Source organism: Schistocerca nitens, chromosome 2 (assembly GCF_023898315.1).
Source record: "Schistocerca nitens isolate TAMUIC-IGC-003100 chromosome 2, iqSchNite1.1, whole genome shotgun sequence".
Taxonomy (NCBI): Eukaryota; Metazoa; Arthropoda; class Insecta; order Orthoptera; family Acrididae; genus Schistocerca; species Schistocerca nitens.
Window position 1 is genome coordinate 758,004,557 of NC_064615.1, and position 72,089 is coordinate 758,076,645.

Below are 72,089 nucleotides of genomic sequence, written 5' to 3' on the forward strand. Positions count from 1 at the left end.
GAATTAAAGTTCAAGGAGGAGAAACAACAACTTTGAGGTTTGCCGATAACATGTGTAATTCTGTCAGAGACAGCAAAGGACATGGAAGAGCAGCTGAAAGGAATGGACAGTGTCTCGAAAGGAGAATATAACATGAACATCAACAAAAGCAAAACAAAGATAATGAAATACACTCGAATTAAATCAGGTGATGCTGAGGGAATTAGATTAGGAAACGACACACTTTAAGTAGTAGATGAGTTTTGTTATTTGGGCAGAAAAAAAACTGATGATGGCCATATTAGAAAGTATGTAAAATGTAGACTGGCGATGGCAAGAAACGCGTTTCTGAAGAAAATAATTTGCTAATATCGAATATAGATTTGAGTGTTAGAAAGTCTTTTCTGAAGGTATTTGTATAGAGTGTAGGCATGTACGGAACTGAAAGATGGGCGAAAAACAGTTCAGACAAGAACAGAATAGAAGCTTTTAAAATGCGGCGCTACAGAAGAATGCTGAAGATTATGTGGGTAGATCGCGTAACTTATGAGGAGGTATCAAATAGAACGTGGGAGAAAAGAAATTTTTGGCACAACATGACGACAAGAAATTCTGAGAAATCAAGGGATCAAGGATTTAATATTGGAGGAAAGTGTTGGGACAAAAATTGTAGAGTAAGACCAAGAGATGAACTCAGTAGAAAGGTTAAAAGGGTGTAAGTAGCGGTAGTTATAGGAAGATGAAGAGGCTCGCACAGGATAGAGTAGCATGGAGAACTGCGTCAAACTAGTATTCGAACTGACGACCACAACAACAACAGTAAAATCTTAGCAACTAAGGGAAGCGAATGACAAATTTTAATATCTTTATTCACGTGCAGGAAAAAAAATGCGGCTACGAATGGATGATTAAAGTTCTGTAGACATTTAGAGAAACAGTTCGTCGTTTGTTGAAAAAAATCACTGGAGGACCAGTTGGCAAAAATTTGAGCGAAGCCAAGAGTATACAAAATATGCATACTCTATGAAAGCAGTACCTGTATACAAGGAGTCAGGAACTTCGCTACTGCGAATATTGCAAATACGAAGACAAGTGTCAGAACCCAATACTTTATTCGAAAACGCTCCTTAAACACCGAGGTCACCACATTTCACAAAACATGATGCATAAGTACTTTTAACATTCTATTGTACCAAACATGCACAGAGATAAATATCGTAAACCACTAAGATTTTAATGTATTTTTAGCGATTGCACTTCTATAGAAAAATATTACAGTTAGTTCCACAACGCTATGATGTACAGAAGATTTTCAAATACTGTTATAATGTTTCTTGCACAGAAAGCACCAAGAAAAGTTCGTTGTAAAATGGGTTTCTAAATTCAGTGCTTCAGAACTCATTAAATCCTACAACTAACAGTGACAGCTTCAATATATTTTATACACTGCAGGAGAGAGATAAATGCTGACAAATGATGTGCGTTTTATTGCACGCTCGGGCCTCATTGGTGTTTTTCGATGTACTGCTGACGGGCGTTGATGGGCTAACCACAGGGCTGTCAATAGACTAAAGCCGACCATCCTATGCACACGTCTCCGAAAACGATAATAAATTGAATGTGTGTACATCAGGTAGAATATAGGCTGTTACCTGCTTTCATTCTTGTTAGCACAGGCCGACACTGCTAACCCTATATGAATTGCTATCTTCATGTCTTTATGTAGCAGAAATATTCGCGAAACTGCATTGTGAAGTCACTGTCCTCTCATTTAGCTTCGACTTTTCTATGTCTCTCCATACAAAAGGCGTATGCCTCTTATCCCAAACACTCGCCTTAGAGAAACATTTACTATTATACACAATAAAAGTAGCTCGCCGGAAAAAGATTTGGCGTAACTGAAGAAGCTTGTGGACTCCGTGTCTCGTCGAATTGAAACTATGTTCAAGGCTAGAGGCGGCCTTTCACAGTTTTAGGGTGATGTACCCTGCGTATGACTAATTTTCTGTCTGCTGTGTTTATATCGCAGATGCTGACATTCTGTCTGCTGGAGACAGAAGGAACAGTCTTTTAAAATGGTGTCAATATATTTTTAACCATCTAAATCGCAATACTGGAAAGCATTATGGTACAGTTTGCCTATGAACTATAATCTTCGCAATTACAAATACATGCGAAACTGCTAGCAAATTCCCTGAACCCGAAGAAGTTTCCTCGAGTCAACAAAAGATATTTCTTGCATGGTGTAGTAATTGTATATGCAAACAAATAACGTAAAACGGTTAAATCAGCATCCACAGCTGAAGTGATGAAGTCATTAGTTAGCCTTTTATAAGGATATACCACAATTTAACTTAAAAAGATTAGAACTGCCACCTTCATTTGTTAAGCACATACAGAGTTACAGTAGGTGCAAAATGCTCATTTCGTCAGTAAGTTTCTATAGGGCTGAAGATCGGAAAGTAACGCACAATAATCATACTATCAAACATTTCAATGGGTAACAAAACAAAACAAAAATCACAAATGAACTTATATCTTTTACATACTTTTGTACATAGTCACCAACGTTCTCCACAAATTTTTCCCATAATGGTACGAATTTCAATATGCTCTGCTAGTAGAAGTCGTTTGGTTGGAGTATCGCCATCTGTGGACTGCTGATTTCGCTTCTGCATCTGTCGCAAAGCGTTGACCGGCGAGGAAGTTCTTCATGGGACCAAACAGATGAAAGTCCGACGGTGCAAGGTCCGGAGTGTATGGTGGATGTTGCAGCACCTCCCACCCACACGTGGCGATTTTCTCAGGAACAGGAGAAACAACATGGGGAAGGATGGGTTTGACAGCACCAGCATTAATTCCGTAGCATTTATCACAAAGAGTATGACACAAGTTTCAATGTAGGTTCCAGCATTCACAATGGTCAGGTGTTCAGTAAAGTACGCCAATAACACACAATACATATCCCAGAACACTGTAAAAAGCACTTTTCTGAAATTTTTTCTTACTGGAGAACCAGCATGTTTCCATTCCATAGAGTTCTGCATCGTCTCTTCGTGTAGTGACGACTCATCATCAGTGGTGATTCCTTTCAGAAAGCCACGTCCTTGTGCGGCGTAACATGTTAAGTGATCCGAGCTTGTCATCATTCGCTGGCCCTTGAGGTTGTCTGTCAGGTGCTTAGGCACCCACCAAGCACTAATTTTACGAAATTTCAACGTATCGTGAACAATATTGTACACCACACCACAGGAAATGTTAAACAGCTGCGATAAAGTTCGCAGTTGCACACAATGGTCTTCAAAATTGCTGCCTCAATGTCTACGACATTCTGCAGGGTTGCAGCTCTTGGCAGAAAGCACACCGACTGGAGACATTGCTACGGTCCATACAATCGTGCTCCTAAACACCACGATGTTACTGTCAGTTTCACACGATTTATGCCCTTTGACCCACAAATATCGAACTACACTTCACTGCTCTTCACATGTTTGTTTCGTAGTTTAGGCTCCTCTTGTTAAAGCTGCATACGAAAACAAAATATTCTCCGCAGCGCAAATTTCAAACTATATCGTTGAGAAATTTCAACATTCCAGCTGCAATACCAGGGGCAAAATTATTGTGCGTTACTTTTCGCTGCTCCCTTGTAATATAAAACGGAATTATATATCGAGAAAGAAATACATAAATCAAATTTTGTTAAACCCTTAAACGTCATCCTCTTAAAACGTTCGAGTCTTTCAGATTAGAATAAAAATTTTGATTTAAATATTTTAAAAAAAGGTGTATACTGATACAAGAGGCTATAAAAACCGACAAAGTAGTAGCCATCTTAATATGTTCTCAGAGTTGTGGAATCGTTTGAGGAACACTTATCTGAACAGGTATTTTCGTTGCACATAAAGCACCGTTCGCGAAACCTCAAAGTCGACTTAAAAGACCTTCAGTATTCATTTTCATTGAGAGAGTGTGGTACACCTTCACACTACTGCAGCACTGTACACTGCGATACGCACCTGTACATCGTATTTATTTATTTATTTACTTCCTGAAAGAAGTCGACCAGTTTCCGCAGCGCAGTTCAGCAGACAATACTGTGTGCCAACTGAATAGTTCTCCACCCTTGCAATTGGACTAAAAACTCCGACGCAGACGAAACTCGGTAAGATGTCTTCATTGGAGAGCAAATTGTCACAAGAGAATGTGATGTCCATCTTACATCAAAGGGGTATCGTTGCTAATGATATGTATGAACGACCTAGTAGATAAAAATATCGGTTGTGTTATGAGGTTGTGCGCAGTTCACACTGTTGTATAGACAGACAAACCGCTAGGAAATAACTGCGAAGTACAGATATCAGCAACTGGTACATATTTTGGAAAACGAACCTTAGTATTAACAAGTAAAATATTTCAGCTGCAAACAAGCGTAAATTTCAACTACTATTCGACTACAGAAACTGCTTAACATGATTAATGTCCGTCAGACAGTTCAAATATTTAGGGTCGTAGATATAAAGTATCAGCTAAACAAAAGTACAAAAGGATCTAGTACATGTGACACCATGCGCTACAACAAATCTATCTTTTGTGCATTTTACAAGATGTATATTTGCCAACATGAAAGAAATATCAAAGAACAATAAATAATGTCAGCAATAGCGAATTGAAATATCTATAATTTCTAAACTTCACGGAAATAAATTGCTTTATATTCAGCAACTACTTTTCTTAAGAACAGATCGCCAATCAGTGTCTGTCGTAAGACATATTGAAGAACCTCAAGGAAAACAAGATATTTGAACAAACTGCAGTAGCATAAAGGTACAAAGTAATATATTGGTATTTTTAAGCCCAATTTCATTTGCATTACGAAGAACGCAAAAAACAACAGTAGAAGTGATGTAGGCAGGATCCGTTAATACTTTTTCACCATAGTTATAGTAACGTAAGCGGGAAGAATGAAGGTGGAACTCACTACAAAAGAACCCGACACCAAGCGAAGAGTTTGGCTGCCGATAAGGTATGCACTGTAGCGTGATGTGCTCCAAATGGAAACATATCCAATTATTTGTGTACTTTAGCAGTTTCTAAATGGAATAATACCAAACAAAGACACTATGCACATGTTGCGCGTCAAGTAGTTCCTAAATGCACGTCTACCTTACCAGCAACTCGCTTCGCTTGACTGGCTTCACAAAAATTGTCAATCACAGTAATGCCAGACCAAACCAACCACAAATATTATCGGTACACCACATACAGATTAAATAAATTACTGGATATAAGGCTCGCTTGTTACGTTCTTTTAGCGAGCCGCAAAATACCACACTAAATATACTATCAAATAAACTGAATTAAAAAATGAATTCGACAACCACACAAACTCAGTACACGTACAGTATACCAATTCAACCCAAAAATAACCCAAACAGATTATAAAATAAACCACTACAATCAAAATCATATATGACCCATTCTGCAAATGACGTGAACACTACAGACGCAATTACATAGTAGCACATATGGGAGGGGCAGTCAAATGAAAACGAGGCAAATGGAAAGAAAGTAAATAACAGCCATAAGTGTTAATATGCATCTCCCACTATGAGGCAAGACGGTCAGTCCCTTCATGGAAAAATGTTTGCAATTGTCAACGGGACTACGACTGTACCCAGGTGTGTATCCAAAGCAAATCGACGGCCGCGAATGTCTTTCTTCAGAGCTTCAAACACACTGACATCACATGGGGAGATATCCAGAGTGTATTGAGGACGTTTGAGGGATTCCCAGTGAAACTACTGCAGCGTAGTCGAAAAAATCTTGACAACATGTGGGCGGGCATTATCCTGCAACAGAATGATGCCGTTCGTCAACATTCCTGGGCGTTTAGACTTGATGAAGCACTTCACTTTTTTCAAAGCGTCCACGTACCGCTGTACGTTAATTGCGGGGCTGTGTTCCAGAAAGTAAGGAGCAATTGTTTAATTTTTTTCCATAGGTCCCGTTTTCAGTTGACTGCCCCTTGTACAAGTGTAAATAACCCCCACTAACTCCGTTATCAGTGATGTATATACGGTAGAGACTGGAGAAGAAACAACAACCAACCTCATCGCGCGCATAATCATATTTATCAACCCTGTCATCGTGGCGAAACGACTAGAACAGCACGCTTTTCGAAACGAAATACTCTGAACGTCTGTAAGAGCAAAATAAAAATGATCGTATGGATTTGTTGGCCGGGAGGCCCCATTCGGGGGAGCTCGGCCGCCGTTTTGCAAGTCCTTTTTAGTTGACGCCACTTCGGCGACTTGCGAGTCAATGTTGATGGACACACAACACCCCGTCCCTTGCCGGGAATCGAATCCGGGCCCCTTGCGTGGTAGGCGGTAACGCTACAGCTACGCTACGGTAGCGGACTTGTAAGAGCACAAAAAGGTCGCTACGCACATTTGCTCGATATTATTTATCGACATACCAGCGGCGCTTAAAACAAATACAGAAACATGCAATAGCCTCTATTATAAATTAACAGCTGAATAGGATTTCAACACGCAAACAACGTTAAAAGGAAGCAAAAATGTTTAAATGAACAAATGTATTTAATGAAACATTATTGAACAAGTCAAAAGGAATGTACAACAACTGAAGCAGGAAAAACAAGTAATCTTCAACTCTCTCTCTCTCTCTCTCTCTCTCTATCTCTCTCTCCCTCTCTCCCCAAATGGTTCAAATGGCTCTGAGCACTATGGGACTTAACAGCTGTGGTCATCAGCCCCCTAGAACTTAGAACTACTTAAGCCTAACTAACCTAAGGACATCACACACATCCATGCACCGAGCGAGGTGGCGCAGTGGTTAGACACTGGACTCGCATTCGGGAGGACGACAGTTCAATCCCGCGTCCTGCCATCCTGATTTAGGTTTTCCGTGATTTCCCTAAATCGCTCCAGGCAAATGCCGGGATGGTTCCTTTGGTTCCTTTCAAAGGGCACGGCCGACTTCCTTCCCCGTCCTTCCCTAATCCGATGAGACCGATGACCTCGCTGTCTGGTCTCTTTCCCCAAACCAACCAACCACATCCATGCCCGAGGCAGAATTCGAACCTGCGACCGTAGCGGTCACGCGGTTCCAGACAGAAGCGCCTAGAACCGCTCGGCCACCTCGGCCGGCCCTCTCTCCCCATCCCCTCCTCCCCCTCCCCAAATACATTAGCCCAAGAATTGCATACAAAGAAATAGCCTTCTAGCCTGACGAAGTAGCACAATACAAAAATATACAATAACAAGATAGCAGAGCATATAAAAATATATGGAGGCCGAAACTCCATTATGAATTTTCCATTGGAAACAATAACAAGACAGCAGAGCATATAAAAATATATGGAGCCCGAAACTCCATTACGAATTTTCCTATGAGAACTCTAGTATAGCTTGTCCTTATGATTCCGAAAGAACAGCTACAGAACTTCCAAAATGATATCACATTTTAGTAATTCCGTAAGAATAGCTCCAAAATTTAAAAAATAATGAATGATCTGCGAGACACCGACATGTACGTCAGTGAAACAGATATGTGATACTAGGCAGTATACAGAGCAACATGATGCCTTCCATTCCATATTGTTGATACTCTTGCAAGAAGGGACTCATTGTTTGTTAGATTGACAGTCTGTGTTGACTGGAAGGACAATGAATCACAGATGACTCTCTCAAGGGACAATGTTGCAAACGCGAAAAATAAGATCAAGAACTAAGTAATATTGAACAAGCATGGTTTGATGGTGTAGCATAGATGACTACACTGTGCTTTTATACAAAAATCATAAAATATTTTAGTTTATCCACATGACGGTGTATTATTACTAATGAATTTGAGTTCGCCGTGACTCACAGCGAGTGAGCATGAGCGCAGATTTGTTTCCTTCTATGACGCCTTTGCTGGTGGCCCGTACACGATGAACTTTGTTATCATGGCTTCAAACGTGAAGTATTCCTCATTTAAAGCCGTGTCCAAATTATTTGGTCGTGTGTCACTAATGCCAAGCGTGCCATTGCTTTGCCATCCGTGGCCTAGGCGGTTCCTATCGCAGCTGTTTTGAACAAAAAAAGGACGAAGATGATGTGACAGTCTAGTAGAAATTCCTACAAGCAGTCAACTATAAATAAACAACAGGAAGGGAGATTTTTCATGAGGGACAAAATGGCGACTAGCAACTGCAGAGTAGGCACGACACTACGCGACACAATGTTGTGCAACGTCTAATACCGATTGTTATTAGTTTCAAAGCTAAAGTCGTTAAAGTCAATTGCTATCACTATCGCTGGGAAACTTTGAAGGACTGCGGAAGACAATTTGTAACAACAAGTAAGGTTTATAACCAACAGTGCACTCAGTTGGTTTTGCACGACGAAGCTGTGGTCCATTTTCAGGACTCCAAGAACCATGGACCTTGCCGTCGTGCAGTGTCTTCTGTGAAATTATAATACAGATAGCTCTATAAACAATGGAGCTACGTGAGAGAGGCATCTGTGAATTAGTCAGACTACGCTATGGTTTCTGGAGAGCGGCCACGAGCGATCTGGTCCTGTAACATTACCCAACGTGGCTTTTGCTATGTTGGTTCTACGAGCGGTTGAATCAAGGGGTAACTATAGGTGCTGCATATCTCGAGGATACGTACATCTACTGTATGGTCAGAGATAATATCATTCTCATGGGCAAAACGGTCCGGATGCAAGACTGTCTTCCATTGGGATTACGGACGGGGACAAAAATGCTGCCATAAATAGCGTTTTTCGGGTCGGAACGTTGCATGTTCGAACCCTAGAATCCGATAGGTAGATTAGAGAATACAACAATAATTGTGGATAGGATGAAGTCAGACATGCCGAGAATTAATGAAGTGCTGTTGCGGGAACAAATGGATTGCTGGTCCTGTCAGTGAAATTTTATTAACAAAAACTAAACAGAGGTAACGCAGCTGTAGAACTAACAATAAATAAGAAAACAGGAATGAGCATGAACTACTATAAACAGTATAGTGATCAAATCAGAATAGCCAAGATACACACACCTGTGTAGTACATGTGCCGCGCGGGATTAGCCGAGCGGTCTAGGCGCTGCAGTCATGGACTGTGCGGCTGGTCCCGGCGGAGGTTCGAGTCCTCCCTCGGGCATGGATGTGTGTGTTCGTCCTTAGGACAATTTAGGTAAAGTAGTGCGTAAGCTTAGGGACTGATGACCTTAGCAGTAAGCCCATAAGATTTCAGACACATTTGAACATTTTTGTAGTACATGTAAATATGCTAAGTAAGTCCGCAGATGATGAAGAGATTTGAAAAATGTTCGAAAAGATAAATTATTCAGTGTGTCATTGGAGAGGAAAGTTTAATTCCAATGTGGAACTGAAATTTGACTGTAGGAGAGGAAAACAAGAAATGCTAATAGGAGAAATTGGGCTGTGGGAAAAGAAGGAAAGCGTAAGTCATCCTTCACTCAATGACAACACTTGGGTTAAAATTCTAGAAAGAAGGTTGTATAGATAGAGGAAATCTGGAAACACCAAATTGTTGCGGATATGCTGGTGAGTTAAAATATTATGACCACTTGCTTACTGGCACTCTGCGGATTCCAGAAGCATCAGATAGGATTCCAGAGGTACGTCAACCAGATGCCTACGCAAAGGTCACGCAGTTCTCTAAACGTAATTAATAGAAGCGGATCTGCACCTGATAGTGTGAACTCGTTTTTTATTGGGATAGGATCAGGCAAATTTGATGGCCAACACATAAAAATGAGTTCACTATGATGCCTCTCACACCACGGTAGCACGATTATGGCCTAGTGTCAAGGGCAGTTAATGTGATGGAATACGCCACTTCCATTAGGGGAACACAGTAATGTTCTCGTAGTCCACAGCTGCCATGGTGCCTTGGATTATTACAAAGGGGTGCCCTGGAAAACCAGGTGAATGCTCCCCAATAACGAATACTGTCCCCGTAAGACTAGCGTGGTGCATTTCTCGGGTATCACTTGGATGACGGTATATCTGGACATTTTCTCCCATCGCGGCGCAGAAGTTTGAAATTTGGCTCTAAGGTGCCTACAGCCTTCCCCTGTAACGCTAAAAGAAGCGTGGCGATCTGCGACGTCACCCTCGGGCTCGGCGTCGCTTCAAATAGCCAGGTGTCGACACATGCGAAGAAAAGGTTAGAGGTGTACGCAAGGTTGGTTAATGATATTACATCGGCACCAAAATTCACCACAATTCTGCCCAACGCCATCGTGGTCGTGAGTCATGACGGGAAGCTCTTCGCACCATTCTTACCCACATTTTAAGCATTCTTTTGACGCCTCTACGATGGAGGACAGAAAAGCTACTCCCAGGCCGAGGGAAACAGTATCGACACGGAAAAGTCTCAGGTAGTGGCATAAATGCGACAATGAAATCATCTCTTCCCTCGGGGCGTTGATTTCCACATATTTTGCGGTCAAATATGACAGTTCTCAGTCTGATGAGCAACAAGAGAACGTGCTTGACAACCTTTGACGCAGGTGACTTCCCCCGGATGATTCAATCCCTCTCTACAGACATCGTGAGCCTGCAAACCCACTGAACATGATCGTACTACTTTCGGGTGTAGCGCGACCTCAGTTTTTGATCTGTTATACAGTGTGGAAATATTAGCGACCATTTAAAACCATTAGACAACCCTCCTGTTTCACTCCGTGCACTGTCGTGATCGCGGGGGCGGGGGGCACCTGCGACATGACACATGCGTGAATAAAATGACAAAATATCCCTCTAAGCCACCTAGTTCGTGAACGCCCTTAGTCTCACCCGCACATCTTTGCTGAACACTTTAAAAATGTATCTCTGCACTGATTATTTGGCGCAGGTGTGGCAGGCATCACTTTCGACACCCCTAAGATTTCCGTGCGGCCAACAAGCGCTAATTCAGTGACATAGCTCCTCTCAACGGAGGGGTGTCGAAATGGTTGCCTGTTAACGTGGAGAGACTGACTCTGTACAGATTATTTCTAAAGTGCTCAACAAAGGTCAGCTGGTGGCTCTGAGGGTATTGTCGAACTGGGTGGTTTTAGAGGGACCCACTGTCGTTTCATTCACATATATGTCAATGATGCACTCCCCCGTGATCGCATCACAGGAGGGACAGAAACAGGACGGCTGAAAAAGCATAAACACCCTTCCGCGCTATAGGTCACGTTCAAATTTCTTCGAATGGTTTTGAAACGGCCCCTCTACAACAGAGAAAAAACTCGCTGTTGCGCTACAGTCGAAAGGGATGCGACCACATTCAATGGGTTGCAGGCCCACGACGTCCTTAGAGAAGGATTGAATATTCCGGAGGGTGTCAGTAGCGTCAAAGGATTCAAGAACGTCGTTCTGTTGCTTATCTCGCTGCGAACTGTCGTTATCGACCGCGAAATGTGTGAAGTCAACGCCCTTTATGCCACCTCCTGAGGTAATTACGACGAGCTTCCCATCGTGTGACAAATCCATGGTGGTGCTGGGTAGAATTATGGTAAAATTTGGTGGCAATGCGACATTATTAACTCAAGTCTCCATGCACTTCTCAGCTCTTGCCCTTATTTCGCATATGTTGAAACCTTGTGTTTGAAGCGTCGTCGAGGCCGAAGGTGATGTCGGGGGGCTCCACGCTTTTGTTCCATTGCCAAGCTTCTACGTCGCAGTGGGCGACAATTGAGGGATTTCGAAACTGTGAGCCTTGAATTGTGTTGCACAGCGTATTTTGCGTAGGTACTGGGAGATGAAGGAGCTTGCACAGGATAGATTAGCATGGAGAGCTGCATCAAACCAGTCTCAGGACTGAAGACCACAACAACAACATGAAAACATGTAGGAATCGTCCGTTATAGAGCCCCATGTCAAACAATGTGCGCTGAAGGATGAATTCCAAAACATTTGTCCATACATCTGCATTGTACCCTGTCGTTAGATCTAACACAGAACCACCAACCAGCTTAACAGAGTGGAAAAGACCTCATTGTTGTGTGAAGTTGTGTGGACGTCCAGTGCCTTGTAGCCTACTAGTAGTTCCATAGTACTTCAACCACTTTCCATAGATTTTCAGCATAGGCTTGGGAAAAGCCTAACAGCTTCGATGTTTCCGAGCTACCCATTCCCAGGCGTCGGGACGCAGCATTCTGGCCATTGTCAACGTCGCTGATGTCTGTTGATATCCGTATTTGCGGGCCGTATCTTCGTTAGAATGAGACCCCATTCGCCTCTGGCCTGCTTATATGCCATCCTGACAGTGTTGCGCGTCAGGAGGGCCACCTGGCAGCACGCAGTATTATACAAAGATTATCTGCAACAGCAAATTTGGAACGAGGGGGGATGAATGGATAGTGTTGTATTCCTTAACCCGCGTCGCCCGAGAGGGAAATCGCAAGGTGGTGTGTTTCGCCTGCGCGAGCGACACATTTATTTTTTAACAGCGCGTTGCTCCATGGCGAGTGAAAAAAATCAAAAAAATCGGAATGTGACGGTACTTTGTTACGAGACACGATAACGAGAGGACGTTAGGAAGTGTGTGCAATGAAACAGTCATTATTAGCCGCCATATTATATAATTTGTGATTTTGAGATTCCCGAGCAGTATGTAATGTTAATGTGGAGTTTAGTAACGGCCAGAATACAGTTTGTTGCATTTTAAAGGTAATTGCACGTCTTTAATTTTTATCAGAGGATTATATGAGGAACTACTATGCACTGCAAGCTGGTGTAGGACTTCGAACATTTGGTGGGCGATGTTTGCGGTAGAACCTACTGCTATCACACGGACAAAGCATAGAGAAAGTTTTCTCTGATGAAAAGAACTCGTTTCACTCGCCGACCAAACGCGAATGGCAGCGTTCCAGTTTGAGAAGATGCTATAGAAGTTATCTTTCTCTTACGTTTCAAGAATTTTACAGGCAACCGTCGGAGTCGGCAGCTTCTTCTCCACCACGAGAGTAACTAGTCTACGTGTACGAAATTACGTACGCTGTGGGGATAGTCGTCGTCGATAGAGATAGTGTTCTTCACAGACATACGAACAGAGATACTACACACAATAGTTCAGTAACCACGAGTTTAATATTACCAGCTGGAAAAACATTAACTCTTCTTTTTAGCAGTAATATATATATATATATATATATATATATATATATATATATATATATATATATATATATATGTTTGAGAGATGAAAACTGAAGGTAGAAAATAGGGAAAATCCTGGACAACAGATGAGATATCGAAATTGACGAAAGAGGAAAATGGAAAAATGCAGCAAATGATGCAGGCCAAAGGAATACAGACGTCTAAAAAGTAAGACTGATGATTTATGCAAAATGGCAAAACTGGACTGGCTAGTGGAGTAATGAAGAACTATAGATGTGTGCAAGACTTTGGGAAAGGTAGTTACTGCGCACCGGAGAAGTAAATAAACTTTTTGAGAGTGTAGAACCAGCAATATCAGTATTAAAAGATGAGAGTGGAACCGAGATCCAAGCGAAAAGGAAAGGTTGAAGGAATATGCAGAAGGGCAATGTAAGGGAAAGGAACTTGAATATAATATTACGGAAAGGGGTGAGGAACAAGATGCACATGAGATGAGAGGTGCAATACTGTGAGAAGAATTTAACACAGCACTGACAGACCAAAACTTAAACAAGGTCCATGCAGTACACGATAGTTCAAATGGCTCTGAGCACTATGGACTTAACTTCTGAGGTCATCATTCGCCTAAAACTTAGAACTACTTAAACCTAACTAACCTAAGGACGTCACACACATCCATGCCCGAGGCAGGATTCGAACCTACGACCGTAGCGGTCGCGCGGTTCCAGACTGTAGCGCCATCGAGGCCGGCTGCATTAGACGACGTTTGTTTAAAATTATTAAGGTATTTGGGAGAACCAACAACGACAAACCTTTACCAGATGACATGCAAGATAATGTTAATCAGATGAAACATCCTCAGACTTCAGGACGAATGTAGCAACACAATTTCTAAAGAAATCAAGTTTTGATAAGTGCATTACTGCATCATTAGCCATGTTTAGAAAATGCTACTTGGGTAGGATCAACTGCGTTCCAGTGAAGACGTTAGGTCAGAGACATGGACAGAGACTAGGCAGCGGTGGAGAGGTGCAGCTGCTACCGGAAGGCGGCAGAGGCTCGCAGTAATTCCCCGCTGCGTGTTCCGGAGCGCGCTTCCTGCGCTCACTCGACCATCCGGCAGCTTCCGGCTGCCAGCCGCCTGCTTCCCGAGTCGCGGCAAGCTACCCGTAAGGGGACTATTGTTACCTCTAACTGGACTTCTGTTGGTTACTTATGGAAGTTCCTGACATTCGCGGCTCAAAAATGGTTCAAATGGCTCTGAGCACTATGGGACTTCAACATCTGAGGTCATCAGTTCCCTAGAACTTAGAACTACTTAAACCTAACTAACCTAAAGACATCGCACACATCCATGCCCGAGACAGGATTCGAACCTGCGACCGTTTTTGATTAAGACGGACATTTATATCCATTCCAACATGCCTCATCTGAATAAAATAATGGTGGGTATTGGGCCGCGTGATTATAAAACACTAAAGCAACTAAATTGTCTACGTTCTGACCGCCCTGCGGCGGTGCTCTTCAGGCCGGTTAACTGCCGTAAAGAGGACCGTAGCAAGTAGGACGAAGCATCGGAAATTTATTTCCATTGGTGTAGGCCTATTACAATGACGCGGCCTCATATCAACCATTATTCCAGGCAAAATGACACCTGCCATACGAAGTATTCAAGGTTGGCTTGCGTATAAATGAACATGAAATTTAAACTGCGAAACGCTGAATAGAAAACCGCAAAAGTACTCGACACACTTACTTCAAATTCTAAGCGTTACTTTACTAAACGTTCAGATTTTTTTAAACAATAATGTACAGGTTTTGTGTTATAACTGACTGCGAGAAAGAAAATGCTCTGCTGTCAAAATGTACAGTTATGTTTATTTTGTCGCAGGCAGTTTCAACTACGCTAGCAGGGCATTTAAACCGTTAGAAAATTGTTTCTGCCATTTATATTCCTTTTCATTAGATATAATTTAAATGCAAATTCTATGCACAACAACAAGCTGTTTTGTTTTCTTCCTCACAGACGGTTTTTACAGAAGACAGGAAAGTTATGTTTCTCGCTTATCGGCTTATGAGTGGAATACTACTATAGAGTCTTGACTTTCAATAATAATAAACAAGGTTCAAGGCCAGAGAGGAGGGTGGGAAGAGGAGCAGAAGAGAGGGCCAATGAAATGCGACATCGTTTTTATGTCACAAGTGGAACTTTAGAGCAGGCACATTGTATGCAACTGAAGTACGTATGTGGTGTTCCTATTTTCTGTTGTTGTTATACATTACGTTGTACAGGGTGGCGCAGATGGATCGGGTGGTTTTGAAGTGGACTGTACGTCTGGAGGGGGGGAGCCAGGTGTTCGGCGACTTCGTCCTGTGGTGGGGGGGGACGGGAAGTTTCAGTTACAGGCTGGCAGTCAGTCGCGATGGCTACGTGGTCCGTTGAGCATCGTGTTTTCGCAGTGGAAGAGTTCATACGCAATAACGAGTCAATTGTTGCTGTGACGCGTGCCTTTCGCCGGCGTTTCAACATCCCACCTCGCGGTAGTGTTCCTAAGCGAGATACGATATTGAGTTGGGTGCATAATTTCCGCACTACTGGTTCATGTGCTCCAAAATGGACGCCTAGACCGCCAACAATAACAACGCCTGAGAACGTGGAGCGTGTGAGACGCGATGTCACTGCGAGCCCACGTCGATCAACGAGACGTCGTGCTCAAGCTCTTGGAATGTCACGTTGGAGCCTTCAAAGGATTCTTAACGAAGAACTGAAATTCCACCCCTATAAAATCCTGTTGGTACAGAAGATTCTCCCAACAGACCATCTTCAAAGGCTTCAGTTTAGCCAACAGATGTTGGAGTTATTGGAAGATGTAAACCTGATTATCATGATGTCTGACGAGGCTCACTTTCACATTAACGGATACGTAAACAAGCAAAATTGCCGTTACTGAGCCGACACTAACCCAAGAGATCTACACCAACGGCCTCTCCATAGTGACAAAGTGACGGTTTGGTGTGGGGTTTCTAAGGTAGGGATAATTGGTCCTTACTTTTTTGAAAATGAAAGGGAGCAGGCGGTTACTGTTAATTCGCAGCGTTATGTGAACATGATTGAAGATTTTCTTCTCCCACAACTTGAAGAGAACAATTACGACATGGGCAATATGTGGTTCCAACAAGACGGGGCAACTGCACATACCGCTAGGATATCAATGCAAGCTGTACGCGCTCTGTTCCCTGGCCGTTTGATTTCCCGTAATGGAGATGTCCATTGGCCCCCTCGCTCGCCGGACCTCACGGTATGTGACTTTTTCTTATGGGGCTATTTAAAAGCAAGGGTCTACATGAACAAACCCCGGACCATTCAGGAGTTGAAGGCAGCAATTCACACCGAAATCACATCAATTCCTGGTGATGTGCTTGAGCGGGCAATGCGGAACGTTAAGGACCGACTCCAAGAATGCGTCGCTCGAGAAGGAGGGCATTTGATGGATGTAATTTTTAAAAACTAACATTACTATTTTTTTGTTAATAAACTTCCATTGTAACTACACGTTTTGCACTTTATTTCAATCCAATACCTTTACAATTGACAGTTTGACAAGTATTTTAAAACCACCCGATCCATCTGCGCCACCCTGTATAAGGAGTGTTCAGATGGAAAGGTACGAAACGTCGTAACAGCAAAACCGGCAGAAACTTTGGTATTGTTGCTTTGTGATAACGTAGTGGCACACCTAGGGACACGAATGTAGAGTTCGACGTAGATGTGCGCGTGTGTCGCCTCCCCCAGCAGGCAAGGTGATGCTCGCCGCCTCTTTCGACATCCAGTGTCCAATACTTGTAGAATTCCTCGAGTACGGGAAAATCGTTTACTGTGAGACCGTAGCCCACACAAGACCATCGAGAGCAAATAGACTAGGCTGCTCACGGGGGGGGGGGGGGGGGGGGGTGATTGTGCTGGACGAAATCACGCGTCGACATGTCTCCCGCCTCACATACTCGTTAAGTGTATTGGTCAAGTTGAAGTGGGAGCAGCTCGAGCATCCGTCCTTAAAAGCTTGAGCATCCGTCCTAAAACCCGGGCATGTCGCCCTAAAACTGTATGTGTATGGTAATCTAAAAAATTATCTTGAAGTAGAGAGCTTCAGCTTGGACGACGAACTGAAGAACACAATGCAGGACTAGCTCTCGTCACAGCCACTGTAATTCTGGTAACGGAATCCTCCTGCACGTAAAACAGTGGGATAGTCGTGTTCAGGCCACTGGTGATTGCTCTTGAATAAAGACTTCAATTACACCCACAGTGTTTTTCCTATCTTTTATTCTGAACACGTCTCACATAAATATACCCCGTTTCAAAGCATCAGCAAAGTGAGGATGTCTCGAAAACGCATTGTTTCAGCTGCAATGCCAGAAACTACATATCGGCAGTTAAAGGCTTCGTGTATTTGATGTTTTTAGAGTTATAACTTATGTGTTACGGAAGTATACTGTTTGAATGCTACAGCACAATGATGGTCTATGAGAATCGCGTCGTTTTGGTACAATTCTTGATAGTTAAAGATCAGTTAACGATATTTGTAGACATAGTCATTATACAGTGTCTTCCATATATGGAGGATCGGCTGCTACGTCGAAGCTGTAGCGTAGTTGATGGCGACTTGAGCTGTGAAGATAAAGGTAGCAGGCTGGCGTCCAACCTATTCCAGTTAATTTTTTTCTACTTTTTATTTTCTAAAAGATTCTGGTTCATTCTTATTAGTGTAATAGAATTATTACCTCCAGTTGTCGATGTTGTTTATTATAAATAATGAATTTGCTGCAACTCTTGATGCATAGTTAAGGAATGTTTGGACAGTGGCCACATGCTAAACGTGATTGCCCAGTTTATGACAGAAGGTAAACACAAGTTACACATTGTACGCTTTTCTATTATGAAACTTTGGTAAAATGTACAGCATATACCTATCTCTTGGTTTTGTGGACGCGTTATGGAGCCTCTTAGAGACATGGCTGCCAAGAAGAGAAAGAAAACCAAAGTGCACTCCGTGTTCGTACCGGGTGGAGTCATTCCAGATGTGGAACGGGTCCTCCCGGCTAGACGCTGCAGTCTGGAACCGCGTGACCGCTACGGTCGCAGGTTCGAATCCTGCCTCGGGCATGGATGTGTGTGATGTCCTTAGGTTAGTTCGGTTTAACTACTAAGTTCTAGGGGACTAATGACCACAGCAGTTGAGTCCCATAGTGCTGAGAGCCATTTGAACCATTTTTCGGGTCCTCCCGGATGCCATGAAGAGCACACGGTGCAGCCAACTGCAGGTGGTTGCTCGCGTCCGTACCATTGAAAGCTAGCTAAAGCCGGAGATAAGTTCAGCCGAAAGTTTTGCGAAGAACCTAACGGTGTTCCGAAAGGATAGGCTAAACACGGTTGGCGGTGGCGTGTTTGTTACTGTTAGAAGTAGTTTATCTTGTCGCGAAATTGAAGTAGATAGTTCCTGTCAGTTACTATGGGCAGAGGTCATTGTTGGCAACTGGAATAAAATAATAATTGGACCTTTTTGCCGACCTCCCAATTCAGATGATATAGTTGCTGAAAGGTTCAAAGGAAACTTGGGTTTGATTTCAAAAAACGTAACCAACTCATACGATTATAGTTGGTGGTGACTTTAATTTACCCTCGATATGTTAAATTCCGGAGGAACGCATAAAACATCATCCGAAATCATGCTAAGCGCATCCTCTGATAATTATTTTGAGCAGTTAGTTCATGAGACCACACGAATAGTAAATGGTTCTGAAAACAAACTTAACCTCTTAGTAACAAATCATCCTGAGTTAATAACAAGCATCAAAACGGATACAGGGATTAGTGAACACAGGGTTGTCGAAGCGAGAGTGAATATTGTAACCACCAAATGCTCCCAAAATAAACGAAAAATATACCAATTCAAAGAAGTGGATAAAAATTCACTTGACGCCTTCCTGAGAGACAATCTCCACTCCTTCCAAATTAATAATATAAGTGTAGACCAGATGTGGCTTGCATTCAAAGAAATGGTATCGGCAGCAATTGAGAGATTTATACCAAATAAATTAACAAACGACGGAGCTCATCCTCCTTGGTACACAAAACGGGTCAGAACATTGTTGCAAAAACAACGAAATAAACATGCCAAATTTAAACAGACGCAAAATCCCCAAGATTGGCGATCTTTTAAGGAAGCTCGAAATTTAACGCGGACTTCAATGCGAGATGCTTATAAAAATTTCCATAATGAAACTTTGTCTCGAAACCTGGCAGAAAATCCATAGAGATTCTGGTCGTATGTGAAGTATGTTAGCGGCAAGAAACAATCAATGCCTTCTCTGCGCCACAGCAATGGAGATACTATCGAAGACAGTGTTGCCAAAGTAGAGTTACTAAACATAGCCTTCCGAAATGCCTTCACAAAAGAAGACAAAGTAAATATTCCAGAATTCGAATCAAGAACAGCTGCCAACATGAGTAACGTAGAAGTAAATGTCCTCGGAGTAGTAAAGCATCTCAAATCACTTAATAAAAGCAAGTCTTCTGGTCCAAACTGTATACCAATTAGGTTGCATTGCTGATGCATTAGTTCCATACTTAACAATCAAAAGCAACCTTTCGCTCGACGAAAGATCCGTACCCAAAGATTGGAAACTTGTACAGGTCACACCAATATTCAAGAAAGGTAGTAAGAGTCAACCACTAAATTCCAGGCCAATATCATTAACGTCGATATGCAGCAGGATTGTGTTCGAACATTATGAATTACCTTGAAGAAAACGATGTATTGACAAACAGGAAACATCGCTCGTGTGAAATACAACTAGCTCCTTAGTCGCACGAAGTGTTGAGTGCTATTGACAAAGGATTTCAGATGGATTCCGTATTTACGGAAGGCTTTTGACACTGTACCACACAAGCAGTTTGTAGTGAAATTGCGTGGTTATGGAATATCGTCTCTGTTATTTGACTGGATTTGTGACTTCCTGTCAGGGAAGTCACAGTTCGTAGTAACTGATGGAAAGTCACTGAGTAAAACAGAAGTGATTTCTGGCATTTCCCAAGGTAGTGTTATAGGCCCTTTTCTGTTACTTATCTGCGAGGTGCGACAATAAAGTAATGAGACTAATGTGAAAAAAAAAAGTTGCTTACCGTTTCAGTCAAGTTTAGTATTATCTCCTTCAAAGTAGTTCCCTTCTGATTGCACACACTTTTTCCAGCGCTTCTGCCATTGATGGTAACATTTCTGGAACTCATCTTCTGTAATATCCTCCAAGACCCTCGTCACAGCTTTTTGGACATCTCGTGTTTTTTGAAAATTGTGTCCCTTGACCGCCGTTTTGACTCTTGAAAATAGAAAAAAGTCACACGGAGCGATATCTGGTGAATAAGGTGGCTGTGGTAGTACTGAAATTTGTTTTGAGGTTAAACATTGCTCTACTGACAGAGCAGTATGGGATGGCGCATTATCGTGATTTTTGCACAAATTTTTCTCATACCAAGATCTTCAGTTATTATTAGACGAACCGTTTCTTGATTGATGTTCAGGTCTTCTGCAATCATTTTCACGGATAATCTTCGATCAGATCGTACGAGTTCACGCACCCTGTCCAAGTTGACATCCATCCGTGAAGTTGATGGTCGTCCACTGCTGTCTTCATCTTCAGCATTCGTTCTGCTTTCACTAAACATTTTATGCCAACAAAAACCTTGAGCTCTTGACATAACCTCCTCTCCAAAAGCCTTCTGAAGCTTACCGAAGTTGTCGTCGCGTTTTCACCCAATTTAACGCAAAAAGAAATGGCATACCGTTGCGCAATATTATGCGGTTCCATTTCCGTGACGAGACACACAAACACATGTTAACTTATTACAGCACAACTCACGACTGAGTAGTTGCATCGATGTGCTCCTTGTGCTAGAAGAAGATTATAGAAGATATTGTGCCTACACAAGCCTGCAGGGTTGCCACATATTGCAAAGAAAATCTGTCTCATTACTTTACTGTCGCACCTTGTATATAAACGATTTGGGAGATAATCTGAGCAGCCTTATAGGTTGTATGCAGATGACGCTGTGGTTTATCGACTAATAAAGTCATCAGAAGATCAAAACAAATTGCAAAACGAATTAGAAAAGATATCTGAATGGTGCGAAAATTGGCAGTTGACCCTAAATAACGAAAAGAGTGATGTCATCTACATGAGTGCTAAACGGAATTCGTTAAACTTCGGTTACACGATAAATCAGTCAAATCTAAAGGCCATAAATTCAACTAAATACCTACGAATTACAATTACGAAGAACTTAAATTGGAAGGAACACATAGTAAATGTTGTGGGGAAGGCTAACCAAAGACTGCGTTTTATTGGCAGGGCACTTAGAAAATGTAACAGATATACTAAGGAGACTGCCTAAACTATACTTGTCTGTTGACACCGACCTTCATAGGGAGAAATGGTCACCACGATAAAATAAGGGGAATCAGAGCTCGTACGGAAAGATATAGGTGTTCATTCTTTCCGCGCGCTATACAAGATTTGAATAATAGAGAATTAGTGGTTCGATGAACCCTCTGGCAGGCACTTAAATGTGACTTAAAGATTATCCATGTAGGTGTAGATGTAGATGTGGATGTATCTTTCCGGTAAATACCTTTTCCACGAAAAAACTCCTCTTCCATTCAAATGAAATTAGGAAACGAATATCAATCTTGAAATCTATGTGATGAAGTGCGTTACTTCAGAATAATAGTAGTCAATACAACATCCACAACACGGGTATTACGCTTCAACAAACTGACATTAACGCCCGCCCATTTCCGTAAATGAAGTGTGTGATTTACGCTCCATATGCAGCCGCGGACTGTCGCTGGAGAGCACTGAGGTCGCAAATCACGATGAGAAGCACGTTTATTGAGATGTAGCAGGTTGCTTCAGAGTTGTCCTGTGAAAGAACAGCTTCACCTAAGTCACGGTACGTGACGCGGCTGTACGATTCCGCACAGAGGAGCGTGTCTTTCCTGTCAGGAGACGGTCGTACTGTAACCTCCCCCTCACTTATCGACCTTAATGACAGTGAAAAATTAAACCCGTGTACCTAATGGAAATTTGGGAAAAGCAATCGTCACCGAAGTTAATTTGTCGGTAAATAGGGAGGAAAGGGTTACATCTAAATGAAACGAAAAATGCAAATGAAACTGGTTGAAATTAATTTTGAAAAGGGGTAAAGTTAATAAAGAAAGTAAATGTGCGTCCGTTACGTTAACAATTAACTAGCGGTAATTAGATATTTGAGATATGGGGAAATTACGGTCGCCAGTCCTAAGGACAATTACTATAGTAACTGAAAAAGAAAGGTTATTACACATATAACAAGCACTAGAAGCGTGGCAACTGAAGGTTGACACGTGTAGTGTGAAAACTGAAAGTTTGTCAGAAGTAACCGGCCAGACTCCCTCTGCCCGCGCTCCACGCGACAGAGTTAACCCTACCAAAGATCCTAAACACTTTCGTTCTCCACACGACCTATCGATGTATTCGTTCGATAGCATAGTTTTCCCTAGGCCAGACCCAGCGTATAAATACAAATAATATTCACAAAACAAACCAATTATACATCGACATAAATGCATATATATACAAATAGTAAAACAATTACAATATACAAAGACACAGAAATGTTATATCTTCAGGTAACAAAATAAGGAAAAGAATTTGCAGTGCAATAGATGGAAATAGGAGGATATGCATTTCCGGCGTTACAGTACTGGGCTGCCGACATGTTGCAGAGCACCGAGTGCGGCCCTCCTCAGCCGATCTGCTGCACATCACAGCCACTGGTAGCCGATCAATCTGAGAACCAATATCGCAGAACGATAAAACACGGTATCCATAGGCCACGATCACGCCGCTGTCGAATTCCGATACGGAGCATGACACGATCTTCTCGCAAACTAGCAACAGTTGAATGCAATTTCTGTGCGAGAAATACAGAATACCGATGGCATACTACTCCTTACTTTGCGCTGAAACGCTGCTCATTTGAAGGTTCGAGCATGTAGAATATTTCGTGCTAATTTGCATTTGTTGCCGACTTCATAGCGTTGCAGTTTTAATGGCGAACAGTGTAGTTAATAGTTCACGCCACAACGAGATTATAAGACAGTCTAGTCTTCGTTCAAAATGGTTCAAATGGCTCTGAGCACTATGCGACATAACTTCTGAGGTCATTAGTCGGCTAGAACGTAGAACTAATTAAACCTAACTAACCTAAGGACAACACACACATCCATGCCCGAGGCAGAATTCGAATCTGCGACAGTAGAGGTCGTTCGGTTCTAGTCTTCGTCTTAGTAAACATGCAAGCGGAGCAACATACCGGAAAATCTTATAAGTTTTATCGTATTTGTTGCACGATTGCATGATGACCTGAAACAAATATACTGATAGTGACCTCTTCCGGAAACATAAATCAGAAGCAATAAAATTCTTGTATGGAAATGAGTACGCCACGTTGGCAAAAGTGGTGGTTTCGCTTGAGCAACATAATTATCAAAAAACGATGCTTTAGTACCAAGTAACGTTAGAATGACCCGACACTGGCGGACCGATCGAAATGTAGAAAAACACGGGTGGACTGGAGGGTGGAAAAATTTCGTCATTGACACATGGCACACAATAAAGCGATGTTACCGTACAGTACATCCCCCTGAAATGTTCCTTGTTTGCGTTGAGTCATGTAATTTCATAAGTAAGCGATAAAAATTTGGAAGTCGGAACGGATTAGAAATATCACTCACCGAGAGAGTGTGAGACCATATGAAAGTAAATTACGAAATCACGAGGCTATATTAGGTAATAGGTCGCAATTATTGTTTGGATCGGTGGATACAATGCGTGCGCTCCTCAAATGTTACAAACAGCTTGTGTGTTGCCTTTTCCTACAGACCGGGAAGAAAAATTACTAAGATAAGAAGTTTAGCATTTATCGTCCAGTCGGAGAGGAGGTCACAGACGGAGAACTTGGCATCAATCACAGACGGATGGGTATGAAACAGGCCACGTCCTTTCAAAGGAACCGTCTTGGAATGCACCTTAGTCTGTTTAGGTAAAATGACGGATGTACGGCTGGATGGACATTTGAACTTCCGCCATACTGCGGCACATCGGTCTGTGAAAGACTTGGGTTTAACCTGCCTTCGACGACGAAATCACTACAGATGGCGCACAAGTTTGGTTAGAACAAGGATGTGGTGCGGAGGTTACAAAGCGAGAGTGTCCTATTCAAAGGCACAGTACTGGCATTCTCGTTAAGCACTACACGTCACTCAGTCGGACCTTAAATCTAGATAGACAGACAAGACTTCCAACCTCTTTTAATCTCCTGAACCAAGTGCTTCAACGATTACACCAAATGGTTCGGTTTCCTGCCATCGAAAAAGCGAAGTTGGTTACTGATGCCGAGGCAGTAGATATGAAGTCCTTGGTACAGGGTGCTGAAGCCTATCTTACATCATATAGCGAAATGTAGTGGCCTGACTGCGTATCTCTAGCTGGCGAGAAACCGTGCGTTAACGATCAATATCCCTACGCAATAGTTCACATACTGTGGACGCCCTACAGCAATCAAATCGTTGTAAGAGCCACAGCGTCACTCTGTACGTGGTCCGGATTCCGAGAACCATTCTGGACCTCTTTTTGTGGCGTTCGTAAGTCTAGAACGTTTATGTATTTAGTCACCAGAGCACGTGGTTGTTGAAAAACAAAACATCTACAGTGACTAATCTCAGTATGACAACATACACTGCAGTGAAAAAACTCATGGGATACCTCTTAATATTATATCAGACCGCCTTCTGGGCGGCGTACTGCAGCAACTCGTCGTGACATGGATTCAACAAACCGTTGGAAGCCGCTTGAAGAAATATTGAGCCATACTGTCTCCATAGCCGTCCATAATTGAGAACGTGTTGCCGCCGAGGATTTTGTGCACGAATGACCTCTCAATTTTGTCCCATAAACGATCGCTGGGATTCATGTGGGACGATCTTCATTGTCAAATCGCTCATCTGAAGTGTCGAGAATATTCTTCAAACCAGTCGCGAACAATTCGGACCCGGTAACATTGCGTAATGTCATCCATAAAAATTCCATCGTTGTCTGGGAACATGAAGTCCACGAATGTCTGCAAATGGTCTCCAAGTAACCACTTCCAGTCAATGATCGGTTCAGTCAGACCAGAGGATCCAGCACATTCCATGTAAACATAGCCCACACCATTATGGAAGCAGCGCCAGCTTGCACTATGCCCTGTTGACAACTTGGTTCCATTGCTTCGTGGTGTCTGCACTATACTCGAAACTTATCATCTGCTCTTGCCGACTGAAATCAGGACTCATCTGACCAGCTAACGATTTTCTAGTCGTACAGGGTCCAACAGATATAGTCACAAGACCAGGAGAGGCGCTGCAGAAGACGTTATTTTGTTAGCAAAGGCACTCGCGTCAGTCGTCTGCTGTCTTGGTCCATTAACGCCAAATTTCGCCGCACTGCCCAAACGGATACGTTCGTCGTACGCCCCACATTGATTTCTGCGGTATTTCACGCAGTGTTACTTGTCTGTTATCACTGACAACTCTACGCAAACGCCGCTGCTCTCGGTCGTTAAGCGAAGTACGTCGGCCACTGCGTTGTCCGTGGTGAGCGATAACGCCTGAAATCTGGTATCCTCGGCACACTCTTGACACTAATTTTGGTTGGTTGTTTTTGGAAGAGACCAAACAGCGAGGTCATCAGTCTCATCGGATTATGGAAGGACGGGGAAGGAAGTCGGCCGTGCCCTTTCAGAGGAACCATCCCGGCATTTGCCTAAAGCGATTTAGGGAAATCACGGAAAACCTAAATCAGGATGGCCGGACGCGGGATTGAACCGTCGTCCTCCCGAATGCGAGTCCAGTGTGCTAACCACTGCGCCACCTCGCTCGGTCTTGACACTAAGGCTCTCCGATTATTGAAGCCCCTAACGATTTACGAAATGGAATGTCCCATGCGTCTAGCTCCAACTACCATTCCGCTATCAAAGTCTATTAATTCCCGTCGTGTGGCCATAATCAAAATGGCTCTGAGCACTATGGGACTTAACGTCTGAGGTCATCAGTCCCCTAGAACTTAGAACTACTTAAACCTAACTAACCTATGGATATCACACACATCCATGCCCGAGGCAGGATTCGAACCTGCGACCGTAGCGGTCGCGCGGTTCCAGACTGTAGCGCCTAGAACCGCTCGGCCACCCCGGCCGGCGGCCATAATAATGTAGGAAACATTTTCGCATGAAATACCTTGAGTACAAATGATAGCTCCACCAATGCAACACACATTTATACCTTGCGTACGCGATACTACCGCCATCTGTATATGTGCATATTGCTATCGATGACTTTTGTCACCTAAGTGTGTTATTTCTGAAATGAAGGGACGCTGGCCAAAGGTCATGGTTCTCGAAGTATAGATTAAGGCCGTGTGTGACTCACTCTGGTAAGATTTTCTCAAATTTGTTAATTATTCAGATAATTCCATACATCGCATGTCAACGATTCTGCCACTACAGAGCGAGGCTCTGAGCACTATGGGACTTAACATCTATGGTCATCAGTCCCCTAGAACTTAGAACTACTTAAACCTAACTAACCTAAGGACAACACACAACACCCAGCCATCACGAGGCAGAGAAAATCCCTGACCCCGCCGGGAACAGAGCGAGGTTTTTAACTGTTAAAGTATCCTATGAATGAATGTGGTATCTAGGGCTTCAATAGGGAAGTTTCATAAAATTGAATTGCGAGTCTCATCTTCATCAAGCTGTATGTTAGCACTCTGCTGCTGCCATGTGTGCGCACGAAATTCCGAAGTGCTTTACCGACACAAGTGAAACCTGGAAAATTCAGCAGCTGTGCGCATCAGCCGCGCGGACATTATCTAGCTGATTTGACAATAACAACAGATGCACGCGGCTCCAGTCGGCAGTATACACTGTATTTGGCAAAGCTCCTCTGTGCTCTCCGCGACGAGCGCGGGACAATTAGGCAGCGCCAATATCCAGCCGGAATGGCGCGATTCTGCGCGCCTGAATGCCCGCGGCTCGGCCACACAGCGCGCCGCCGGCTGCGGGGGAGGTGCGAGCCACGCGCCGGTTCACACGCGCCGCTCCCAGCGCCACCCACGGCTCTCAAACCGCCGAGTGCGCGGAATATCTGCGCACAAACAGTATTAATGGAGGGAGCTATTCGATTTAAAGACCAAAGGATAACGCTCGTGGCTGATAACCACCAGACGTATATCATTTATGGGGTTGCATTTGAGACCTTCTGGAAATTTCATTGACTATATTGAGCGTGAAGCACAGCTTTAAAAGAGTGAAAAGAAAGATTTTTTTTATGATTCACATCTATAAATTTACTGACGGTGAAGAAAAGATCGTGATTGAGTTTGTATTATTATTGAAAATCCGCGGTAAGTGGCCTTTTGAGTAGATTATAGAACGGGATAGAGGCACTAATCAGAGGTATCCGCAGTGGACTGCTAAACAGCGCTCCAGCGGCGCTCCTGCCTAACGCTCTGAGCGCAGCAGCGAGGGGGACTCAAGGGTGAGGAGGAACAGGGAAATGAAAGCTATAGCACGACTCCACTACTGATAAGTATTCGCCTTATCGGATTTCAAGCTGACAGCACTGCTTGTGTTAAATCACACTTTTTTCTGAAGTCACATCGTTTAATGCCGAATGGGAATTCCCTTATATTTCGTATCGTTTGAACGCCATGCAAAGAGCTTATAATAAGTCATCACACTATTGTGAGCTGGAAAAACACTCATTGGAACGTCATTGGAACACCAGCCAGAAAAACAGTATGATGCGCTTGTCTTCTGATGAACGACAGTGAACGCTGGCAGGACTAAGTTCGCCATTAGGGAAAAAACTCAGTTAATGGTAAGCACAGTAGTGAAAAACTGTTTTATGGCCAATATCACCAATTATTTGAAAATCCTACGAAAAAATCAGCTTCAAGTTGTTGACGTGGATCATTTCCTGCAACTCAAGGCAGTCATTTGTGGATCACACATGACGGACTACGTTTTAGTTTTCAAAGAGATTCCACGACATTGCACGAATGAAGACCGATTTCCATTTATGTCAGGCCGTTCTTGCTTTTGGTTGCTAATGTGCCTCATTACTTCCAACTTGAGCTGGTAGATACTCAACGATCAGTTTGTCCAGTCCTGGGACAGTTTTATAAAACGTTACCTCAAGAGCAATATTCTTGACTACACAAACAAGTAACTAAAGTTATTTCAATGTGTGCTTAACCACACGTGCGTCAATGTTTTTTCCTTCTGTTACGAAATTGACGGAGTCCCATCAACTTTCGAGTTTAACAGATTTTAATCTGCATAATTCCATGTGTTTGGCTGCATCATGAACCATAGGACCAAATATACTACATATTGTGAAATCAAAATTTGTATAAATGTATAATTTAATATTGAATTCCTGCATCTGAAGTTTTTTGTAGTTCTGCTCACAGTATTGGCACTACCGAATTCTTATTTACTGAAGTAATAATAATTATTGCTTTGAAAAAAAAATGAATTTGAAAATAAACACTAGTGATAAAATGCTATTTATAAAGGTAAGCTGCAGCTATCGTCTCTTCTAAGTAGTTGCACTGTGTTGCATACACGTCTTCATAAGTTTCCCGCACATGCAGCCTTTGGTATACAGCCCTCTCACTTGCACAACTGCTCGGAATAGGGTAGTGGTGGGGGAAGCTGGAGTGCTGAGTAGAGTCGCGGGCGCCCTCCAGGAGAGCAAATCTTGGCCAGGCCTTCTCTACGGTATCATTCTCTTGTAACTTCTGCTTTGCACAGATATTTCATCCAACAAGACCAATATATTGTAACGGACATCAGAGGTGCAACATCAGCATCAGGATTTTATAGCAGCCGGCCGCTGCGGCCGAGCGGTTCTAGGCGCTCGGCCGCTGGGGCCGAGTGGTTCAGTTCAGAGCCGCGCTGCTGCTACGGTCACAGGTTCGAATCCTGTCTCGGGCATGGATGTGTGTGATGTCCTTAAGTTAGTTAGGTTCAAGTATTTCTAAGTCTAGGGGACCGATGACCTCAGATGTTAAGTCCCATAGTGCTTACAGGCATTAGATTGTATAGCATCCGGTTGTAAACACGGTTTTCAATATTTGTCTTAACTATATCCTCCACGAATGATATATGGGGTCTCAAGGCTCGTCTGTATAGACTGATGGATACAAGCCAAACGTCGGATGACGCGGAAAGACATCTCACACGTATACTGTGGACGGCGTATTTCGCAAACCGGCAGCACGAGAAGGCAACTTAAACTGCTGTAGTTAAACTGATGCCCTGACATATCCCTTATAGAAAACATGACGTAATAATTGTGTTTCTGCGCTGTCGTTCAAGGAGGATGTTTAATAAGCCACATGACGCCGTTGGATACGAATGTGATGTGTAGAGAGATCATGCACAATACAAACCAACTGTTAATGTGACTTAGCCAAAGAGAACCAAAGGCGTTTCACAGCGTCACGCTGTCGATCGCCCAAAACGATTTTTCAGTCATGATGGAAAAAGTCACTTAAGCACAAAAATTGATATCTGGACTGGTAACAGTGTCTTCGGATCAGTGAATCTCTTTATGAGGATACGTGCAACTGGATAGCATCGAAAACTACTCATTCCAATCAGCAACCAGTGTCTCGGATGACTTGTGAATCGTTGCACACTCATCCGTACACGTCTTTTTTTGCGACAACAATCGACCGTATGCTGGAACAATGTGCAGCCTCTTCTTAGGACATCCATAATGATGCTTCAGAGGCCAGCGATTTCGCCTCTTTGTTTCTCAGTAAGACAACATCCAACGCTTTGCTTCTTCTTGATAACGGCCTACTAATCGAAACCGGTAACAGTGAGCATAAAAATAGACAGCTGATTGACATCTACAATGAAGTTTCACAATTATTTGACAGCTGTAAAGCCCCATCTCATCACAAATTTTTCTTCACAGAGAGATGATCTCTCACTTAGTTCTTCGTCATTCAAACTTGCTTGATCGAACTAGAAATGTCTGCGCCACCTCAACACAGTGTCACATGACTGGGCATTGTTGCCGTACACTTCCAGCAAGTCAGCATGGACTGTTGCAGAGTTGTTCCCCTTCAAAAGGAGAAACAGAGTTGCCGCACGATACTCCATTCTGTCAATGGGCTGCCCCGCTTTTGTTATAGTTCCTCTAGCGGTATGCTGCAGTACTGTGACGCGCCCATTTCGATGTGCACCAGGACTGCACACGTTTACTACGTGAATGTAATTGAAATGCAATTATTGATGGGGGTGCATTGTGGACAGTAATTATCGTATGGCAGAGAAACTTTGTAGGTATGCTAACGCGTTAATGAGGTACCGGTTTACGTAGAAAAAAAAAGTTCCAATTTTGGTCACCAGGCGTACTTCTGGCGCTGTTCACAGTTTGTATGACAGTATGACATCCACGCTGTTATTTAACAAGCCATAACTGAGTAAACAGTACGGCTATCAAGAGGAGAGACCGTGCGCTGTTAGTCAAAGTGTTTTATGTTAACGGCACTGACAGAATCGCCGACTGAAAGGTCTGACGAGAGGTCCGATGTCATTAAATGGTTTAAAAAAGATAATTAAATCATAAAACGCGGGTGAGCTTGGTGTGGCTCCTGGAAGAGAAAGACGTCCTATCCCGTTGGAAATTATTCACGAGGTTGCTGTTGCCGCAACTGCCCAGGCAGCACGTGCCACGTGTAATATTACTGCTCCCGCAGTGTCATGAGACTTGTCCATCCCTCGATCAAGAGTACGGGAAGTTCTGCGATCTACTCTAGAACTGTACCCGCACAAGATCCAGATGGTGCAGGAACTGAAACCTCATGATCCTCAGCAACGTTCAGAATTAGCTCTTCGGTTTCTGGCACAGACTGAAGTTGATGACATATGGCCGGGCAGAATTCTATGGAATGACGAGGCACATTTTATACTACTGGGTGCAGTGAATACACAGCGTTTTGTGCTTGAAGGACCATTGCACTCGCTGTATGTGACTGTGTGGTGTGGACACACAAGGACTTTTATAGTTGGTCCGTTCTTCTTTGATATGAATACACCCAGAGGGACCGTCAGGGTACCGTGATGTCTGCACGTTATCGAGACCTCTTTTTACAGTATGTGACTCCTCCTTTGGAATAGCACAGCTGTGTGGAAACCATTGTTTTTGTTATAACTGCGACCGAAACGGTCGCGGGGTTGAAGTGACGGAAAGCGCGGCGGGACCCGCGGCGGACACGACCAACGAAGGACAGAATGAACAAGATCGAAACAACGGAGTCACAAGGTAACCTAACAACCGCGTCCACTCGTCCACAGAACAAGAAAGTAAGTAAGTAAGCTGTCTAACGTGAGACTATGTGCCCAGAGACATACGCAAGATTAGATTCGCTGGCTGAGTGAGTGGCAGGCGCTTAAATACTCTATCGGGGGCGCCGCTATTGGCCGCTGGAACCACGTGATCCACTGTGGGCGCCCTCACACTAAATGCAGGCCACGAGGCTGGCGCCGCCACAGCTTACGGCGCGATGGTGCAGAGACCTCTCGGGGCTTCGTTGTCCATGACGTCTGGCGGGGATTCAAATTCCGCGGCGCGCGGTACCAGACTTTTCGTGCAAGATGGTCGCTCGAGCAGTGAAATATCTGCTTAGTCTAACTCTCCACGAACGTGTTATCTTCAGAACTTTTCCAGATGCATGGCCTCCAAGATCGCCTAATCTAAATCCATTTGACTTTTGGCTCTGGGGATACCTAAAAGAACGCGTTTACCAGGAACTCGATCGGTCACTGTCTGACCTGAAGGTCAGTATACAGGAACACGTAGCTCAGATTCCACCAGAACTGCTGCGAGCAACTGTTGATCACCTCGTTTTATGGATGCAGCATCTCGTTGACGGCTTCGGTGCTTATATTGAAAAAACTGTGATGGCAGCGATTCATAAGAGAATCAACATTATGCCTTTCTCACGTGTTTGACAATTTCCGTCCCAATTCCGTTCCTAACCCTTTACATATGGAAACATTTCTATACGTTTTTCTTAGGTTTGGAGCGCCAGATTTGCACCTGATGGAAAAAATTAAAACTATTTTTTTTAAAAAAAAAGCGTAAATCGCTTTTACATTAACGCATCAGCATACCTACCAAGTTTCGCTGCCATAAGATAATTACAGCCCACACTAGACCTCTGTGAGTAGCTGCATTTTAATTATAACCACACGGTACCTGCATGCAAAAAATTAATTAAATGCCTTTGTTTTTCGAGGTGAAAATCAAAAGCTTATAACTACTCCTCGTATAACTTAATTTAGAAGTAATTGCTTATCCCGTTATAGACTGGCCTATAGGCACTCTCATCCCTCTCCTGACTTTTTGGGAAGCGTGGCCTAGATATCGACAACGGGTTCGATACGTTGCCGAGCAAAAATATCTTGGAAAAAGAACTGCCATTCTACGACAGGCGCTATAACCCTCTAAACGATAAAAATTGCTTATGGTTTAGTGGAAGCACTTCTGACCTTTGGGATGGCGTGAATCGTAAATCAAGCCGAGCCAAAAAAGAGGGCTGTAAAGTCGTAAATACGATGCAGCTAGCGCTGAACCGTCCGCTTGATTTCCTCTTCAATATCGATAACATGAATTGTCTGTCTCGTATCTGCTTCTCGCGCCTACAACTCGTTTCTAGACGAGGGGATGGGACAGCAAGATTCAAGGTGTAGCCTTCTGTAGAAAAGGGAAGTAATTAGCGAATCTGTTGCTCAAAATTAAACACGAACTACAAAACGTAATAGCAGAGACCGAAACAGCAGCCTTCATCCTATTCTTATAACTTTTTTTTCAGTACGACAACATTCGTGCACATAATGTAAGTCGTGTTCAACGTTATTTTCGTTGCTACAGGTATAGCTTACTCCACGGCCCTTCCACTCGCCTGACTTGACACTTTTGCCATTTCATCGGTCGATGACTCGCTTGCAACATTTGTCCGGCAACATTTTAGGCGAGATGATGGCCTAACATGCAAAGTCTCTTATTATTAGGTTTGGGCACTTAAAATAGTTTTCTTTCTCTGTAGCTGCTTTTTTTCCCTACTAGAGGTTTCATTAATTTATGATGATCCTGTCGTTGTATATAAATTTTTACGACAAGCTGATATACAAATATGGTTTTCTCTGAATTCAACTTGTATAGCAAGTCCAGAGTTCGGAACAACGCTTCAGTGAATGAAAGATATAACGTTTCAGAGTACATTCACATATCAGAGTGTGTGCTTTTATGTTTTACAGTATTGCGCTTATAGTTCGTGAAGCAATTACTGGAACAGCTGTTGCGATTTCCACTGCCCCTAACCGCTGCAATATGGTCTACACTGAGACTTATTGCAGTTGCTGTATATGTTACTTGTGTCTACACAAATAACACGCAAGTCACTGTACAGTGCATTGTAGGGGGAAACTTTTCTAGGGGATGTGAGACCATGTTTTTTATTCTTCGTTGATTTCTAGTTGTACTGACTTGAAATGAGCTCCGTTTTATTCTTAAGGTGTAGCTGCTGAATCAACTTGTATTTAACTGATGTCTGAGGCATCTCTCCACTGTTCACATCATAGTTAACTTTTGGGGAAATTACTATTGGTACATTAATATCGATTAAAGTTATCTGCTCTCATTTCTACTTCATGCATCCCAGCGAGATACTAAATTCAGAACAGAACGGATTACAGTAACATTACAACATGTGCCTTTTATACTACTTTAGAAATGAGTAAACACAAAGTCCTTACTATTGGAGTGATTTTTTATTATAAAGCCCGTCGTACATTCAAACTGGCAATCGGTAGAGAAGAATTTATCTCTTTGATATATAGATATATTCGTACCTTATCGTGATAGCTAATATCTGGGACTCAATGATAAATAAGCTACAGGATGCGCTATAAATGTGATTTTCTCCACAGAATAAGCTGTGGTTGCGTCGTATGGAAAATTGTGTTGACATTTTTGTTTTCACTCAAGAGACACCTCAGATTTCATCGTGCTCTCATAAACAATGAGGAATAGTTCAATTATGGTACTGCTGCTCTTGGTGGAACAGTGATATATATATATATATATAATTGTTGAAGGTTTTTACCAAAAATCTCGAAAAATTATTGACCGATTTACTTTAGATTTTTAAATTTTACTATGATAAACATTCTGGCCGACAAGAGCTTATCGTAGCCCCAATACACGACCTCGTTCAAACGCAGTGGGTGTTGATAATGACGTCTCTGTGGCCTTAAAGGCATTCTTGACTAACATCAAATTGTGCAGGGAGGAGACCCCCCAAGAGGGATCATTGCCGACAAAATTTTATTTAAATAAATTTTCAATGCATAATGTTCGGCCGTAGCCGGCTTGGGCATACTGTGGTGGAAGGTGCTGGCCGGAAGACCATGGTCGGCACATTCCTGCCACGTGCTCCTCGGTCAGACTCAAGTCCCACGGGTTGGTTGCGCTGACGGGGGTACGCTACTAGCAAGGCGCGTTGGCGGAATCAATCCTCCAATCAGAGACTAATCGTGTGATCACGTGGGGACGCGGCCGGGAGCGGCGAGGGCGGCTTGGAAACAGCTCCGCGCTCTTAGCTTCTGACCTTGGCCCCGAGTAGTCGCTCCTCTAGCCTCTGCCTCTCTGATGAGCAGACGGCAACCCCTCTTGGGGCTGCTCAGCCCTACGTAGGCACCACTGTACCATCATTACAAGAATAAACTGGGTCCATTCCACTTCAATTAATTTTCATTTTACAACGCCCTCCGCTCCTGACTTCTATCCTGACGAACAAAATCATCAAATCCGACCTGAAAGGCAATTAACGCTCACGGCTGTTACAGCGTATATATCTTACAGCTAACCTGATTTAAATACTCGTAATGGCCCAACTAGTCTACTCTTATGCGAATGGTACGAAGTTTCAGAACTTCGAAAATTGTTTTCCCCTAAAGGTAACTCAAATCACACAGAAGTCAAAAAATAAACTGTGGATTACACAAGGAATAAAGATATCATGTGGGACAAAAACGAGACTGTATCTACTATCTAGGAACAGCTCTGATGTTAGAATTATACTGCATTACTAAGAAAACGGCAAAATATTGAAGCAAGTAATCCAGAAATCGAAGCAGCTTTATTATGAGAAAAAGATAATTACATCAGGCCACAAAATAAAAACTGTATGGGATATAGTGAAGACAGAGACAGGTGGGGCGAAAAAGGAAGAGGAACAGATAGCTCTAAAAATAAATGAGACTTTGGTAACAAGTGCATGCAGTGTTGCAAACCTTTTAAACAAGTACTTAATTTCTATTACTGTCAGCTTAGGGTTTATCAGTTTAGGTGAACAGTGCAATGGAGTATCTGAGACCAGTCTTTAAAAATAACTTTAGTAAAATGAAAATGACACTCACGTCTCCCAAAGAAGTAGCATTCATCATAAAATCCTTAAAATCTAAGTATTCCAGTTGGTATGATAACGTATCAACGAACTTAATCAAAGAGTGCTCATGCGAGTTGAGTTCTACCTTAAGTTATTTGTGTAAACAATCTCTTATCAGCGTATCATTTTCAAATTGGCTAAATATACTGAAGTTAAGCATCTTTGCAAGACAGGGGATAAAGAGACATCATCAAATTATCGACCAATTTCACTTTTGCTGGCTTTTCCAAAAATATTTGAAAAGGTTGTGTTAAAGCATCTCCTTATGCATCTGATGGCTAATAATATATTGTCCAAGTCACAGTTTGGATTCATTATGGGTTCTGATATAGAGAAAGCTATTTACACTTACAGTGAGAATGTACTTAATTCATTAGATAATAAATTAGAAGCTACTGGCATTTTCCACGACCTGTCAAAAGCCTTGGACTGTGTGAACCACAGTATTTTCTTAAGTAAATTAGAATATTATGGTTTCACCAGCAATTCTGCAAAATGGCTTGAGTCTTATCTATCTAACAGGAAACTAAGAGTGTCATTGCGAAATAGCTGCGCAGTAAGCAGTCTTCATCTGACTGGGAATTAATTACATGTGGTGTTCCTCAAGGTTCCATCTTGGGTCCACTGTTTTTTCTTGTGTACATTTTTGACCTCTCATCTGTTATATTGCCATATGCTAAGTTTTTTTTGTTTGCAGATGACACAAACATTGCAATAAGTAGCAAGGCGAGTGCAGATTTAGAAATAGCTGCTAATCAAATGTTCACTGATATTAAGAAGTGGTTTAAAGCTAATTCACTGTCATTAAACTTTGAGAAGACCCACTATATGCAGTTCAGAACCTGTAAGAAATTTCCTTCCAGCATGTGTATAAAATTTGAATACATGCAGATCGAAGACGTTGACAATGGTAAATTTCTGGGATTACAACTCGATAATTAATACAGTTGGGAAGGGCATACCACATAATTGCTTAAGCTCCTAAACAAGTCTGTATTTGCAATGAGAATGATGTCGGATGTAGGCTATAAATATAAAATAACTTGCATACTTTGCTTACTTTCATTCTATTATGTCATATTGGATCATATTCTGAGGCAACTCATCAATCTGAGCAAAAGTTCATATGGTGCAAAGGCACGTGAGAAGAATCATTTGTGGTGTAAATTCAAGAACATCATGTAGAAACCTGTTCAAGGAGCTTTGTATTCTAACCACAGCTTCTTAGTATATTTATTCCTTAATGAAATTTGTTATAAATAATACACCTCTATTCCCAATCAATAGCTCAATACATAGTATCAATACTAGGAATATGAACAATCTACATGAAGACTTAAAATCACTTACCTTGGTCCAAGAAAGGGTCCAATATTCAGGAACACACACTTTGAATAAATTGCCAGCAACCATTCAAAATTTGGCTTCAGATAAACCACGGTTTAAACAGAATTTGAAAGACTTTTTGATATGCAACTCCTTCTATTCTAAATATGAATATCTTAACAGAAACTGTTAGGCTGGCTTAAGTAAAATTGTCTGCTAGATTTCAGTTTTGACAGCACTTGGTCACAACAGTCAAGATTAGATATTTTGTGTACCATAAATTTATTAATAGTGTATAACAATGTTCATTGTGACAGAGTGATAATTCTGTAAAAATTAGCTGTTCCAGTTTATGGCTTTTTATTCACCTATTTCGACAATCTCCTGACAAATGAGCAAGGTAGTAAGTATTATATTCAAATATTTTATGTTATATTTTCTGTCATGTTCCACACCCACGAGAATCATCTCATTTTTTGGGTGAGTGGAACGAAAATTGAATCGAATCTAACGTCTTTCAGATATAGAAACACGCCTTTCAACTTTGGTGTATGTCGCACAACTGCTTCTTGCTGTTACGATTTTTTTCCCGTCAGTGTATATGTACTACATAAAAGGGAAAGATTTTACGCAAAAATCTCGGAAAATTTTTGACCGATTTACTTTACATATAACACATATTTTTTATATATGTAGTGTATAAATATCTGTGAACTATATAAAATGGACAAGTTATTGGCAGAAACCACGAAAAGTTCTTGGGCGATTTATTTCAAATTTTCACACGATACTCTAATAAAATTTGGATGACCAATTGGCAACGTTGGTGGCAAAAATCTCGAAAAGTTCTTGATTAAGTTACTTCTTAGCTTTGTACAATACTGTATTAAACATTCAGAGAGATATAGCCTATGCATATTTTTTTCAAAAAATACTCTACAGGCTTTCTGTTAAAACCAAGCGCGAAAAAAAAGCTTCTGCATTCTGTGCTACGCTGTGAAAATGTGTGATTTAGGTCTCTTTTTCGCCGTCAATTTTAACTATGATATTAGGTGCATTTAAATCACAAGACAAATTTTCTCACATATATTCTTCTTATATATAATTTGAAACAAAATTTGCATACACAACGATTAGCTGTTTATTTTTATTCCTCACAATCAGTTTTAACAGAAAACAGGAAAGTTGTGTTTATGATTTATTGGCTTATGATCAAAATATTACTACGCAAGCTGAATCGTGCGAAATGTTGAAATTCTCCCGGTTCACAAATTAAAACCATGCGAAATAATGTCGTTCAAACTACTGTCCTTACAGATCGAGCAGCTGGAGATGTCTCTTTTATACTCCGTATACGAATGATCCCAACCGATTTACTCATTCATTTTAAGTGACTTCAGTTCCCAATCAAGGTTTCCTTTGCAACACCGGTAAACAAGGCGCAAAGTCGGAGAGAGGGGGGAGAGGAGGTGGATAGAGAAGGGGGAGGAAACGAACATAGAGTGGGGGAAGGAGGAGATGGGCAGAGAGACGGGAGAGAAGGAGAACAACAGATGAAGGAGGAGGTCACAGACAAAGAGATGGGGCAGGAGGAGGAAATGAATAAGAACAGGGGGAAGAAGGAGATGGACAGAGATAGCAACAGGCGAAGGAGGAGGTCACAGAGAGAGGGAGCAGGAGGAGGAGATGAATAAAGACAGGGGGGAGAAAGAGATGGGCAGAGAGAGGGGAGAGAAGAACAACACACGAAGGAGGAGGTCATGGACAGAGAGAGAGGAGAGAAGAACAACACACGAAGGAGGAGGTCATGGACAGAGAGAGGGGGCAGGAGAAGGAGGAGATGAACAAAGACAGGGGAAGAAGGAGATGGGCAGAGAAAGGGGAGAAAGGAGAATGTAAGACGAAGGAGGAGGACATGGACAGAGAAAGGAGGCAGGAGGAGAAGATAAACAAAGACAGGGGGACAAGGAGATGGGCAGAGAGAGTGGGCAAAAGAACAACAGATGAAGGAGGGGCTCACGGACAGAGAGAGGGGGCAGGAGGAGGAGATGAACGAAGACAGAGGGGAGAAGGAGATGGGCAGGGAGAGGGGCGGAGACAGAGATTAGGAGAAATCTATTGTTAAAAATTGACACTCCTAAATGACTTTGTGCTTAAAGAGTAAGCAGTACTAGCAGTAATTCCACAAATTGAACAATTTTCGATTCCACAAATGTTGTTGTTGTTGTTGTGGTGGTCTTCAGTCCGAAAGATGGTTTGATGCAGCTCTTCATGCTATTCTACCCCGTGCATCTCCAGATAACTACTGTCAGCTAAACCTTCTGGAATCTGTTTACTGTATTCATCTCTTGGTCTCACGACTCTCCAGTGCTTAATCGGTAATCCCTTGATATCTCAGAATGTGTCCTATAATCAGATCCCTTCTTCGCGTTGTGCCACATACTTCTTTCCTCCACAATTCTATTCCATACCTCCTCATTAGTTATGTGATATACTCTTTTAATCCTCATCATTCCTCTGTAGCATCACATTTCAAAAGCTTCTATTCTCATTTTGTCTAAATTGTTTATCGTCCATGTTTCGCTTCAATACATGGCTACACCCAGTACACATACTTTCAGAAAAGGTTTTCCCACACTTAAATCTATATGCGATGTTAACAAATTTCTCTGGTTCAGAAACGTTTTTCATGCCATTGCCAGTCTACATTTTATATTCTCTCTGCCCCGAGCATCATCAATTGTTTTGCTGCCCAAATAGCAAAACTCATCTACTACTTTAGTGTCTCGTTTCCTAATATAATTTTGTCAGCATCAACTGATTTAATTCGACTACATTCCATTCTCCTTGTACTGATTTTCTTCATTTTCGTCTTATATCCTGTTTATATCCTCCACAAATAATAATAATAATAATAATAATAATAATAATAATAATTATAATGTTATAAAGCAAGCACATGTAGGGGAATATATATTTTGGAACATCCCCTATTAACTGGCTCAAAGGACGCAAAAGGCAATGAGAAGTACGAACTAGTTAATGGAGGCTGTAAACTGATTTCGCTTCTGTGACATCTTTAACTCAACATCGATTTTCCAGGAAAAATTTGTCCGATTTTAACACGACAACACGATAATGCGCTCAACTGACTATAGGACGCAGCTACAGCATAACGCTAAACTGTACAGGTTTCTTGTCATCGTCATCTTAAGCCGTTTCGTCAACTTATTTAACTACCTAGAATCTGATCGATGACTGTCGCCACCTTTTGCTTGGAAGGTTTTCTAGCATGTAAACGTAACCTTTATAATTTACAGAAGGGCAACGTTGCTCCATCAGAAACATTAAATTATACCGAGGCTGAACAATTTCTCGTGTTTCCGGAAGACGTACGACAGTCATCATCATCGTTTTTGTATGATAGCCACCTTAATTAAAACACTGACGTAATCTGTGAGCATTGGGACAAAGGTGCCAGAACAGAGCAAGGGGAGTGAGAGGATTTCATTTCAGTAAAGGGGAGTAATAGAGGCAGAGGACGGCAACGAGGATTTTAATTATTTGCAACTGCTTCCTGGAGGAGAATATCTGATCGGATTGGAACTCAACTCCAGAGTGTGAGGAAGGAAGCGAGCGGAGGGGGCGATAGTTGCATACCAACTTAATGGAATTCGGCGCGCCCAGATTACTCCCGAATCAGATATCAGGCCGGGGATCCCCATTCCAATACTAGGTAGTAACAGCTTCCTGGAGGAGCGGAGCTGTAGAAAATTGCGGCCCAGGCGCGCTCACCATAATGAAATGGTTTTAACGCTTAAAATAAGGTATTCGGCAACGAATAAGTAGCTCAGTTCTGCAACTTACGCACGAATCAGCAGATATAATTACTATCCCTCTATATGCAGATCCTGATTCCAATAGAACATGTACCTTAGAACCGATGTCTTTGTTACCATCCGAGCGTAAACAGCGCCACTTAGTCTCGCAATATTGCATCTGGAAAAGGTTTGGATTAGGACTGCATTGGAGCTACAAGAATAACAGTCCTTCGTTAACATTGAGGGGATCATTTCATAGATTTAAGAAAATTACATCAAATTACTTAAAAATAAATTAGTTTTGTCTTCTTTCTCTCTTACATAGAAGTCACACGAATATTGACAGATTTAACAATTCAAGATATCCGTCTTATATTCCTCAAACGTATAGAATGTGGAGCACGATAAACGGGACAACTGAAATAGGTTCAAATGGCTCTGAGCACTATGGGACTCAACTGCTGTGGTTATCAGTCCCCTAGAACTTAGAACTACTTAAACCTAACTAACCTAAGGACATCACACACATCCATGCCCGAGGCAGGATTCGAACCTGCGACCGTAGCAGTCGCACGGCTCCGGACTGCGCGCCTAGAACCGCGAGACCACCGCGGCCGGCAAAACTGAAATAGCACACCACTTTGAGTAATAGATAAAATAATTCGGAAACAAGTTGCTGGTGTGTGTGTGTGTGTGTGTGTGTGTGTGTGTGTGTGTGTGTGTGTGTGCCTGAGTGCGTAAAAATTAATATGTTATTTGATAACAATAAGACAAGGATATCTTATTTATCAATATACAACGTAATAATACATTTTCCTTGTCAGCATTTAATGCCAATGTGTGATCGCTCAGGTTTTTCGGCGTGTTTGACTAATGGGCCAGTATATCACAAGATAAGTGCTGCTGATCAGGTGTCATCTGGAGGTGAGGTGAGGTGGCTAACAATGAGCTACTCACAGTTCGCGCATAGGTGAACAGAAGGCACAGATACGTCAGTCAACCCTGTTGTTTCAAATGGAATTCGGTTCCAAAAAGGACATAAAATTAGCAATACACTGTTCACTACACGAATTCAGTGGTCTGACATATAAATATCGCTCTTTTGATAGATCACTGCATAAAGACTTCATGGCAGTTATCGTTTGGAGTGCAGCAAATTTTTTCTAAGTCAGTTGCTCTGTATAAAACGTACTGCGCATTAAATCTTGTGCATACCTCTTAAAGTCGATGTGCACAGATAATGGTATTTCTTAATTTCAATCAAATATTCTGAAGGCCAGAACACAGCTCATCAAACAATTTATCCTATTCTGATTCCATTCAACCCACTGTAAGAGCCAGAGAAGAATTCCAACCTTAAATTCATAGATACACCACAGTTTCTTGTCTGTCCTGCTACTCAGCTACAATTCTGATTTCATCACATCAAAATCCGTTGCCCTTTAAACAAAACAAAACATAGTTGAATTCATAATAACATACTGCCTTTCTCCGCCCACATACGCAACTATGCAGTCTACTCTAAGAACTAACCAATGTTTCATTTACATAATACAGTTACGACTTCGCGCACTATCTGTTGTTTAGTATTTGTGGTGCTCAGCGTTTCTCGTTCATGAGGCCGCACCTCTTGATCCATCAGCAAGCCCAAGTCGACAAGCTTCCATAGTGAGTGTAATTTTATGCTGAACAAGAATTTTCATCACAACCTGTCAATTCGGTGAACATCAGAGATCACAGCTGAAATATCGCTACCTACCCCTACATTCTACACGCAGTTATTTCACAATGTATAGTTGTCGATTAAAAGGACCCATCAGGGAACTCTTCGTACTTTCATTTGTTTTAACGCTGCAACTCTATTCCCATCAATCGTAAAACATTTGAAATACTTTTAATAGTTGCTGACACTCGTATCTGATAATTCCATTCTAGTGTTTGTTATTCTTTGACATAGTATTTATGGCTAAAGCGTAATACTTCCTTACAAAGTAATACTCGTATGCATCTCTACGCACATCGGTGTGCAGTGATTAGACGAATTCCGCAAGCGGGATATGTAAGTACGCAGTAAGCAGGATGACTTCATCGTATAGGTTAATGCGCAAAGCGCCAGCTAACGATGTCAAGTGTGTATTGGATGAAAAAAACAATTTTCCTTACACAAGGCACACCTGATCAAGGAGAGTAGCACGACGCAAGTGGAAGTCGCGCACCTATTTAACGACGCTGGGCTAGTATACTAGCCAGAAGGATTGTGGTTTATATGCGGTTTCACAACTTGTTTAGACATATGTCCAGCTCCGAAAGGTAAACCACAACAAAGAAGTAAATATTCGAGCTACTGACACAAGGTCGGCAGAGATTCTGAAAATATCGTTCTTCTGAAACACATCCAGCTTTTTATTCGTACGAAGTAAAGACTTCTGTCGTTAGGAGATCTCAAGTTGATTTAATATTTCTATATTTCCACAACGCTTTTGACACTATTACTCACAATGACTTCTAATCGAATTGCGTGCCTACGGGGTATCGTCCCAGTTGTGTGACTGGATGCCTGATTTCATGTCCGAAAGCTCACATTTCATAGTAAGTGATGGAAATCCATCCAGTGAAACGGAAGTGATATTCACGGTTCTCCAGGGAGTTGTTATAGGCTGCTTCTGTTATTAACCAATTTAACCGATTTATGGCACACTATGAGCAGCCATCCTATACTGTTTGCCGATAATGCTGTCGTTTAACGTCTAGTAGAGGCGTTACGAAATGATTTAGTGGAAACTGACCCTGAATGTTTTCCATATGGTTACTAAAAAAATCCGTCAGATTTGGGTTACACGGTACATCACATAAATTTCAAGGTTGTCGATTCAACTAACAATGGAGTGGCCACTTCGCATGTTGAAACTTATCCTGATATTTTTTCACAAAGGAAGAATGCACCGAAACAACAGTCAAAATTTTTGCTGGTAAAGCGCACTGCAGAAACTAAAAAAAAAAAAAAAAATTAAAGTTACTCAGTTCTGTCGCACGATCGCACGAAGAACCGCTTATAACAGCGGTTTGTACAGCCCTTCCCGTCTAGAGTGCGATCCGGCGAATAACCGGACACACCCTTGACAAAAGCACGTAGCGCATAGTCCAAAGTGTAAACTTGCGAATTTCAAACACTTAAACCTTACCGGAACTGTTTCAAATCGTTTATTTTTATTTTATTTTATTTTTTTTGAATGGCTTGCAGCTGATATCGACAAGTGAAACAAAATCAAGACAGCGTATTACGTGACAGTAAAGACGACTTCAAACAACAGGGGCTTTAATTCGTTGATATGAAATACTTTATAAAAATTCCTGTAGCAAAGTTCTTATGCAAATTTGTTTAGTAATGTATACTTTATTAACAATAAAACAATTGATTGTTTATTCCCTGTATACGTTAGAAAATTGCCAAGTGTGTATTGGATGACAAAAACAATTTTCCTTACACAAGGTACACCTGATCAAGGAGACATTAATGCATTCAGGCACTTAACAGTAATTACTAGTTTTATTTAGAGAAAATTGGAATGGAATAAGACATTGTCGTGGCCTTTGCTCTACATACTGCGCTGCACAGAATCATAAAACATGATGATGCAAAGTCACGATAAACAAATGAGTCAAGTTTAACAATACTGTTATGCTCATGAATGTGACATGTCGAAGAGATCTCGGTAATTATAATTTCAGACAATTTTCTGAAAAATGCTTTGAATTGTCGAAAAACTTCTTTACTAATGGGGCTAAATAATACTATTACTTTCGGGAGGAATCCGAATTACATTAAGAGTGTTTTCGTTCTCCTTCTACGGACAGGGGTGTCCTTATGTCATGATCAAGGGTCTGTAGCGACAGAGATCATTAAACAAGCAAGCCGAAAGACAGTGTACAATAGCTTTGATAGAATGACTTTTGTTTCATTCTCTTGGTGCGACTCTGCATGCTTATAATGTTATACTTTGTAAAGTAGAGGTATAGAAAGACCAAATAGTGTATATCGTTCCATCTACCACGCTTCGGCTGATATCCCTACAAGTCCAACAAAAGAAATGAATTATTTTCTACAAATGGTAAGAAGGCATTTCAGAAGTACTGTTGAAAATTGTACTTTCCCATTTTTCCAGATTTTGCTACATTTATCACAAGATTTTTGCAACTGTGCAATCCTTCTTTTAACTTTTGGGCGTAATTTGCCTTGAGATTCCTGAAGACAGATATAAAGCTGCGGAAACTGTAATCACTTGTCACTGGCATTGTTGTATACGAATGTGTCGAAGCATTCATCGACTACAGAAACGACTCTCTTTTTACTTTTCTTTTTTTTTCTTTTCTTTTATCTTTTTGTTCGAAATAAAACCCGACTGATTGGCATTACACACAGTCCTTTCGGGGATAACGAAAAGCTACGAATTTGCCTATAGTATTACCTATTAATGACATTTCAAAAAATGGCTCTGAGCACCATGGAACTTCTGAGGTCATCAGTCCCCTAGAACTTAGAACTACTTAAACCTAACTAACCTAAGGACATCACACACATCCATGCCAAAGGCAGGATTAGAACTTGCGACCGTAGCGATCGTACGGTTCCAGACTGTAGCGCCTAGAACCGCTCGGCCACTAAGGCCGGCAATGACATTTCCTCTGTACGTTTACTTGTAGTAAACTTCGTAGTTTCGCGACTTGCTTTTCGGTATTTTCTGAATCTATGAATCTGTCCAACCAGGTCGAAGAAGCTTGGAAATCCATAATTTTCATCTCACTTGCCATTCACAAGAGCCTAGTCTCGTACATTTCCCTTGGGAACGATGCTCTGACTCTCACGAGCAGTTCTAAATCTTTCGAACAGCTTTTTCTCACACTATTGCTAGTTTCATTTTGGCGCATGTTTCATACTGCGCATATTTCATACTGCGTGTAAATCTTTCTTCCACTTATACAGGTCGTCCCACATAAAAACGGTACGCCTGACGCCCAAGATTCAAGTAACAATGAAATACGTAAAGAAAAATATATAACAGCAACATTCAAAAGCACGTAGTTGCCTGTTTGTAAGAGATGCTGGAAGTGGTGGTCACGGGCATCCAGGCATCGTTGACTTCGTGTGATGACGTTACCAGCAACACGCTGTAATTCTGCAGACGTGATGTTGTTAAGTTCTCTAGTAATGTTCTATTTAAAATATTCCATTGTACGAGTACTATCAGCATACACTTCACTTTTTAGTATGTCCCATAAATAAAAATCACACGATGTTAAGTCCGGGGGCTTTGGGGGCTAGAGGTCTCTACTGACAAGCCCGTCTTGCACCACACCGACACGATAGGCTTTTAATTTCACATCTTTTAGCACACGGTGTCATGATACACCAACCTGCTGCGATAACCTCCTTACCGTCTTGCGGGGACTTCTCGTAATGTCCACGCGAATTCTGTCTATAGTTTCATTCGTCTTCACTGTCGGATGTATGTCCGTCTGCACATTCTGAACGGATCCTACAGCCCTCAATTTCTTGTACAGATCTTGAATAGTGCTGGTCGTGAAGGGCTTCCTATCAGGATACTTTGGTCGAAACATTTCTTATGCTGTGTAGCAAACTTTCGAGAAAATGTTGCCACTTCACATGCAGTTGTACTAGAGATGATTAACCGGTACGTGAGGCGTACCGGTTTTATGTGGGACACCTTGTGCAAATCATGGTCAGGTTTTACCAAACGGAACCGGCTTTGACGACAGCTTGACTTTAAGTGTTTTCGCCCTCCTTGTTTAGCTACAAATTGACACCCTTTTCTTTCTCACTGCAGGGTATTACTCTAGCCGTTTTCTTTGGGCTTGGAAGGTGCTCTATTTCTGTTGTGTACTTTAATTAGCACAACCCTCTTCGTTCGAACCGCAATTCATGAAATCAGCCGAATTATTTCTTCTAATATTTCCACAATTTGCAACAAAATCTTCGTATCATTCGAATGAATGTCAACCAGATCAACTAATAAGTAACACAATGTACGTATTCTTGAGAAAAAGGTGATTTCGGTTTCATACCAAGTTGTTCTTATTTTATCTTTGCGAGGTTGAAAATATTCAATGGATAACACATTACAGTGAAACTCTGACACCTGCCAAAGACAGATGCTATTAAAAAACATAAACGAAGAAAAAACAAAGAAAATTAATTCAGTTTTACCTTCATTGTTAACAACACATACCGATAGCTCAAAGGCAACTGCTAATTATGACGGCTATTACATGAGCTGAAAATTCGGGAGAGTAGAAACTGTGAACAGTTGTCTGGAATTCAATATGGAGTTGGCCCACCCTTAGCCTTGATGACAGCTTCCACTCTCAAATGGTTCAAATGGCTCTGAGCACTATGGGGCTTAACTCCTGAGGTCATCAGTCCCCTAGAACGTAGAACTACTTAAACCTAACTAACCTAAGGACATCACACACACCCATACCCGAGGCAGGATTCGAACTTGCGACCGTAGCGGTCACGCGGTTCCGGACTGTAAAGCCTAGAACCGCTCGGCCACCTCGGCCGGCCTTCCACTCTCACAGGCATACGTTCAATCAGGTGCTGGAAGGTTTGTTGGGGAATGGCAGCCCATTCTTCACGGAGTGCTGCATTGAGGAGAGGTATCGATGTCGGTCGGTAAGGCCTGGCACGAAGTCGGCGTTCCAAAACATTCCAAAGGTGTTCTATAGTATTCAGGTCAGGACTCTGTGCAGGCCAGGCCATTACAGGGATGTTATTGTCGTGTAACCACTCCGCCACAGGCCGCGCATTATGAACAGGTGCTCGATCTTGTTGATAGATGCAATCGCCATCCCCGAATTGCTCTTCAACAGTGGGAAGCAAGAAGGTGCTTAAAACATCAATGTAGGCCTGTGATGTGATATTGCCACGCTAAACAACAAAGGGTACAAGCCCCCTACGTGAAAAACACGACCACACCATAATACCATCGCCTCCGAATTTTACTGTTGGCACTACACATGCAGACAGATGACGTTCACCGGGCATTCGCCATACACACACCCTGCCATCGGATCGCCACATTGTGTTCCGTGATTCGTCAATCCACACAACGTTTTTCCACAGTTCAATCATCCAATGTTTACGCTCCTTACAACAAGCGAAGCGTCGTTTGGCATTTACCGGTGTCATGTGTAATTTATGAGCAGTCGTTCGACCATGAAATCCAAGTTTTCTCTCCTTCCGCCTAACTGTCATAGTACTTGCAGTGGATCCTGATGCAGTTTGGAATTCCTGTGTGATGGTCCGGATAGATATCTGCCTATTACACATTACGGCCCTGTTCAACTGTCGGCGGTTTGTCAGTCAACAGACGAGTTCGGACTGTACGCTTTGTGTGTCCCGTTACGTTTCCACTTCACTTTCACATCGGAAACAGTGGACCTAGGGCTGTTTTGGAGTGTGGAAATCTCGCAATCAGACGTATGACAAAAGTGACACCCAATCACCTGACCACGTTCGAAGTTCGTGAGTTCCCCGGAGCGCCTCATTCTGCTCTCTCAGGATGTCTAATTACTGCTGAGGTCGCTGATATGGAGTACCTGGCAGTAGGTGGCAGCACAATGCACATAATATGAAAAATGTATGTTTTTGGGGGTGTCCGGATACTTTTGATCACATAGTGTATCAACAGAAACTGGAATTCGTTTTAGAAATTACGATCTCGTTATTTTGCATTTTCCGATGTGTCGTCCGTCGAGGATATGTGCGTTCCCTGTTGCGCATGCGCTGTCTGCTACAGCTACGGGGCAGGTTTTGATATGTCGGACTGCACCATTCCCTTGTTAAGTTCTTAGGGATTATAATTACGACAGCTTAAAATCACATAGAAAATGTCGTGGAAAAGGCGTACCAAAGCCTGCGCTGTTCTGGCAGCACACTCAGGTGTAAGAGATGTACTGAAGTGACTGTCTAGACTACAAACATCCGTCCTCTTCGCGAGCATTCCTTCACAGTATGGACACCTTACCAGGCACGAGAAACGGAGAACACCGAAAAAGTTTAAAGATGGGCAGTCCATTTCGTGTTAACACGAAGTAGTGGCAGGAGTGTCACGGATATGATAAGCTAGTTCCATTTTTCGATGGTCTATATCTTTTCACGATATTACAATCATAATTTTGTCGACTATGCTCTACATATGGAGAAATGGCCATTGTGATAAGATAAGAGAAATAACTTCTCGCGCGGATTGATTTAGGTATTCATTTTTGTCTCGTGCAGCTCGAGAGTGTACCGGTAGAGAAATGGCCTGAAAGTGGTTTTCCGTAACCTCGATCAAACACCGACGCGTGAATTGCTGACTAATGAAGTAGATGTGGTGTACGTGTAAATAATTTGCCAAGTAATACACTGAAGAGCCAGAGACACTGGTACACCTGCGTAATATCGTGCAGGGCCCCCGTGAGCACGCAGAAGTGCCGCAACACGACGTGGCGTGGACACGACTAATGTCTGAAGTAGTGCTGGAGGGAAGTGACACCATGAATCCAGCAGGGCTGTCCATAAATCCGTAAGACTGCAACAGGATCTTTTCTGAACAGAGTGTTGCAAGGCATCCAAGGTACGCTCAATAATGTTCATGTCTGTGGAGTTTGTTGGCCAGCGGAAGTGTTTAAACTCAGAAGAGTGTTTCGGAGCCACTCTGTAGCAATCCTGTCCGTGTGGGGTGTCGCATTGTCCTGTTGGAATTGCCCAAGCCCGTCGGAAAGCACTGTGGACATGAATGGATGCAGGTGATCAGACAAGACGCTTACGTACGTGTCACCCGTCACAGTCGTATCTAGACGTATCGGGGGTGTCATATCACTCCAACTGTACACGTCCCATACCATTACAGAGCCTCCACCAGCTTCAAGAGTTCCCAGCGACATGAAGGGTCCATGGATTCATAGGGTTGTCTCCATACCCGCACACGTCCATTCGCTCGATACCAACTGAAACGAGACTCGTCAGACCAGGCAACATGTTTCCAGTCATCAGCACTCCAATGTCGGTGTCGATGGGCCGAGGCGAGGCGTAAAGCTTTGTGTCGTGCAGTCATCAAGGGTACACGTCTGGTCCTTCGCTTACGACAGCCCATATGATGATGTATCGTTGAAAAGTTCGCACGCTGACTCTTGTTGATGCCCCAGCGTTGAAATCTGCAGCAATTTGCGGAAGGTAGCACTTCAGTCACATTGAACGACTCTCTTCAGTCGTCGTTGATACCGTTCTTGCAGGATATTTTTCCGACCGCACCGATGTCGGAGAACTGATGGTTTACTGGATTCCTGATACGGTACAATCGTGAAACGGCCGTTCGGGAAAATCCCCACTTCATTGCTACGTTGGAGATGCTATGTCCCACAGCTCGTGCGCCGACTATAACACCATGTTCAAACTCACTTCAATCTTGATAAGCTGCGCCAGACATTTATTGTCTTATATAGACGTTGCTGACCGCAGCGCCGCATTCTGCCTGTTTACATATCTCTGTATTTGAATAGGTATGACTATACCAGGTTCTTTGGCGCTCCAGTGTATAAAGCGAAAGCCATGACCACGGGACAATGGTACGAGACAGAAGAGTGAGACAGTCGCCCGCAGAGTAGGCGCAAGCCGCGGCGGCTGTATGAGCGAGCCCCAGTAACCCGCATCGCGACTGGCTGGACACGCGGCCTGGCGTGGCCGAGACCTCTGATGGAGCGCGACGGTCGATAGCGCGCTGTTTACCGGCGTACGTCCACATCCCACAGTCAGCCCGCGGCACGCACAGCGCGCCGTCTCAGCACTCGCCTCACGCAACACGCAACCGAAGGAGCAGGCGGCGGGATACTTCACACAAAAACTGAGAGTCGCCTCGTGCCGTTCCCAGTCATGTCTCATGTGCCAGTCATATGGAATGCTAATTTATAAAACCGAACCTAAAACGTGTACGAATATTAGCATGTTTGTCAGAGAATCGTGAAAATCATTATGAATTTACGCGGCCTGACACGGCAGCGATGTACTGATTGTAACGTACTACCATCCACCAGATGTTTCAAGTTACTGTGACTACTAACGCGCTCAGACGACGCACCAAACGTTGTGTATGAAGTACATTGTAATGGATGTCCAGTACACGACACATCTGAATACCACATCCATATCCGAGACAGAACTCGAATCAGGGCATTTTGCTTTATAAAGTAGCAACGCAACTCTCAAAGAGAGTGTAAAAACTATAATACTCAATGCGAGAATTTTAGCGTGAGACACGAAATGATCATTAGCATCAAAATGTGCAGGAGTAACTTTAACCGGAACAGCAGCTACACCTTTGAACCTGAGTCCCTTATGGAAGCAGCCCTTCGAAGTTGAGGCAGTAGAGAAATCCACTGGGCTGTTTATGTTCCAACGAGCACCATAAGCTTCACAGGCACTGAGATCGTTTCTAACAGCATGACATCGCGATAACTTAGGACGACAAATCAGGGACCGACTGAGCTCCATCACGTCCGCAACGGTGAGTCAGCTGTTCCTAACAGGGACGATGCATTTTATCCTGAACTTGCGCCACAAGAATCTCAAGAGTACTTTACACAAGCTTTGAGATAGATTAGGGAAGGAGAAAGGGTCCGCTGCAGAAGGAGAAAGGTGCCGCTGCAGATATTACCATTCTAACACAGGATAAAGGATAGACGTGATTCGTCTTAAGTCCATAAGAGATTCTTTTAGTCTATGCATTTCAGCTTCATAAGAATGTTTTTCACTTGAATCAAACAAATCTACTTTCAATGTGCTAAAAGTGAATGGATTAATACTGGGATTACTTACAGTGCCTGTGCGGTGGTGTTCGCGGTGTTTCGGTGCAACCCCCGCATTTCGTACGGCAAACTAGTTTTCGATCGCGGGGCCACGAGCTGTACACCCAATTGGAATCTAAATTCGGATTGTCACCTCATGACGAAAAAAAAAAAGCCATTTGTGGTGACGGGATCGAAAACCTCCACACTATTTACACTCCTGGAAATGGAAAAAAGAACACATTGACACCGGTGTGTCAGACCCACCATACTTGCTCTGGACACTGCGAGAGGGCTGTACAAGCAATGATCACACGCACGGCACAGCGGACACACCAGGAACCGCGGTGTTGGCCGTCGAATGGCGCTAGCTGCGCAGCATTTGTGCACCGCCGCCATCAGTGTCAGCCAGTTTGCCGTGGCATACGGAGCTCCATCGCAGTCTTTAACACTGGTAGCATGCCGCGACAGCGTGGACGTGAACCGTATGTGCAGTTGACGGACTTTGAGCGAGGGCGTATAGTGGGCATGCGGGAGGCCGGGTGGACGTACCGCCGAATTGCTCAACACGTGGGGCGTGAGGTCTCCACAGTACATCGATGTTGTCGCCAGTGGTCGGCGGAAGGTGCACGTGCCCGTCGACCTGGGACCGGACCGCAGCGACGCACGGATGCACGCCAAGACCGTAGGATCCTACGCAGTGCCGTAGGGGACCGCACCGCCACTTCCCAGCAAATTAGGGACACTGTTGCTCCTGGGGTATCGGCGAGGACCATTCGCAACCGTCTCGATGAAGCTGGGCTACGGTCCCGCACACCGTTAGGCCGTCTTCCGCTCGCGCCCCAACATCGTGCAGCCCGCCTCCAGTGGTGTCGCGACAGGCGTGAATGGAGGGACGAATGGAGTCGTGTCGTCTTCAGCGATGAGAGTCGCTTCTGCCTTGGTGCCAATGATGGTCGTATGCGTGTTTGGCGCCGTGCAGGTGAGCGCCACAATCAGGACTGCATACGACCGAGGCACACAGGGCCAACACCCGGCATCATGGTGTGGGGAGCGATCACCTACACTGGCCGTACACCACTGGTGATCGTCGAGGGGACACCGAATAGTGCACGGTACATCCAAACCGTCATCGAACCCATCGTTCTACCATTCCTAGACCGGCAAGGGAACTTGCTGTTCCAACAGGACAATGCACGTACGCATGTATCCCGTGCCACCCAACGTGCTCTAGAAGGTGTAAGTCAACTACCCTGGCCAGCACGATCTCCGGATCTGTCCCCCATTGAGCATGTTTGGGACTGGATGAAGCGTCGTCTCACGCGGTCTGCACGTCCAGCACGAAGGCTGGTCCAACTGAGGCGCCAGGTGGAAATGGCATGGCAAGCCGTTCCACAGGACTACATCCAGCATCTCTACGATCGTCTCCATGGGAGAATAGCAGCCCGCATTGCTGCGAAAGGTGGATATACACTGTACTAGTGCCGACATTGTGCATGCTCTGTTGCCTGTGTCTATGTGCCTGTGGTTCTGTCAGTGTGATCATGTGATGTATCTGACCCCAGGAATGGCTCTGAGCACTATGGGACTTAACATCTATGGTCATCAGTCCCCTAGAACTTAGAACTACTTAAACCTAACTAACCTAAGGACAGCACACAACACCCAGCCATCACGAGGCAGAGAAAATCCCTGACCCCGCCGGGAATCGAACCCGGGAACCCTGGCGTGGGAAGCGAGAACGCTACCGCACGACCACGAGATGTGGGCGGACCCCAGGAATGTGTCAATAAAGTTTCCCCTTCCTGGGACAATGAATTCACGGTGTTCTTATTTCAATTTCCAGGAGTGTACTTGAAGAGCGTCAGGAGGTGTCGGACTCCGCGGTGTGAATGAGACAGAGTGTGTGTGTGTGTGTGTGTGTGTGTGTGTGAGAGAGAGAGAGAGAGAGAGAGAGAGAGAGAGAGAGAGTGACTGATTGGCTGAAGGAGACCTTGTGCCGAATAGTTCGGCTCTTTTATGATAGCGTAAGTATTGTACATGTGTGATGCATGGTGTGCCTGCATGTGTCAGTGCTTGTGTTTGTCTGTGGGTATGCTTGTCAGTGTGTATGTCTGAGCAAATATGTATGCCTCGGTGTAAATATATTCTGTTTATTCTTTTCTGAATAAGTAACATAATATCTACGTATGTGATGGAAAAAATTATAAAAATAAAAATTAAAAATGTGCAAAATATATATAGAGGGTGAAATGAAATTGGCGCACTCGGGCTTCGCAGCGCGACTCCTCACATGCCAGCGATAAAAAAATGTCGGTCACAAAATTTCGTTCGGCAGAAAAAGGACGTTAAAAAGTGGCAATATGGCAACACCGTAACCACATGTTTGGTAACTACCTCTGTCAGCACATAGTAGTAGTGCTGTAAGGTTGGTGCACTGGATAGAGTTTTGGGTTAGCACACAGGCGGCTGATGGTTCGATGTTGGGTTGAGGCTTATGTTTATTTGGTAAATGTAGTCCAGGTGGTACGATATCTGGCATCTTAATCGTCAACAACAATTGCAGCGCATCCTCTAGAAAACATTTGCACTTAAATAGTACAATCGTAGAAATGGAAGATTGGTCAGCTTGGAAAGACGCCCTTTTCACGTCGTGGGCGTGAATTTATTCCCATCACTTCATCTACCAGATGCGAAACCTGTTTTCTTTGTATCCTCCTCCAATGGTTCCATAGATTAGTACCAACTATTATTCTTGCCTCATTCAGTCCCATTACATTTCGTTAGGGCCTTACATTACCAGTAGGACTAGCAATTTACCAGTAGGACTAGCAATGTGCTTTGTCAATACTGTCCAAACTCGGTTACTATTGGTACGTGTTATCACCATGGTCCCAGTTATTATGCCTTTCAACGTTGAGCCTGGTAACCGCATGCTGTTTAGTATGCATCTCAATGTATTGTTATTACTATTATTATTATTATTATTCTAGCGATGGGATTGTGGAAACATCACGTTTATTACCGTTAGGGAAGCAATCCTGTGAATGGTTCCAACAACAACAGGAAGCCAACGATGACTTCGTGAACATCGTAATATGGTCGGATGAAGCAGTATTCACTCGTGAGGATGTTTTCAATATGCACAATACCAGCCACTGGTGTGAGTTTAACCCGCACGTCACCCGCGACCATGGATCTCAAGTTCGCTTTGGTATCAACGTCTGAGCCGGAATATTGGGCGACTGGTGTTTGGGCCCCTACATGTTGCCTCACCCGTTGACTGCACGAAGGTATCATGCATTCCTCTCAAAATATCTGCCTGTGCGCTGGAAGATGTTCCACTACATGTTCAGCAGAGGATATGGTTCCAACATGATGGTGCACCTCCACACTCTGGGATTGATGTGCGACAGTATCTGGACAGAACATTTCCACGAAATAGTTCGGAAGTGGAGGTCCAGTTGTATGGGCACCGCGTTCACCTGCCTAAATACCCTGGATTTCTTCCTATGGGGACACCTGAAGGAGCACCTGTACTCTACACCGCCGACGAATGTGGAAGAAATGGTAACACGTGCTCATGCTGCTTTTGTTACTGTGGTCGCAGCTTTGCTGCGAAGGGTCCAGAGCTGTATGATCCGACGGGTTGCGCAATGTTTACACGAGCAGGGAAGTCTGTTGTTCTGAGAACAACGTATTCTGTTGTGAAGGTCATGCGGTCAATAATATGGACATTATTATTTTCACTGGTTGCTAAAGTGCTATCATTTTTGACATCTTCTAATTGATATTGTTTTTGTAGTTATTCTGTCCTATGACGGGTCATTTGTATCAACTGTCTCTTTTTATTTGTCTAACCACCTATTTGTTATGTTCAGCGATACAAAATGTTGTGAATTTAGGATACATGTGACTAAGAAACGGTGTATATTACAGTATGAAATGTCAGAATGAAATTAGCAAATAAAAAAATGCGTCCCAATTCAGAATCGAACCCTCGCCCTCCTACATGCTAATCCAAAACTCTATCCACTACAGCAACTATTCATCACGACTAATATGTGCTGACAGAAGTCGTCACCATTCATGTGGTTACAGTGTTGCCAGATTGCCACTCTTTAACATCCTTTTCGTGCCGGATGTACTCGCCGGACGAAATTTTGTGAGAGACATTTTTTTATTGCTGGGATGTGAGGAGTCGCGCTGCAAAGCCCGTGTGCGTGAATATCGCTTCACCTCTCTCTCTCTCTCTCTCTCTCTCTCTCTCTCTCTCTCTCTCTCTCTCTATATATATATATATATATATATATATATATATATATATATATATATATATCGTTCTCTTCGGTGTACTGTGTATGTAAAACAAAAACAAAAAATGGTTTAAATGGCTCTGAGCACTATGGGACTTAACAACTGTGGTCATCAGTCCCCTAGAACTTAGAACTACTTAAACCTAACTAACCTAAGGACATCACACACATCCATGCCTGAGGCAGGATTCGAACCTGCGACCGTAGCGGTCACGCGGTTCCAGACTGAAGCGCCTAAAACCCCACGGCAAAACAAAAACACCTGTTAACTATTGAACGAGATACCGAGGAGCCTCACGATCGCGACATGTCATTCACCCATAGATACAACACATGACACACCAACGAGCTGATGTGTATCTGCCAGCGTTTGAAAGATACGAGAAAGGATAAATTCTATCGTAATGTATGTGAAATTGTATCAGAACTTGTGAATCACACGTTGCCGGCGGTAACGGAGTGTACAGTCCCATGTTAGGCAATGTGTGTCCTGTAAGTGGAAAGAGTGGTCAACGGCGGAAGTAAAACCGCGGCATGCATGACGTGTTTACAACACCTGTGCGCTGCTCACTCTGCCCGATACTCGCCGTGTCGACAGCTGCTAACGGCCGCGTCGCAGTGTTACTACAGTACCATGGCCAGTTTCATAAACGAGAGATACGCCGACATCCACCTCACCTACGGACTTGCAGATGGAAGAGCTGACGTTGCACGGCAACTGTTTCAAGAGAGGTTTCCTAGCCGGCCCCTTCCATCCACAAAAAGTTTTACTCTGTGGACAGGTGCTTGAGGGAGTATGGTGCATGTGTAGCACCTCCAGCATTTAGTGGTCGTGGTCGACCGTCGACGTAAAGTGCGGATGATGAAGAAAAAGTGTTACAAACTGTTGTGGAGGACCGAACAATAAGCACCAGGTCTCTCACCACTGCGGTCGGAATGTCACAATCTACTGTTATGCAAGTACTCCATAGAAACCATTACCATCCCTTTCGCATACAGAAGGTACAAGCATTATTATCGGAAGACTACCAGAGAAGGCTGGACTTCTGAAACATTATCCTACGGCGTCAGACCCACGACCAGCATTTTTCACGAACAATACTGTTCACCGACGAAGCCTATTTCACGAAGGAGGGTATAGTGAATTCGCATAATAGGCACGAGTGGACGGAAGAAAACCCTCACAGCACAATGATACGACGGTACCAACAACGATGCGGTGTCAATATCTGGTGTGCTATTATTGATCACCATCTCATAGGACCACATGTGCTACCACAAAGGCTTACAGGAGAGCAGTGTCTGCGTTTCCTGGATGCTACATTACCGGAATTGTTGGAAGACATTAGTTTGGCCTCTCGTATGAACCTGTGGTACAAGCATGATGGTGCCCCCGCTCACTTCAGCGGCACAATGCGTTGTCACCTGGACAATGCCTTCCCTTCGAAATGGATCGGTCGTGGAGGCCCTGTAGCATGGCCAGCAAGGTCGTCAAACCTGAATCCACTGATTTCTTTTTGTGGGGCCATCTGAAATCTGTGATTTATGAAGGAGAGGTTGTTGATGTCAACACTCTTCAACGCAGAATACAACATGGCTGTGATATTACGCAAAGAGATACAGACATGTTGGATCGTGTTCAGCAATCCTTCCTACGAACAGTTCAACTTTGTCACACACATCGTGGCCGTCATTTCGAACAGTATTTAAAATCGCCACTGCAGCATCTGGTCATGTGTTTCTATGTTAGTTTCGATTTGTACAGCTGTATTGTATTCGTTTGTATTAACTGCCACATACCTGTGCAGTTGTATTTTGTATTCTGCATCTATGCACTCGTTTCTTAAAACTAAGTCTGGGACACAAAAACAAAATTATAAAACATTCATGTACAGTAGTGCAGCCCCTCCTCACGTTCCTTTCCCTATGCCAACTAGTCACGATACATAATACCGGTCAGCGTAACGGTACGAGATAGATGTGCTCGCAGTGTCACGCAGACCGTAGCGTGACACCGCAAGCCTCGTCTTCTCGTGAGCGGCTAGACTGCCCACAACACACGCATGTTGTGCCCTATTCCCGATCTGTCGCCTTGGCCAATGTCAGCGCACAGTAACACCCAAAACTCCTCTTATTATTTCCATATTTTTACCATTCAATTGCATTGTCATTTACTGGCATACGAACATGCGGAAAACGAATTTATGTTTGTAGCTCAACGTGTGACAATTTGCACAACATATTTTTCTCCATTTATGACTCTATATATATATATATATATATATATATATATATATATACTTACTTATCGCGAATGGACCCAGAAGGATCACGCAAAGCTTTCTGACGTCGTTTCTTCCATACTTCTTTCATTCGTTCTCCATGTTTCCTTTTTCTTTCTTCTGTCCATTTTGTTCCTGGTCTCTTTAGTGCTTCCTTCTCCGACAATACATTCCACTTTTCCACCTTATTTCTAAAAGTTTTTCTATCTTTGACATCTTTAAGTTCAATATTTGCTTTTTGTAAATCTAATTTTACTTGGCTAATCCATGGTGTTGTTGATTTGACTTTTTCTATGTAAGTGAGAATTCTGTTGGTGAGTCGTGTGGGGGGAAGTCTAGTGACATGTCTATAAAATTTTAATCTTCGCCTTCTTATGTCTGCTGCCAGGTTTGATATAGTTTCTGTGGTTCTTCTTGATTGTATCCGGTATCCTTCTTCTGTTAATTTTGGACCTAAAATCTTTCTCATAATTTTTCGTTCTTCTTTTAGTATTTTTTCTAAATCACATTTTGTGTGGAGTGTGAGCGTTTCACTAGCATATAGTGCTGCTGGCTTAATTACTGCGCAGTAGTGTCTGATTTTTGTGTTCGAGGAGATGCATTTTTTATTGTATATTTCATGTGTCATACCATATGCTCTCTTCATTTTCTGTTGTCTGATCTTCTGTGCAACTTTCTCTCCTCCGGTTGGCTCCAAAATTTCACCTAGGTATTTAAAATGTTTTACTCTATTTATTTTTCCATATTTTGTGTTCAAACTGTGTATATGGAATTTTGTACAGAAAAATTCTGTCTTTTGAAACGAAATTTGTAAACCTACTTTATCCGCGCATTCCTTAAGGATCTCTATTTGTTTGGTGGCGATTTCTTCATCATCTGCAAGTATGGCCAAGTCGTCCGCGAATGCTAAACAAGATATCTCCACGTTGTCTTTGGTTCTACCAAGATGGATTGGTTTCCAGTAGGATTGATTTTTTAATTCTTTTTCCCATTCCTTAATGACTTTATCCAGGACTATATTAAACAAAAGTGGAGATAGCCCGTCACCTTGACGTACTCCAGTTTTTATGAGAAAAGGTTCAGAGATTTCTCCCCTGAATTTAACTTTAGATACAGTGTCTGTCAGTGATTCTTTGATAAGCCTTAGTGTTTTGGAGTCAAGTCCAAGTTCCTCTAAAATGTTAAACAAAGATTGCCGGTCAATTGAGTCATAGGCTTTCTTAAAATCTACAAATGTACAAATTATGGGGGCATTTCTAATTGCTTTGTGTTTTAATATTGTCTTTAAATTAAATATTTGTTCTATGCATGAGCGACCGGGGCGGAAGCCTGCTTGATAATCACCAATTTGGCATTCCAGCTGCTCTTGTGTTCTTTTCAGCAGGCATGTTGAGAGAATTTTGTAGGTGACTTGTAAAAGTGAGATTCCCCTGTAGTTATTGACATTTGTTCTGTCTCCTTTTTTATGTAACGGGTGAATAAGGGCACATTTCCACTCCTCTGGTAATTTTTCTGTTTCCCATATTTTTGTTATTATTTTTGTGAGCTCTTGCAACGTCTTTGGTCCTAGGTTTTTTAATAGCTCTGCAACAATGCCATCTTCGCCAGATGTTCTATTATTTTTTAAGTTTTTAATGTGACATTTGATTTCTTCCTGTGTTGGTGGTAATGAATCCGGTTGAGCGTTGGCACAGATTTCTTTGGGAAACCTTAAACTAGGTTCTGGGCAATTTAGTAGGTTAGAAAAATATTGAGCCAATACTTGACAGTTTTCCTGGTTTTTTAGGGCTAATTTACCATCTGGTTTACTGAAACATAAATTTTGAGGGATATATCCTCGTATTTTATCTGCGAAAGTTCTGTAGAAGTCTCTTGTATTATAGTTTTGGAAATTTTCTTCTATGGCATCCAGTTGTGCCTTTGTGTACTTCCTTTTTGCTTGCCTAATAGATTTTGAAACCTGTTTTCTAACCTCGTTAAATAAATGTAGACTTTCTTGTGATTTTTTACTGTTATATTCTTGAAATGCCTTTTTTCTCCTTTCCAATACATTTTCACAGTCCGAATCCCACCAAGGGTGTTTGAATATCTTTTTCAAGGGAATAGTTTCCTTAGCTATTCGCGTGATTTTAGAATGAAATTCTTCCCATGTGTTTGCCTTTTCCTTCTCCCATTCTTCTTTTACTTTAGATTCTTTAATCTTCTTGGTGTCATATTTCTGTATTTCTGTTTTCTTCTGATGACTTCTTCGTGCTGTAAACTTGATTTTAATTCTAGTTAGGTAATGGTCTGAATCAATGTTTGCTCCTCTGCGTACTTGGACGTCGTAAATTTCTTTTTGTACTGGGTATGAAATCGCCACATGATCTATTTGAAACTCGCCAATTTGTTGTATAGGAGATCTCCATGTCTTTTGTTTTCTTGGACATTTTCTTAGAGATGTTGACATTATCTTCAGGTTATTCTGCTTACATAGTTCGACGAGCCTTGTACCATTTTTATTGGTAAATTTATGTGCAGGATATTTGCCTACGGTTTTTTGGTGGATTTTCTCTCTACCCATTTGGGCATTAAAATCGCCGAGTAGAACTTTTGTATCATCTTTTGGAATCCTTGCCATTATATTCTCCAAATTTTCCCAGAACTTTTCTGTTTCTATGGGGTTTTTCTTGTTGTCTCCGTTTGTGGGAGCATGAACATTAACCATTGTGTATGTTTTGTTGGCGCATTGTAAGCGCATCGTCATTATCCTATTATTTACGGGAGTAACTTCCTTGATGGAGCTGAGCACGCTCTTGTGTATGATAAACGCCATCCCGAGATGGGGGGCTCCTCTTCCGATTCGTTTATCCGTCTTGCTCTTAAAGATGCGATAGTTGCCATAATCTGATGTTTCTTCATCTGTAAAACGTGTCTCCTGTAAAGCTAGTATTACTATCTTTTGCTTTTCAAGTTCTGTTGTAAGGTTTAGAAGTTTTCCTGGTTGGATTAATGTATTTATGTTAAAGGTTCCAATGTATGTAGGTGTTTTAAGTGGAAGTTTGCCAGAGAGCTCCGACTTTCTCTGATGTAATCGTGTAAGTCCAGGTTCCCCAGAATCCGAATTCCTGGTTGCCATCTGTTGATGGGTGGATTGGTTACCACCTGGGGTAATGTTGTTATCACTTGCACGAGTCATACTTGCTTGTAATCAAGTTGGTCCAGTGTTTCCACTGGGTGTTTAGAACCAGGGATTGTTAGTTCCTGGAGCATTATGACCAGCCGCACATTGTGTGAACAGACGCTGACCAGGATGCCGATATATATATATATACACCGTTTGTTGCAATATGCTTGGGGCAACAGTACATTTTCAGGCGGAAAAACTTTCGAAATTACAGTAGTTACAATTTTCAACAACAGATTGCGCTGCAAGTGATATGAAAGATATAGAAGACAACTCATGCGCCAGAGTTTACACCTCTATCCATACAAAATTCAAACGCGGCAACCCCTCAGCGCCGCTACCATTGCTGCACGAGAGACATTCGCTAACGATATAGTGCACAGGATTGATGACGGCGATATGCATGTGGGCAGCATTTGGTTTACTGACGAAGCTTATTTTTACCTGGACGGCTTCGTCAATAAACAGAACTGGCGCATATGGGGAACCGAAAAGCCCCATGTTGCAGTCCCATCGTCCCTGCATCCGCAAAAAGTACTGGTCTGGCCCGCCATTTCTTCCAAAGGAATCATTGGCCCATTTTTCAGATCCGAAACGATTACTGCATCACGCTATCTGGACATTCTTCGTGAATTTGTGGCGGTACAAACTGCCTTAGACGACACTGCGAACACCTCGTTGTTTATGCAAGATGGTGCCCGGCCACATCGTACGGCCGACGTCTTTAATTTCCTGAATGAATATTTCGATGATCGTGTGATTGCTTTGGGCTATCCGAAACATACAGGAGGCGGCGTGGATTGGCCTCCCTATTCGCCAGACATGAACCCCTGTGACTTCTTTCTGTGGGGACACTTGAAAGACCAGGTGTACCACCAGAATCCAGAAACAATTGAACAGCTGGAGCAGTACATCTCATCTGCATGTGAAGCCATTCCGCCAGACACGTTGTCAAAGGTTTCGGGTAATTTCATTCAGAGACTACGCCATATTATTGCTACGCATGGTGGATATGTGGAAAATATCGTACTATAGAGTTTCCCAGACCGCAGCGCCATCTGTTGTTGGCAATTGTAACTACTGTAATTTCGAAAGTTTGTCCGCCTGAAAATGTACTGTTGTCCCAAGCATATTGCAACAAACGGTGTATTTCTATCGCTGCTCGTTTAGTTTTTATTACCGTTTCAAATATACCGGTAATTTTTGAAACACCCTGTATATAGGGTGTTACAAAAAGGTACGGCCAAACTTTCAAGAAACATTCCTCACACACAAATAAAGAAAAGATGTTATACGGACATGTGTCCGGAAACGCTTAATTTCCATGTTAGAGCTCATTTTACTTTCGTCAGTATGTACTGTACTTCCTCGATTCACCGCCAGTTGGCCCAATTGAAGGAAGGTAATGTTGACTTCGGTGCTTGTGTTGACATGCGACTCATTGCATCAAGCACATCAGTACGTAACATCAACAGGTTAGCACGGGGCAATAGCCGTGGCGCGGTACGTTTGTATCGAGACAAATTTCCAGAACGAAGGTGTCCCGACGGGTAGACGTTCGAAGCAATTGATCGGCGTCTTAGGGAGCACGGAACATTCCAGCCTATGACTCGCGACTGGGGAAGACCTAGAACGACGAGGACACCCTCAATGGACGAGGCAGTTCTTCGTGCAGTTGACGATAACCCTAATGTCAGCGTCAGAGATGTTGCTGCTGTACAAGGTAACGTTGACCACGTCACTGTATGGAGAGTATTACGGGAGAACCAGTTGTTTCCGTACCATGTAAAGCGTGTGCAGGCGCTATCAGCAGCTGATTGGCCTCCACGGGTACTCTTCTGCGAATGGTTCATCCAACAATGTGTCAATCCTCATTTCAGTGCAAATGTTCTCTTTACGGATGAAGCTTCATTCCAACGCGATCAAATTGTAAATTTTCACAGTCAACATGTGTGGGCTGACGAGAATCAGCACGCAATTGTGCAATCACATCGTCAACACAGATTTTCTGTGAACGTTTGGGCAGGCATTGTTGGTGATGTCTTGATTGGGCCCCATGTTCTTCCACCTACGCTCAATGGAGCACGTTATCATGATTTCATACAGGATACTCTACCTTTGCTGCTGGAACATGTGCCTTTATAAGAACGACACAACATGTGGTTCATGCACGATGGAACTCCTGCACATTTCAGTCGAAGTGTTCGTACGCTTCTCAACAACAGATTCGGTGACCGATGGATTGGTAGAGGCGGACCAATTCCATTGTCTCCAAGCTCCCCTGACCTCAATCCTCTTGACTTTCGTTTATGGGAGCATTTTAAAGCTCTTGTCTACGCAACCCCGGTACCAAATGTAGAGACTCTTCGTGCTCGAATTGTGGACGTTTGTGATACAATACGCCATTCTCCAGGGCTGCATCAGCGCATCAGGCATTCCATGCGACGGAGGGTGGATGCATGTATCCTCCCTAACGGAGGACATTTTGAAAATTTCCTGTAACAAAGTGTTTGAAGTCACGCTGGTACGTTATGTTGCTGTATGTTTCCATTCCATGATTAATGTGATTTGAAGAGAAGTAATAAAATGAGCTTTAACGTGGAAAGTAAGCGTTCCCGGACACATGTCCACATACATATTTTCTTTCTTTGTGTGTGAGGAATGTTTCCTGAAAGTTTGGCCGTACCGTTTTGTAACACCCTGTATATTGTACATTTTGACCTTTTTTCTTTTTATAAAGGAACTATATCTCTTCAATAGCTGTACATCAGTACTGCATTGTAAAGTAAAAAAGCTTGTTCACTATTATTTGTAAAACCGAGTAATATATATATATAAAGATTCAAAATTGAACTAAAAATCACCAAAAAGTTAAGAAATCTGCTTGCTGTCGGTAGCACCGGATACTCGAAAACCCCTACAAGCACAAAATTTATGGCAGATATGAACCGGTAGTTAGAACTTTTAAGAGTTTCAAACGCTCGTCTACCACACTGATGTGTGCGATTTTCCATTTAATTTTATTGGTGATGATCTGGTTATCCTCCTGAGCTCCTTGAATGATGTATGAGTTGCTATTCGCTGCACTCCATCCCAGAATAAGCTCCTGTTTAACATTCATAATAATTTCGCTGCATGTCCTCCAAGTGCCCCATAAGCATTTTAAATATACGCTTGCAGTAAATCGGTGATACTCTTCTGCTGTTCAGCCCACAGGCTCATCTATGAACCATCCTGCCAGTTCTAAACCATTCAAATCCGAGGGTGATGATGAGACATATGTTTTAAGGTTTGGTGCTATGCCAACATTACGTGTACGATCAATCTCTATCCCATGAAATTTATATTGTATTTCCTAGAACAGGAAGGCCAGTGCTTACCTGTAAGCTTTGATCCCACTGTATGACTACCATTCTCTTTCTTAAATGATCCATCCAAATGTATGAAACCCTTGCATGGAAGAGTTAAAGCGTCTTGGTGCTGTATGACAATCCTAATTTTATCGTTCTTGTTAAATATCGTTGAAACATAAGTTTTATGCGAGAAGTATTCCTGGTTTATGATTCGCTCATCACATTGCACTGGGGGAGCTATATCGAGCGACGACGTCATTGCAAGGATTTAGGCCTACTGATTTAAGACACTCGTATTTCGAACGTGTTATCACCTTGCGGTTGGGCTGAGAAGCGCTGTGCTGTGCGCTGTGTGCGCTGGTTTTATACCTTACACCCATATTGTCTTACATGTAGTCGTAAAATGATTTCTTAACCACGAAAGGCGTTTAGCTGGTTATTCTGATCCATAATACGCAACAATACGCAACTCCAGATAGTCCAATGTCTGAACTGTCACTGGAAGGTATACAGCGTTAATAGGAGTATCAGCAATGTTATACCCTGTTCCAAGTGATGGAAAGATCCGTAAATTAAATGAACTAATGTATCTGTTGAGATAGGAGTTCTTTGCAACGTTACACTCAACACGTATTGTACAGACACTGTCTGATCAGAATTTGTAAAATTTATTGGGATCTGTCTTCAAAACCTGTCCCTTTGTGAAACCCATTAGTGGGGCTATTGAATCTTTCTGCTTAAAGTCAATGGTCGTATTGGTTATCTGCTGCCACAGCTCATTAACGCCAAATTTCGCCGCACTGTCCTAACGGTTACATTTGTCGTACGTCCCACATTGATTTCTGCGGTTATTTTATGCAGTGTTACTTGTCTGTTAACACTGAGAACTTTACACAAACACCGATGCTCTCTATCGGTAAGTGAAAGCTGTCGGCCATCGCAGTGTGGTGGTGATAGGAAATGCCTTAAATCTGGTGTTCTCGGCAACTTTTGACTCTGTGGACCTCGGAATATTGAATTCCCTAACGATTTCCGAGGTGGAATGTCCCATGCTTCTAGCTCCAACTACCATTCCGAGTTCAAAGCCTGATAATTCCCGTCTTGTGGCCATAATCATGTCGGAAACTTTTTCACAAGAATCACCTAAGTACAAATAACAACTCCACCAATGTATTGCCCTTTTCTACTTGTGTATGCGATACTAGCGATTATACCGCCACCTGTATTTGTGCCTATCGCTATCGGATGAGTTTTGCCACATCGGTGTAGTCTTTTATTTTAGAAAGTAAAATAACGTCCCTTTTTTCTTGCGTACAAGACCACCGCGTCTGCTGAATATTTACCAATCGCTGCCGTATGTTGATCTAAACGACCAGTTTCGGCATCTCATTACTGCCATCTTCAGGTCCCTATGCACTCCATGTACAGCCAATCAGATAAATTGATCGCTGGATAACTGGAGCCGTCAATACCTGGATTCTGTTAATTTGTTTGTGGAGTGTGTACTTCGAAGTGAGTTGTTGTCATGTCTTCGAATTTCACAGTCCACAAACAAATTCACGGAATCCAGGTAGTGTTGGCTCCAGTTTTGCACGCATATATGTATCTGACTATCTATACATGGAGTGCATAGGGGGCTTAAGATGGCATTAATGAGTTACCGAAACTGGTCGTCTGAATATAACAACATCTGAAAGCATAGGGCTGTTTGGAAATTTTTGTTTGGTAAATATTTGACCGGCCGATGTCTCGCATCCTCGATGGATCAACAGAGACTGCCTGTTGAATGTCGAGTGATTTGAATTTATGAGAGTGCACATGCAAGTAAGTTGTCTCTGCTCCATGAAATAGTTTTTCAGTGAAGCAGTTTAGTGTTATATTCACCGATCATGACATCGACGTGTTTTATTACAGGACAATCTAAAATCAGCCGAGGGGCTATAATCGGGCAGTATATGATCATGCACCTTTCAGACGCTTAAAAGTTCCGGTTGTGCCACGAAAGCACTGGCGAGGCGTCGCTGCGACACAGGGCGAAAGGGAGACGGGGCAGGCGGCAGGCGGGCGAGTGGAGAGGCGAGGGCGGTGTTGTGCCAGGCGACGAGGCTTGCGGCCGGGGCAAAAAGTGCCGAATTAGCGGCTCGGCAGTGCGGGCACAAATTGGCCGGGATTAGCGGCCGGCCCGGCGACAAGAACGACACGGCCGGGGCGGGCCGGCTGGCACGCGGGACGACGGCGTGCGGACGCGTAAAGCAGCCGCTATCGCGGGGGGAGTTACGCGGCTGGCACCACCAGTCGCCCACCCGAGCGCGCCGCCCCACCTTTCTTATCTGGGCTCAGTGCAGCAGGCGACAATGTTCAACAGCCCGCCACTGGAGAGCTTATTGTGCTCCTCTATTTAAATGCGTACCTCGGATTCAGCAGCAGAGCGTCGTGGAGCTACGGCCCCACCCAAATATTTCTCTCCTAGCAACTGTCTCCAATGAATATGTCCACACTCCGTTGGTCTCGTGGTCTCACGACAGTTTTCATGCAACTTTTCAGGAAGGTTGTACACCGTGTGGATTTCTGTTTTCGAAAACAGGGAAGGTAATTTGTTTCCCAGCGTGAAAACCTTGTGTCACTGCTGAGAAAGTGCGACTCTATACGACCAGTGACAATTCATGGGTGAGCGATATGCACATACACAGATGGCGGTAGTACCGCGAATGCAAGGTATCAAAGGACACTTCATTGGCGAAACTGTCATTTGTACTCAGGTGGTCCACTATGAAAAGGTTTCCCAAGTGATTACGGCCGCACAACGGGAATTAACAGACTTTCATCTACATCTACATACATACTTCGCAATCCATCATACGGTGCGTGGCGGAGGGTACGTCGTGCCACAACTAGCATCTTCTCTCCCTGTTCCACTCCCAAACAGAACGAGGGAAAAATGACTGCCTATATGCCTCTGTACGAGCCCTAATCTCTCTTATCTTATCTTTGTGGTCTTTCCACGAAACATAAGTTGGCGGCAATAAAATTGTACTGCAGTCAGCCTCAAATGCTGGTTCTCTAAATTTCCTCAGTAGCGATTCACGAAAAGAATGCATCCTTTCCTCTAGAGACTCCCACCCGAGCTCCTGAAGCATTTCCGTAACACTCGCGTGATGATCAAACCTACCAGTAACAAATCTAGCAGCCCGCCTCTGAATTGCTTCTATGTCCTCCCTCAATCCGACATGATAGGGATCCCAAACGCTCGAGCACTACTCAAGAATAGGTCGTATTAGTGTTTTATAAGCGGTCTCCTGTACAGATGAACCACATCTTCCCAAAATTCTACCAATGAACCGAAGACGACTATCCGCCTTCCCCCCAACTGCCATTACATGCTTGTCCCACTTCATATCGCTCTGCAATGTTACGCCCAAATATTTAATCGATGTGACTGTGTCAAGCGCTACACTAGTAATGGAGTATTCAAACATTACGGGATTATTTTTCCTATTCATCTGCGTTATTTTACATTTATCTATATTTAGAGTTAGCTGCCATTCTTTACACCAATCACAAACCCTGTCCAAATCATCTTGTATCCTCCTACAGTCACTCAACGACGACACCTTCCCGTACACCACAGCATCATCAGCAAACAGCCGCAACATTGCTATCCACCCTATCCAAAAGATCATTTATGTAGATAGAAAACAACAGCGGACCTACCACAGTTCCCTGGGGCACTCCAGATCATACCCTCACCTCCGATGAACACTCACTATCGAGGCAACGTACTGGGTTCTATTACTTAAGAAGTCTTCGAGCCACTCACATACTTGGGAACCAATCCCATATGCTCATACCTTAGTTAGGAGTCTGCAGTGGGGCACCGAGTCAAACGCTTTCCGAAAGTCAAGGAAAATGGCATCCGTCTGATACCCTTCATCCATGGTTCGCAAGATATTTGAACGCGGAATGGTAATTGGAGCTAGACACATGGGATATTATGTTTCGGAAATCGTTACGGAATTCACTATTCAGAGATCCACAGTAGCAAGAGTGTGCCGAGAAGACCACATTTCAGACTTAACGTCTCACAACAGACAACGCGGTGGCCGACGACCTTCACTCAGCAACCAGGTGATATTAATAAAAATACCAACTTCATGGAATATGCCAAGTTATAAAAGTTAGGTGGTGTAATCACCTCACAAACATATGCGGTAAGGGAAGCACACTTTGTGAAATGGTAACACCATACCATATGGTAACATCACACCATATGACGTGGCAGCAGTAAAATGGGACATTGAACACGTCATAGCTCGAGATTTGACATGTCACATTAAGACCCCGCCTAGGTGTGTGCGAAAGTTATACTGTGGCTTTATGTAACAATCCTTAATGTCAGCAAAATTACCACTAACGGCTAAACTTGCCCTATATAGACAATATAACACATATTTCTAGTCTAAACATTAATGTATCAATTTATTTAGGAAATCTGCAGCTTTTTCAGTCCAAACGTCATTGTCAATGAAAATTGTCGCAAAACCACACGTGATATGGTCTTGAACAGCTTGCTAAAATTCGACTTCAAGTGTTTTTTTTTCTTTGACGACGCACAAAGATACCTTACATTATCTGAAAATAACAGACGTCGTCAAAAATTCGACTTACCGACGGTCAACAGCACATATGACGAAGCGCTTCGCCCCTTATATGTCACGTATACATATCATCACTACTCAGTTCCGCACCCCTGAGTGCGTCAAGCTGCCACTCAGAAAGTAATTTAAGCTAAGGTATTTTGATGGATTACTTGTAAGCAATCATCTTGGGATATACAGCCACAAAATTTCAACTCTGAACTGATAACGTGGTAGATATCCATATGCCTCCTGCTTATTTCTTTTCCTGTTTCACCAGTGCACAATAAAGTTTTGCACAATCAGAAAAGAATGTATCGTAAATAACTATTAACTTTATATCCTAAGTGGGTCGTAAATAGTTAGTGACAAATGTGACCGCCAGCGTCACTGCGTACACACATTAATGATCTTTAGTGCAACGCTTCAATTTTTATTTCTGAAACTAATACTGTATAAGAACTGCAACTCAGTACGACTTAAATACACTGAAGATGATCACTGAACTGCGAAAAATAGCCGGCAGGAGGAGTACAAATTTTTAATAATAATGGTTCAAATAGCTCTGAGCACTGTGGGACTTAAAATCTGAGGTCATCAGTCCCCTAGAAGTTTGAACTACTTAAACCTAACCAACCTAAGGACATAAGACACATCCATGCCCGAGGCAGGATTCGAACCTGCGACCGTAGCAGTCGCGCGGTTCCAGACTGAAGCGCCTAGAACTGCTCGGCCACCGCGGCCGGCTTTAATAATATTTTGGAAAATTTAGACCGTAGACATGGCCATAGTTTGATCGCTAGCGTTTAGGACACGAATTATGGATTTTAAAATTCCTTCGTTGTTTATTCGCAGGTACCAGTGTGATACCAATCTGCGCACAGAAAAGTGGAAATATTATAGGGCTTTCAGTGTTGCCACGTAAGGAGATTTATTTGTCGCCTATTACCCACATAGCCTTTTCAGATATTTTTTAAGAAACAGATTCGAACACCTAATTTAACAAGTGTTGCAACTGAACTGCTTTTTATTTAAAAAAGGAAACTCCGACAGTCTTTCATGGACAAAGACGCTACTACAAAACTTTCTTGATCGACTGTTAGTGTGTATAGCATACGCCGGCAAGAATTTGTTGAGGAAAACCATATGCAGAGAAAAGAATGGCCAAGACGAAAAAGGAATTCGACAACAGCGAACATCGTGAGATGGATGTTGTGCACAGCCGATTTCCATTAATAGGAACAATCTACTGGGTGGCGAAACGGAAAATCGAAAACAATCAGCAAGAGCGAAATAGCAGAGCATGCAACTTCGATACAATTGTTTTGTAATCGTCGAAGCCATTCATTTTCCCTTGACAAAAAACGGCTGCAAATCAACGTAGAGAATGGGCCACTGTTAATCGACAGCAGCATGCTCAGCAGTGTCCCCGTGTTTTACATGCTTGTCTATTTTTATTTTCACCAACGCACATACATACATTTCACAGCATTATTATATCAACAGAAAGATAAACATTAATTATCCACTATATTCATTTCTTATATAATTCACTCGCCTTTAAACACTACACACATTGGAACATCGGGAAATATAACGTAAGATAAAACAAGCGACAGTGAGTGCAGGTCTATTAGACACCACACCACATATACACGTAAGTTTAAGTATTAAGAAACTTCTTAAACAGTGAAAAAAGTAGATTTTTAAATTTCTTTAAATCAACTAACAAACAACTTCTGTAACTGGTATCTGTCAAATGAATTGAAACTCGTTAACGACATTTACTCGCAACACACTAAAACCAATATTAATTACATGGAAGATGATAGTAATTCTATCAATAACATTCACTTCTTTTCCACGATCATTAACGAACTCAGTAAAAGAAAATCAACTATCTCGTTGTTTCCAAACATCTAGACTCTACAACCAATACACCATTTTGGGAGATTTATTTATTTGTTTACGCTCCTGATTAATCAATCAAACGTCGAGAGCAGCCGCCAATTTTATCTATTAATGCCTCTCAATAAAACTCGCACCAATTCAAACCGGCACAGTTTGATCATGTGCAGTACTTTATCGTTTGCAGCTCCTTTTAAAAACTTGGAGCTGCGGTATGGTTGCACTGCACATTGACACATCGGTGAATATGTTCGCCATTCATAGTTCCAACTACGATTTCTTTTAACTTCTTTCGGTATTCACTGAAACTCTCTACCGATTAAATGTCCGTGCATACTGAAGAATCCTCTATTAATTTTCCGCGAGAGTTGTTTAAACAGTGTGAATTTCAGCGACCTTGTCACCCACAGCTACCATATACCCAACGTTTGCCACAAATTTCAGACCCAGTCCGTCTGACAAGAAATCTTTTCTTCAGTCTTGCCTCTCAAAAGTCTTCTGAAGTAATTGTTTACATGGAAGTTAATAGTTCAATAACTTTATACATTTTTCCATAGTAGTCTGCTCTTGCTAATAAAACCTATTTTTCAAGTCTAGTTGGTGAATTATTCAGCATATATTTAACAGCA